General features: G+C 32.5%; 2 protein-coding genes across 2 annotated transcripts; one reads left to right on the top strand and one right to left on the bottom strand.

Moving 5' to 3' along the window:
* Positions 1–11699: 11699 nt before the first annotated feature.
* On the top strand, positions 11700–40313 carry LOC111048315 (probable cytochrome P450 6a13). Its single transcript, XM_039442228.1, is given in 7 exon segments — positions 11700–11866; positions 22462–22646; positions 29531–29825; positions 33287–33588; positions 33590–33681; positions 37832–38041; positions 40029–40313. Coding segments are annotated over 6 exon segments (1341 nt in total). The 5' UTR covers positions 11700–11866; positions 22462–22464; the 3' UTR covers positions 40289–40313.
* Positions 40314–52159: 11846 nt separating this feature from the next.
* LOC111048313 (gastrula zinc finger protein XlCGF57.1-like) lies at positions 52160–55852 on the bottom strand. Its single transcript, XM_022334186.2, has 2 exons — positions 55733–55852; positions 52160–54988 (listed from the first exon to the last, which is right to left on the bottom strand). The coding sequence occupies exons 1-2, from the start codon at positions 55742–55744 to the stop codon at positions 53141–53143; spliced, it is 1860 nt and encodes a 619-aa protein (XP_022189878.2). The 5' UTR covers positions 55745–55852; the 3' UTR covers positions 52160–53140.
* Between the last annotated feature and the right edge of the window lie 16237 nt (positions 55853–72089).

Raw genomic sequence — 72089 nt, 5'->3', positions numbered from 1 at the left:
GTAGCGGAAAAAACAGAATGAAAACTTTTGCAAATTGTAGTATCATCAAGTAGCTGCAATAATAGCATACCATCATCATCATCATACTGAATGTAGGAATGTGAGGTCTCATAAACCCGCAAAGAGAATAAAGAGAAAAAGCATCATATTTCTATGAATGACATGAACTAAAAATCTGGTGTGGTACACTCACACAACTTTCCTTGCTCATTGATCTATAAGCCTCATTCTTTAACGAGGATAATCTAGGGGAATAACATTATGCCCATTGGCGGCTAAATAATTTTATTAAAACTACGATTATACTATTGTTATTGTTTTCAGAGTACACTTTCCTTTGTTTGAATTATGAAATTTGAGGATTTTTTAAAAGTTGTCAAAACAGCTGTTCTACAAGCAAAATATCGTCGTGTGTGTTCTTTTGAATAAACTGCTCTACCCACCTACCTCACGCACGAGAAGGAGATTACAAAGTAAATTTCTCAGGGATGGGGTGGACCCCCTGTTAGTTTCCCAGGGAGGAGACTCATGCCAGTTAATAGAGCTGATAAATAAACTATACAGGGTATGAATTTGAAAAAAACGGTCAAGTCATTTTTGAGAAAATCGTGATTGAAATTTAACAAAATTCATTCTTCTCAGGAATATTACGGAGCACCTGCAATTTTCCTAGAAATGAGATTCATGTCAGTTGATAGGGCTTATGAATAGCTATCCATGGTATAAATTTGAAGAAAATCGTCAGAGCCGTTTTCGAGAAAACTGTGAAAAACATGGTTTTTTAGAAATCATCCGCCATTTTTTCCGCCATCTTGAATTGAATTTTATTGAATTTTTTATTGTCGGATCCTCATGGTATAAGGACCCTAAGTTTAAAATTTCATGACAATCGGTTAATTAGGAATGGAGTTATCGTGTTCACAGACTACACACATACACACACACACACACACACACACACACACACACACACACACACACACACACACACACATACACATACACACAGACAGACCAACACCCAAAAATCATGTTTTTGGACTCAGGGGACCTTGAAACATATAGAAAACTTGAAATTAGGGTACCTTATTTTTTTTGGAAAGCAATACTTTCCTTACCTATGGTAATAAGGCAAGGAAAGTAATAAAGATAAAAAGCATCATATTTCTATGAATGACATGAACTAAAATTTTACAGTTCATGAATATTTTCAGTTACTGAAACAAGCATACCATTACATTCCACCAGCTCCATTAGGTTCTCTTAACAAGTTTTCAGTTACATTCATCGTCATAATGATGTAATAACTGAAATCACCATATCATACATATTATTATGAATATGATGGATTCGTCTTATGAAGCAGTTTTCAGTTCCATCCATTGACGCCTATATAAGTCACTTGGAAACAATTTGAACATCAAAACTGAAATCATTATAATATTATTTCATTGATATGGAGGATTCGACTTATAAAGCAGCACACTCCTTGTATCACAACTGGTTTCATTTATCAACCTACAGTAAATTAATCAATAAAAAAATTATTATTATTTATCAACCTACGGCGATACAGTAATGTTTTGCCAATTAGGGCCCTGACATTTAGCCTACTGGTAACCAAACAAATAGGTATTTCTGCCACTGGACTAATGCTTTGGTGGAATCGGAAGTTTATAATGTAAAATTGATAGATTCCGATCATTGAATAGAATGAACAATTATTAAAAAAATGTTTTATCTTTGTAAAATCTAACACAAAATATGTCCAATGATGAGGTGAGAGTTTTATCACAAATTTTGTATCAAGTTGAAAGCATGGTAAAAGGATAATAGTATTGAGAGGAGGAATTTCTAGAAGAAGAAGAAGAAGAAGAAGAAGAAGAAGAAGAAGAAGAAGAAGAAGAAGAAGAAGAAGAGGATGAAGCTGGAGTCATTATGATTATCACGTTTTTAGCTTTTTACATCAACTGTCTTTTACTTTTACTCAACATATTTTCTTATTTACTTTAACCATAGAGAAGAGATAGCATAATAGCTAATAATCATAGCTATGATCTTTTCTCTATACTTCAATTTACGTCGTGCCACATGTCATAATCAGTAACGGGCTCATACTGTAGTAGCCAATTCTGTAGTGTTGCTTCCAAATTGATACAGTATCACTCTCCTCGTATCAAACAAAACTGCCAGCGCTATCTAGCGTGTCGAACTGAACTACATTAAGCTTTTTTCTTCTAGCGATTCCGTAACCACCAGTTCTCCAGGGGTTATTTGGAAGTGATTTGACATCATATTGAAAATATAGTTTTAGGATACACTTTTCTGATATGTGAGAAACATTAAAGAACAATTTTCAACTTGATCCAATCAATTTTCTCGTAAATAAATGTGTTATTTGGTGCTACCTCTCGCCAGACTAAGTTAGCCATGTATTGTCTGCGTCTTTCCAAGACTTTGTAGAACCATGTCAAATTAATAATTGGGAGAATATTTCTGATTTTTTTAGAGAATCACCATGAATTTTATTTTTAAATAAATAAAAATTGGTGATTCATAATAATTGCAAGTTAGCATTAATCCTAGATTTAGAATTATGTTGACACCAAGTACTACAGTGGAGAGAGTTTCATAGTACTACATAAGAAGAAGAAGAAAAATAAGATGAAGAAGAAAGAAGAGCTTTATACAAAAGTTGAGAAGGAACAAAAATTGATGAATTGATAAGGGGTGAGGAGGAACTGTATGAACAAGAGACTCGTGTTGTGGGCGAGGGGGGATGTGAATATTATATAGCTATAGCTGCTGTTTTATAGCTATGGTGAATGTGATATTTTCGAGCTCAAAATTTAAGTGTTTTTATTCTTTATTTTGTGAATTTATAGTTTGTTTCATGTTTTTAAGAAACTTTTATTATTAATCCATCCAAATTTAAAATTGTTTGTTTTATTCTAATTTATATTTTAGATTGTGATTTGGTGTAGAAATTTGAATGGACATAACCTATAATATTTGGACAATTTAAAACTAAATTAGGAAATTGAAGAAGTTTTAGGCAATAGCCTGTTCTTTCTTTTCCGATTCTTGTATTTTTTTGCTAACCTTATAAATAAATAAATAAATTATGTAAATTTGAGTCCAACGAAATCTGGATTGATTGAGTACTTTATTTATGTACATTACAATCTTATACTGGCTTATACACTTATATACAATAGCTTACAATACAGCAAAATTATAGATTAATTTACATAAATTAGACTAAGAAAATAATTATTGAGCTGTATATGATATGGAAAAAGCAATTTGTAATACCTATAGATAAAATAGATAATATTGTTATGCATGTACATAAATTGGCGGAGCTTTGGACATATCAATGTCCATTCTTCGGAAAGAATATTCGAAGTATCCTTCCCACTAACTCTCTACCAAAACCAACTCTCTACCTGGAGAGATAGAGTCAGATATATGAGTATTATGTAATTTTTGGATCGTAAAATAATATTCATTACGAATAAAATTATTTTATATGCCAAAGTGTATTGTTTAGTTATTATAGAAATTACTATAGTGAGGTCCACGTTATAATGGCAGTGGAGAAAGATAGGAGAACAACGTTGCCGGTCCTCACTGTCTAGACTGTCTAGTCAATGCCTTCTTGACGGTATCTGATACAGGTTTGCTAATCAAACACTGCCATTATAACGTGAACCTCAGTAGTACCCTTTTCCCAAGAATGGTATATAGAAGGTTGCCTTGATCCTCTTTTAAACAATATCAGAACCAATTTTCAATAAAATTCCTATAAATGTTACTGGCGAGTCTAAAACAAATCGTTTGAACACATGATTCGATTTGATAATACCATTTCAAATACGTTTTTGTACTTTCTCTTAAATTTTTCTGCATCGTTTTAGTTATTTTTCTTATGTAGATTCTATTCTCATTTGGAAATCATTTAAAAAACTTCATCCTTAGGTCTGTGGAAAGAACTAACAGCTTCTTTAGGAATTTCAGAATATTAACATTATCTTATCAACAACTCCTGAAACAATGCGAACCCATCAACGGTTGCCTAGCATTATCACAAAAATAAACAGTCTACATAAGCCCTAAGAATGTATGAACATCATTTCAACTTTTATTTATCATAATAATTATGAACAAAAAATAGATAATCACGACTTTCAATGACTTCATTGCTGTTATTTTATCAACAAAAAAAGCGCATTACACTACCATACTGTAAGGTAGTTGAAACATTTTATGAAAAATTAATGTTATGGCATTCAGAGTTATAATTAGTTAAAGTATTTGAATTATATTTGAGATCTATTCTTGCTTTACACAAATTCAAATTCAAATTTATTCACACTCATAAATACATATACAGAAACCAAATAGAGTCTAGCTTGACAAATACAACAATAATCCATCTAAAATTTAATAACAGATTGTAAGTAATAGTATATAATATAATAATAAGTGTTCTTTGCATTCATAAGTATCCCATGGACACATTGGAATCAATAATAACATTGTGCTGTGAAAAATATGATATTTCCTTTGTAAATTTGTGTTCTATGAAAAGAATCAATAAAATATAATAATAATAATACTGCACTGAGTAGAAACAAAAACACAATAAAAAAGCAACGTGTTTGCACTATGCTTTCCAGTAGACAACTGAAATAATATTATCATTAACCAGACAGTTCAACGATCTAAAAATAGCTTGATTCTCGGTATTTGCCAATAATAAAGTCCTAAACAAATAATATTCATATACAAATGTTTGCAACTAGCATTCCGGGCGACGATACTATCAACTTTCACAAAGTTTGTCAAGTAAGAAACAATCATTTTTAAATATAATTGGACGACCAGCATAAAATTATATTTGTTAGCTTTATTTTGTTCAAAATAAGTCTGAAACTAGTAAGTTATCAGCCTTATCACAAATATGAATTGGTTTTACCGATTGATATAGTGAAAGATTCAATGACTTTCTACGCTTTTCGAAATTAATTTATGTTTTCAAAATAAATATTGATGTAAAGCTAGTTTCTTTCTGAATTGAATCGTATATTCAATTTTTTTATTAATACATCGGTTTTTATGTGAGGAATTGATATTTGACGCGGTGTTTTGTATGTAATTCATACGGGAAGCCGGCGTTTACCGGCCGAGAGGTCGGAGTTTAACGTAGGCTCATGCAATCTCATGCGCGTACGTAAACGCGATCGAGGCAACCTGCTATACACTATCCTTGCCCTTCTCCTACCTTTTTACATAAACACAACTGGTTTCAAGCACTTATGCCATTTGTATTTTCAATTGTCAAAATGAGAATTTTTTTTCTTTATGAAATTTATAAAGCTTCTTTATAAAAAAAAAACTATACACTCATAGAAACTTGTAATAGAATCAAATAATTGACCGAACGTAGGTATATGTTTCAACTCTGTTTTTTTGTCTGTATGAATGTATGTATGTATGTATGTACCGGTAACGCAATTACGGCCAAACGCGTTGATAGAATTCCATGAGATTAGGCAGGAATATCCCTTTTTTTACTGCGCGTCGATGTATACACAAGGTTTTTTGAAATTTTGCATTTTAGGATATTATAAAAAGAAAAGGAATTCCTCCATACTCCGATATCACTATATATATATATATATATATATATATATATATATATATATATATATATATATATATATATATAATTTTCAAAATATAAAAATTTCAAAAAACCTTGTGTATACATCGACGCGCAGTAAAAAAAGGGATATTCCTGCCTAATCTCATGGAATTCTATATATATATATATAATCTACTCTGAAGATAGTATTAATCAGACTATAGAATTATTCATAATCAATCAGCTGACAAGTGGATTACACAGATGTCTGGAGAAGCCGTGTCTATTTCTACTAGTAGTTCTGAGAACAGTAGACCTCGCGCTCAGTAAGTTACATTGACCTGTTGTTATGTTTTCTCAAAAATTAATAAATAATTTATCAATTTGAAGTGTCTAGAAAAATCCTAAATGGGATTTAGAAAGCATAGAGCTTTCTGTCCTATCGTACCGTGACGTGTTGTCCCGGAATGTGAGTGTGAGCGCTGTTATCAGGTCTGGCCGCAACTGTCTACAACCTTGATGGAAAGATACATTTTCAAGATGTTCGATGTTTTTGAACGGGTAGTATTATAGTCCACTAGACAGCTGATTTATGATGAATAATTCTAAAGTCTGATTTTTACGGTAATATTGGCGTTCAAAGGAGGCTCCTTTTCCTTTTGTATTATCCTTAAAATGCAAAATTGCAAAAAACCGTATGTAAACGTCGACGCGAAATTCAAAAAGGAACATACCTGTCAAATTTCATCAAAATCTATTACTGAATTTCGCAGTAAATGCGGAACATATAAACATAAATATAAACAAACATATAAACATAAAGAGAAATGCAAAACCGTCGACTTGAATCTTAGACCTCACTTCGCTCGGTCAATAAGGTTTATAGTTTCAATCAAAGACCTTAAAGAGGTAATATACCTTCAAGGTATTTGGTGTCAATTTTTTTAAGTCATGCGTGCCCATCAGTATCAATATTCTCACATTTGAAAAAAAAAACTAATTTAATAGGTGATTAAAAATAATCAAATTAACTAAATAATGCTGAAGAAATAATCATAATTTTGATTGTAAAAGATTAATTTTCATCAGATGGAAAGATTATCACGGAACTGGATGAATTATATCACATGGAATACAAATTCAAACGTGAACTGAGTTTGTTAACATTTCAAACAGGTGACATCAGATACTTGTGGATGAGAAAACTGCGTGAGGTCTACTGTTCACAGAGCTACTAGTAATAATGAATTAATTACTGTGGGATAATCTATTACAACTTCAAGGAAAATAATATTGATATGGAGAATGTAGTACGACTATGAATCTTGAATGTATAAATAATGTTGATGTAATTACAGAAATAGATCATGAGTTTGAATTATTGATGATATCCTAGAAAATTGATTAGCTAAAATGATAACAGTTTAGCACCCGATTAGCTGTACTTGCTTCTCAACAAGATACTGATAACTCAATTTGACCTATATACTTCTATAATAATTTCAATAGTAAATCATACCGACAAAGTGATTGCAGTGTTATTTAGATTAATGGCCAATAATTATAACGCAGTCATGTAACCGAAACCGGTTTTTCTCGTTGCTGGGAACTTAATAAGCGCGTTCGCTTTCAGACGAATTCAGAATTTAACAAAAAATTTACCAGTTCTCTATTATATTTAGCTGTAAAGTGTACAAGAATGTGCCTCCAGAACTGCATTTTTGAATGAGGAAACTTGCAAAAGATTTGAGATGATAAGCGTGCTCGTTTCAACTAGTCCGATGATCAAGTTGAATAGATAATAATTATTTGTTCACACTGCTAACAGCTAGAAAAGTTGTCAGCCACATTACATACAATTATCAGTGTTTTCAAATAAAAAAAACGAAAGACGCTTTCGTCTTAACCTCTCTAGTTCAAGTCTGGTTTTCATTAGTAGAGTTGGTGGTAGAGTTCCCTGGGCAAGTACTAACAATCTTATGAACTCTACCAATGAAAACGTTCATGGTAGAGTACTAGTTTTTAGTAGAGTAGAGTGGTATAGCACCGTTTGATAGTACTCTAGCTAGCACTAGAGTCATGTCAGAGGCCCTGAAATTCAATTCAATTCAAAACACAGAAAACAGTACAAAGATGTGACAATCAGAGAAAAAAAGAACAATAATTATTATTCTAAATATCTATATCAACTATCGAAAAATACGGCTGGAGGTGAAGAACTACTGGCATAAGTGAAACACTTGTTCGCCAGTAGGAGTAGAGACTTAACTGTTTCTAAATCTTAAACTAATAATTTAAAATGGAATCTTTTTATTCAAACAATGGTAAGTATATTTAAAATAAATTGATCAGTTGCGACCTGAAAACTCTGACACCAGACCTGAGCCAGCCAGGTCACACGATATTATTATTATTATTATTTTTCTAGCTAGCACTTGCTTTCCCCCACCACCGCTTCTCACTCTACTCTACCACTACTATGCTAATGAAAACAGTCTCGAGCTAGTAGAGTAGAATCGTGCAGTAGTTTAAGCTTTCAAGTTTAAGAAGTATTGTAATTTATTAAAAAGTTTTAATTTATTGGAAAGTGTTAATAAGTCTGTTGTATATCAATACTTTTTCACTGTTAAAATTAGACTTGAATTTAAAAAACACTTGGGGAGTCCGATCTCACTAGGCATCAAACCTGCATCCTTGTAGAAACCAATCTGAAAACTTTTGAAGTGAAATGCACTTACTTTTGTAGTGACGATCGTTTCGACCTGTTGTTGGTCATCATCAGACTGTGGGAATTTACTCAGATGACAAGGCTAAGTGTGGTAAGGGATGAAAGTGGTGGAATAGGTTGTTGTGGGGTTGGTGGATACTTAGTGGGACGGTAATTATTGAACTGTGGACTATTTTGTCAAAGAGTGTGTGGGAAGTGAAATTTATTTGATCATTTAGGAGACTGTTGGGAAACTGTTTTGTGTGGTTGTAAATTTCGTATTGTTCTAATACATTGAGTTTTCTGCTTTAGAACAATTAGAACAATACGAAATTTACAACCACACAAAACAGTTTCCCAACAGTCTCCTAAATGATCAAATAAATTTCTCTTCCCACACACTCTTTGACAAAATAGTCCACAGTTCAAAATTACCGCCTCACTAAGTATCCACCAACCCCCACCACAACCTATTCCTCCACCTTCATCCCTTACCACACATAACCTTGACATCTGAGTAAATTCCCACAGTTTGATGATGACCAACAACAGGTCGAAACGATCGTCACTACAAAAGTAAGTGCATTTTCACTTCAAAAGTGTTTTTTAAATTCAAATGTTAATAAGTGTTCAAGTGTTAATTTATTAAAAAGTATTGACATTTGAAGGTTAGTTCTGTTCACTAGACAACACACTTTACCTACTATTCTCAATTCTAGTGAAAACAGTTACTCGACCAAGTAAGTAGAGTTGAGTTAGCTCGGTAGAGTTAGTATGCCAGTTACTCGACCACTAACTCTACTAGTGAGAACCAGGCTTCAGTGAGAGAAGGACTCTCTTTGTCAGAATGGCTCTCTCTTAACCTCTTTGTTTATTCTTCATTCTTACAATAAGTAATAATAATAATATCGAATGACCTGGCTGGCTCAGGTCTGGTGTCAGTGTTTTCAGGTCGCAACTGATCAATTTCAGGGCCTCTGACATGACCTAACGTCTGCTGTTCAGGCAGCCGGGACCGACAACTTATCGTGTCCATCCGAAACAATAAGTACATCATTGACATGATAGGAAGAAGGAAAATAAGGTAGCATTGTTCTATTCCTCCCCCGAATTTAGATAAGGTTACACAAAGTCCGAAATGAGTTAAGTCTTAGTTCTTCACTTCACAAAATTTTTAGTTAAAAATATTTTCACAAAATAAATTTCTAAACTTTGATGTCTCAAAACCAAATATGGAAGAAATATTTAAAATTAAATCCTTATTACTAGAATAGGAAATATTTACATATAAAAGAAAATTTTGAAGAAGGATCAAAGAAACTAATTTAATTCTAAGGCTCAACTCACACGCGACTCAGATCGAGAGGAGAAGAGACTCTAGTCGACAGCATATTATGTTTTCAAATGATGACAGTCGCAGAGACTAGAATCGACTGGTCTGAGTGTCACCATTATTTGAAAGTACATGCTCTCGACTAGAGTCGAGTCTCTTCTCGACCTGAGTCGCGTAAGTGTGAGTTGAGCCAAAAGTACAGCTGATATATTATGTTCTAGACTAATTATTCGTGAAGAATATATGGCTACCCTGAATTATATAATACTCAGGGGGAATATCAACTGACTTGCTATTTCTCCTTATAATAATATAATAAAGATAATTATCCAATTCAATCTCTCCAGAGCTCAATGGATTCAAATTAAAAGTCAAGTATCTCAGGCTGATTGCCTGATTCCTTAATCTGGTCAAGCAGAGAGTAAATTTTATGGACGATTCCTTAGTACCTTCTTAGTCAAGTAAGATTGTTTACCATATGTAACCAGTTACTAGAGTCCTACTGATAGGTTCCTTGTAGGAACCTACAAGGCAAACCTAGGTAGCAACCTAGGTTGCTTATAGGCAAACAAAGTAAGCTCGGCTAAGAACGGTCTTAAAAGTTGTTCATAAATACTGCCCTAAATGAATGATTGATATTCGTAAGTTTGAGCTCGTGTAAGTGTGTGTGTGTGTGTGTGTGTGTGGTGTGTGGTGTGTGTGTGTGTGTGTGTGTTGTGTGTGTGTGGTGTGTGTGTGTGTGTGTGTGTGTGTGTGTGTGTGTGTGTGTGTGTGTGTGTGGTGTGTGTGTGTGTGTGTGTGTGTGTTTACTGACATTGGTCACAGGTATCTATGGGTATTGTGGGTATAAAAAGAAATAAGAACAGGATAATAAATACATGAAGATTTTCTCTGTTTTTTACTAATCAAGTTACATATTTTTTTCAACGATTTTCGTGGAGCCGAAGGTTGAACAGTTGATATCAAAATTATCAGAAACACTCAATAATTGTCATATAGCGAGGTTCACGTTATAATGGCAGTATTTGATCAACATTGGTGTTGCTATCCTTGTCTATCATTCGACAAAGCAGATGGCTTTATCCTTTTCTATTTCTGCAACATTGAGAGTATTTTATTAACATTGGTGTTGCTATCCTTGTCTATCATTCGACAAAGCAGATAGCGTTATCCTTTTATATTTCTCCAACATTGCCAAATCGCTTTTAACAATGTAGAAATATAATTAACTAACATAATATACAGGGGTGATATATATTATCTCAATAAATTATGAAAATTTAGTTTTTAATAATAAAAAATTGTAATGTATTGAGAAATCATATGTTTATTTGGAACGTTACCATGGAATTTAGAATAGATAATTAGTACTTGATCTGGCCTAATGGCATCAAGTTAATGTTGTATTTTGTCTTATTTAAGTGAATAAACGAATACTTAACAATGGCGACGAGGAGAAAAAACAAGAAAAGGAAAGGGATGAAGAACTTCAAAGAATCGACAAGGATTCGACGGAAGTTCGTTCCCTGAATTTAGGAAAACTACCCGAGTTCAATATTCACTCGGAAGATTATTCGTCACTAGAAATATAATTAATCAACAAAATATTCAATCTCAATTTATTATGAAAATGTATTATTAAATCATTGAAAAATATATTTAGTGAACAAAATATAACTTATCATTTTTAACAAGAACGAACAAAATATAACTTTTCATTTTCGACTTTGACAAGAACAGTTAATCAGGTGCACTGGTACATCAGCAATCTTCTATAGTAGGCAGTGGCAACGTAGAGAATCGGTAACTCTGTCCTATCTTTCTCCACTGCCATTATAACTTGGATCTCACTAAAGGAAAACCAAAAACACGCCCCTTAAGACAGCCGTTTCAGAAGATCGTCTTTCTAACCATAGAATAACTATTCTCTATCTGTTTTCAACACTATAGCTCCTGTCGAGGAGATAACGATAATAATTGATTAGGCCTACTGGCTTCCAATTCACTACGGTAGCACACCCGCACTCTCTGTTATGGCCTCTATACTGCAAGTTGAAATTAGGAAGACTCTGGAAATGGCTGTGACTTATTCTAACTATTGAGAATTTGAGATTCTCCCTTCACAAACTTTTACCCACTGGACTGAATTTGATTGGATCTCACATTCCAACTTCAGGTAGGACAAAATAGTACGTACAACTCGATAAAATACTGTAGCTTTTTTCTCAACTCTTAACTTATCTGAAAGTGAGTTCGTTTCATTTCAAAGTGATGGTTTTTAATTTTTTTAATTCCAAAATAATTTTGTGATTTTATTCTATATTTTGTGAATATTTGAAGTTTGGTTTTTGTTTTAACGGAAGTTTCATTATCAATCTATCTAAATTTTAAATTCTTTGTTTTATTCTGATTCATAGTTTCAGATTGAAGATTTGGTGTTGAAATTGAAGTGAACATAACCTACATAATATTTGGACGATTTGTGACAAAATCAGGAAATTGAAGAAGTTTTGGGCAATAGCCTGTTTTTTCTTTTCCGACTATTGTATTGTTCGCTCTATCTAATAAATAAATAAGACGTAGAAAACCAAGCTGTCTGTTCACAAGGCATTATTGTAGTAACAATAATTTGTTTCCAAACTTTAATTTTGTTTCTCTAAAAAAAACAAGTGGTCTGAAGAATATTTTGTGATATATGAAGGCTGTATTACAGGTCCTTACATGTTAGTAAGGACTCCATATTGTATTTCAGTAAAGCCTAGAGGTTTCATCGGATTTACAAACAATTTTTACAGAATACTGTAGACTTTTTATCATAATTATTTTGTAAAAAAACACACATATGTTGTCAAATTCTACACAGTTTTATTCGTTACACGACCATGGTTTTGTGATCACACCGGTCACATTTTCAAGTTGACTGCGATCAACTGCAGTCAACTTGAAAATGTGACCGGTGTGGTCACGAAACCATGGTCGTGTACCGAATAGAACTGTGTAGAATTTGACAACATATGTGTGTTTTTATTCAATTATGGAACGGTTCTACAATATTGACAATGACTCAGTCGAATAAATGCTGAACTCTTCACGAGAAATGATTACTTATTTTTAGAAAATGTTTGATTGAAAAAAAGCCATGTTTGAAATTTCTTTTTCTCCTTTAATTCTCTTCCGAGAATTGACAATTCACTCGAATTTCTTCCCAGAATTTATCTTTCTCTTTTATTAATTATCTTTCTCCAATTTGCTGTTGGTTTTACATGTGAAATACAGTCATTTCCATGAAGTCCAAGCTTGCAGGAAACTTATCTCTTTTAAGATAACTGAAATAAGTTGTAATTTTTTATTTTCATACATTATGATTCGATAAAGTTTGTAGATTGAATGTTAATGTTTTTAAACTTTTCCATAATTGAAGAGACTTGAGATATTGTCAAAAAATCAACTTTATTTTAATAAAAATTATTATTTCACTGGATCACACACGAAAGCATGCTCCTGTGGAATAATAAATAGTTTATTAAAATAAGGTGGGTTTTTGACAATATCTCAAGTCTCTTCAATTACTAGTAGTACTGTGAACAGTAGACCTCGCGCAGTTATAAACCACAGTCACCTCCTATACTGTCCATCAGAGTTAATCCTGTCTGTATGTCGTGTCGGCGAGAAATCGGTGTGAAAACGGCTAATGGCTGTTGAGGTTGGTCTATAATATGCTAACATCAAAATCTAATCTCCTTCGAGACAAGTTCAGTCCCAGTTCAAAGCATAGAAAGGTCGAGGGAATATACTATATTATTACTATGTTATTCTAGTTATTTAGTTGTTAAGTAGTGCATGAAAGTTGCATTGAATGAGGCATGTAGTCCACACAGCAGCTGATTTATGATGAATGATTCTATAGTTTGATTTTTACTCTAATATTGGCGTATGAAGGAGGCTCCTTTTCCTTTTATATTATCCTTGAAATTCAAAATTTCCAAAAACCTTGTGTATATGTCGACGCGCAATTTAAGAAAGAACATACCTGTCAAATTTCATGGAAATCTATTGCTGCGTTTCGCCGTAAATGCGCAACATATAAACATTTAAGGCTGTTTGTGCAAAGGCTGAAAATAAACTTTCTACTCGTGATATTTTTCAAAGTTTTTTGATTTGTATATCATTAAGCTATCAAAATGGAAAATTGGAAAAAAAACATTTTTTCCCGATCATTACTTTTGAGATATGAGCGCCTAAAGTTTAAATTTTTGGGACAGAACATTTCAAATTCGGTAAGAGATAAGTCCATGCGATTCAGAGGATAGATTCTTCATAGTATTGTTGATGTAGTAAAACAAAAATTTTCTGAAAATATCAATTTTTAATATAGTTATTCAATTTGCTAAAAATAACTTTTAGTTGAGTTAATTTTGGTAAATTAAATAACTTTTTCAAAAATTGATAATTTTCAGAAATTTCTTGTTTTACTAGATCAACAATACCATGAAGAATCCATCCTCTAAATCTCATAGTTTTATCCCTTACCGAATTAAGAATGTTCTGTCACAAAAATTCAAACTTCAGGCGCTCATATCTCAAAAAGTTGTTATTGGGAAAAAAATATTTTCCTTAGAAAACATTTCATTTTGATAGCTTGATGATATACAAATCGAAAAACTTTGAAAAATATCACCAGTAGGAAGTTTATTTTCTGCCTTTGCACAAACAGCCTTAAATGTTTATATGTTGCGCATTTACGGCAAAACGCAGCAATAGATTTCCATGAAATTTGACAGGTATGTTCCTTCTTAAATTGCGCGTCGACGAATAAACAAGGTTTTTGGAAATTTTGAATCTCAAGGATAATATAAAAGAAAAAGGAGCCTCCTTCATACGCCAATATTAGAGTAAAAATCAGACTATAGAGTTATTCATCATAAATCAGCTGCTGTGTGGACTATTAATTGCATGCCTCATTGAATGCAATTTTCATGCACTATTAAATGAACTATTTAATCGAAAAACTTTGAAAAATATCACCAGTAGAAAGTTTATTTTTAGCCTTTGCACAGCCTTAAACATAAAGAGAAATGCAAAACCGTCGACTTGAATCTTACACCTCACTTCGCTCGGTCAATGATTTGATTTTTCTGGAAAACTCAATTCACCTATTTCATACTAGATCAAATAGAACATAGCTTTCAACTTGAATTTATTATTGTTACTTTCAAATTATGTGTGCAGTTGATTTTTGCAATTATTGTGTGTTGCAATGCAGGCACGTTCCAGTGAATATTTTTCCAGTAAACCTTTCACTAAACACTAACTTCTTTCCGTTGCAATAGACTTTTGTTTCACAATAAACTTAACTATGTTCTCGCAAGTCTATTCTCGATCATTATTAATGATTAACAGCTGCAACACAATATCGTGTAAACCTATCCTGTGCTAGATAGGTATAGTAGCAGTAAAGAGTGTTTCGCAATGAATATTATTTCAGAAAAGAGATGATTTTTACAGTAGTATCCCTCTATACAGTCAAACCTCTCTATAACGAACCTCCAGTTAACGAAATCCTCTACACAACGAATTTTTACCTGGTCCCATGACATTTTAGAGCTTTAGCTGCTTATTTACCTCTAACGAATTTCGGACCTCTCAACAACAAAGTTTACTCTAGACTTCAACATACAAAATGTAGTGTGTATAGGAAGCAGACGGGAATTTTCAAGGAATTGTTTAGTTTCAGCAGAAACATCAATAGACTAAAAATAATGGCAATTCAGGTAGGAAGAAGATAGGGTGGTAGACAGTCAATAGAGGTTGAAACACATGTCGGAAATTGAATGCAAGTTACTGAAAATAGAATTTTAAGGACTTGTCATTCGTAGACCAGGCAGGTGAACGACTGGACTTTCCCATTTTTGCTTTTGTCACACATTTCAATTCTTAGAACTGACTATGATGATGATGACTGTGACAAACCTGAGGAGAAGAATCCATTAGATCAAGAAGTTTTAGAAGCTTTCAAACATATCAGGCAAGGATTTAAACTGTAAATTAGTGTACCAGACAACATTAAATAAATGTGAGTCGTTTATTGAACATGATGTTTTATTCAAATGCAAAATTAAACTGAAAATTACTCACTTTTTGAAATGAAACATTGAAAATAGGAAAGTTGAGTTACTATAGTATTTATAGTGAAGTTATTGACAAAATTACAGTAGGCCTATGCTATGTTCATTCTAATAGTTAGTGTAAAAAGTAGAAAAATATATTTTATGAAGTTGTATTTGCTACTGTACTGAGTATGTACATTGATTATAAACTCTACAAATAGTACAAATCGATCTTTCTGGGAATAAATTGATGAGTTTACTCACTTATTACATTCAATAAATTCCAAAAAAAAATTTATTTTTCATTTTAAAACAGCATGAATTTTCAAATTTCATTATTATCATTGAGGTACCCTACCTACATTCCCGATTATATGTTTTATGTACCATATTCATTTATTTACCGTCGTGATACAATATTACAAGATCCATACGATCGTGGCAGTTTTCTTGACAGAACAACCTCTCAATAACGAATACCTCTCTGCAGAGAATTTTTTTCTCGGGATAATCGACTTCGTTATACAAAGGTTCGACTGTATTTACAAGACGATTCCATACATGAAAAAGTATGAAACGGTTAGGCAATGTAGAAACAATAATATTTCAATTTCAATTTATTTATCTCATTTAAGGTTACATAGCATCATATACATACAGTTTTATATTGCTCCTCTAGCTTGGAAGTAATTGAGAAAATCTATATAATAATAATACTGAGGGTGATGCCCACATAAGCTCTTATAGGCTTGTGCGTGGGTAATGAGTGAGAGGGATGATGATAAGAGATGACTACTACTTTTTAGGTAGTCGGGACCGACAGCTTATCGTCGCCTCCGAAAGACGGGTTTATATACATGAACATAACACAAGAGGAAAACCGATTTTGACCTCCCACACAGTAGGCTGCTGAAAACTCAGAAACAGCTACAAACACAGGGTCTTCGCTTTCATAATTTATTTATTTATTATTTTTTATCTCAATACATCATTATAATTATTCGTAATACTCCCATTTGATAGGTGATTTGTCAAATAATTGCATCCTTAGAACTAAGTAAATAACAAAGTGTAGCCTATATTAAGTCTATCATTATTCTTAGTCCTAAAAATACAGCAGATGTGAGCATTTTACTTTGTGTCATTGAGTTTGCAGAGTTAATTGAATTCTGCCACCGAGTAGTACGTTTCATCAACTAAGATTCTTCTTACAGATTTCTTGAAAAGTTTTAGAGATTCGATTTTTCGAATGGTAATTTATTATATAATCTTAATCCTGAATAAGAGGGATTCTTCTCATATGTCTCATGTCTATGGACTGGATACAACAGCAAATGCTAATTGCGTGTGGAGTAATTATGTCTCTCTGTGCAAAATTGAAATTTATTGATATTACTCTTGATAAAAATTGATAACTTACTGATAAATGTAGATTGCAGGCAAGATGAGAATCTGAGAATTTTGAAAACCAGACTTGCATGAGTCTCTTTGTCTCAACCCGAAAATCACTCTATCTTTTTTTGTATTAAAAACACCTTATAACTGTCTTTTGAATTACCCCAGAAGATATTTCCATAGCATAGATGGGAATAGACATAGGCATAATATACTATGATGAGAGTGTTTCTGTCCACCGAATGAGACAACTTTGGAATCATAGTATGCACGGTTCAACTTGGAGGTGAGACTCTGTATGTGTTCCTTCCAAGACAAATGCTCATCTATAGGTGCGTACAGATATACGCGCCGCGAACATGAGCAATTCACTTTTAATCAGCTGATTATATCTGTATTTTTACAGAAACGGTAAGATACAGATATAAAACGCATGGCATCAGCTGATTAAAAGTGAATATGCGTGTGTGATATCATAAGCTCAAACTTTGGAGAGTTTGTTTTTTTTATCAACATTTTTGGAGAGAAATAGTACAGGCTCAGCCTATTTTTTCCTCCAATGTCATAATTATATTATGAGTGTAGTATTTTGCACAATAAAAAAAAATTAAGAAATAAGAAAAAAAAGAAATTGCTCATGTTCGCGGCGCGTAAATCTGTACGCACCTTATTGTTACTCCCAAGAATTTTCTTGATTTAGCTGGTTTTAGTTTGCTGTCAGTTAACGAGAGAGGAATTCTTATGTCTGTTGATCTGTAGCTAAACTCCATCAAAAAGTCGTATTATAATTAAGAGAGAGGACAATTTGCTTTGAGCCAATGCCTTTGTTTGTCCAAATGCCTGTCACATGATATAAAAAGTATAGAACAGCCTAAACTATTTTTAAGCAAGCTCTAAAAAAATATCTTTTAGACAATTCACTCTATTCACTGAAGGAATTTCCAGTTAAGTGTGGAATCGACAAAGTAGTGACTTCCTTGACGTTCCCCTCATCCTTGTGATGAAGGTGGTGAAATTAAAATGATTAAATGAAATGAAATGACTCAATTTTAAATATATGCATTTATTATAAAATCCACATCAAATCATCATTTTCAATTATTAACAAGATACTATAGTGAGGTCCACGTTATAATTGCAGTGGATAAAGACAGCAGAGCAACGTTGCCAATCCTCTGTCTTGTCAATGCCTTATATATAGACGATAGATGATACAGGTTTATTGAAGTAATTTAGTGTTCATTCTAATTTAAAATAATCAATTTTATTTTATTAAGCAAGAAATTATATTTTCCAATAATTTTATAATGGAGATAAAATATTTTGTTACGCTGTGGCTACAGTTACGGTAACCGTAATTCGCGTTCCGGTAAACATTTGAGCATGCGCGGCTACCGCTATTTACATGTGCATTGTGGTGCTTGTGGTTTTTGGTCACATGGTTATGATTTCTAAGTAACTAACTAACTTCATCATTAACTAACTTATTTCTAACTAACTTCATTGAATCGATAGGTTATCATAACCATGTCACCAAAAACCATCAACACCACAATGCACATGTAAATAGCGGTAGCCGCGCCTGCGCAAATGTTTACCGGAACGCGAATGGAGTTACGGTTACCGTAACTGTAGACACAGCGATTTTGTTAATAAATTATTAATTAAAAGACGATCTGGCAACAGAGCAAAGCGAGATAGAGATAGCGCTATCTACTTTGTTGATTGATAGACAAGTCCCTGCCCTCTACAGAGGCCACAGAGATATCTTATGCAAAATTAACTGTTCATTCTTGTTTAAAATAATCAATTATGCGACCAGAAAATGTATTCTTCATTGATTAAATAATATATTTTCATTGTTGAGGTTGAATATTCTCATGAATTATATTTCTATAATGTTAAAAAACGATCTGGTCACATTGCCGAGGTACAATCAATTATGCGACAAGGAAATTTATTTTTCAATGATTAAATGGTAAATTTCCATAATGGGGATTGAATATTTTGTTGTTTAATTATATTTTTACATTGTTGAAAAACGATCTGGTATGATGCGGAGCTAGAAAAGAATAGCGCTATCTGTTTTGTCGAATAATAGACAAGGATAGCAATACCATTGCTAAACAAACACTGCCATTATAACGTGGACCTCGCTATAGAATAGAGAAAATATACCATTAAAGATGCCGATACTTTTATTATTTCTCTTTAAGTTACTAAGTTTATGGAAGGAAATATTTTATTCAAAAGATAGTCGCCAGTAATGTGATTAGTACTTGAATACCGTATTTAATACACTAATGGCCGTTTGCACAGTCAAAGCCTAAACTGAATTTAATCAGCTGGTGGCTTAAACTCAAAATGAAACACATTATAACAAACGAGACTTGATACGGATTTAATCCAGTTTAAAATTAAATTTAGTTTAAACTGTCACTGTGCAAACGGCCCTTAAAATATTATTGACACTCTACACCCGCTATAAAATCTTAATTATCATAATCAACTGGGTTGATCTAAAAATTATTATATTTAGAAGATAAAGAGGTGTAGAATTGGATTCAGCGCATGTCAAAACATGAGATTAAAAACATTGGAACAAAACATTTATCAAGGATCTATTCATACCAAAATGTGTGAAAATACAATATATTACTTTTACTATTTCTGAATTCACTATTATTTAACATTTAGAATTTATAAGATTAGATAAAAATTCATATTCCTTTATTCATTAACAAAACAGAATTCAACTTACGTTCTAGCGTTGAAAATAATTACCAGTAAGAGCAATATTAGATATATTGTAAGAGTAATATTGAGCAAAGAAATATGATTTAACATTCGGAAGATGTGTTTAAAGACAGAGTTTGAGGATGGTACATTCTAGACTAATATTATAGGAAAGAATCTATCATAATAGCTATATGGTAAAATCATTTCACTGGTATGGGCAACTATTTTAAAAATTATTAAAAACATGAGGTACATTTTTATTTTAAACATTTCAAACAACTAGTTTCATATATATTTATTAGGCTACTAGTTATATATTATTTTATTTTATATATTTTATTTCGTGCTACTTCAATATTCTAATAAATTTTCTCTTAACCTTCCGGCATTCGGCTGTTGTAAAAAGTACAAGTGTCAGTTTTTTTTGCTGCACAAAACTATAAAATGGGGTGGTGTCAGTGAATGAGTCACCTATGCATCCAAAACTTTCCCCCCATCACTCCACTGAGTTGCAATATCAACCGAGCAATGGTTCATTCTTTAGGTGCCATTTAGTTGCGACAGCACTGTGCATAAGATAGGGAAAGACTGTATACGGGGACTGTAAACGAACCAATAACGCAGAATTGATGGCTTTGCTTGATGTAACTTATAATTGGGCTATGAAATGGTAATCATCCAAATTTCATAAGCGTAAAATAATCCAAGAAGATGGAAAAGTGAATATATAATTAATTGATGTTTTGACAGTAAACAGAGGACATAACACTTGGAAAATTTGATGTTGTAAAAAATACAACACGCGACTGCTCGTGTGATTGGGTAGGGCGCGACTACCGGAAGGTTAACTAGATTTAACTTTTAATATTAAGTTATATTGTGAATATTTATTTTTTCGTTTAGTACCAAGTTATGTTCCATTAGAACTTTCTCCCCACACACAGACTTGTCTATGTAGGGAAATTCACAACGTTTGTTGTATATTATTTTATTCATGTACTGTAGCCTATACTGAATTTGTGAACAAAACTTTATTTGATTTGTTTAAAATAATCAACTATATTTTATTCGCCAAGAGAATATGATGGTACTATAATTATAATGATATAAATTTGATAATAAATTTGCATAATAGAAATTAAATTATATATTATATTTATATTAATTATATATTATAAATTATATTATATATAGAGAATATGCACCGAGATTCAAAAAGAATGCCACAACTTTGAAAATTGATAACTCTGCAAAGATTAAACGGAGAGTAAAGTACTATCTGTCATCGATTTGAGGAAGCTCTGAATTTTCTAGTTCCTTATTTAGTCCCATTGGCACTCATCTGTCCGTGCCTATTTGAATGAAAACTATCCGAGGCAATGGATCGGCTGCTAAGCAGCTCGAGACAGAGCACTTCATCACTGGCCTCCAAGAAGCCCTGAGCTCACCCCCTCCGATTTTTTTTTTGTGGGGTACGATAAAGTGTATCGACTTCCTCTACCAGCTAACATTGAGGAGCTCAAACAAGAAATAACAGCATCTATACAAACTGTTACGTCCGGTGTGCAACGAGTTCGAGTATCGTATTGATATCACTCGAGTGTCTAGAGGGGGTTACATTGAACATTTGTGAACTTGTTTTATAGTGGGGAAAATCTTACTTTAATACTCTTCATTTTGATTTACAACCCAAGTTTCTATTATGTTTCCTTGATTAAATACAGATTTTCAAAGTTGTGGTATTCTTTTTGAATCACGGTGTATATTTCCTAATGGTAATCATTTTTTTATCATCATTTCATTTTTTCTATCCCTTTCAATATTATTTTTCGACATATTTCAACATCATTCTACCTTCCAGTGTGGTTGTAGATTTTTTTAAATTACCGAAAATCACACAGCAACTATATTGTCCCCAATTTCCAACCCTATATAGTCATAAAAGGGTATTGGGCGGGCGAAGCCCGCCTCGCAGCCGGAGCGCGAAGCGCGGAGGCTGCTACCCAACACTATACAGTCATAAAAGTCAATTGGACGGGCGAAGCCCGCCTCGCAGCCGGAGCGCGAAGCGCGGAGGCTGCTAACTCACCTTATTAGGGGTGCAGGGGGCGAAGCCCCCTGCCGAGCGCGAAGTGCGAGTAATGATATAAATTCAATAATACATTTTCATAATTGAAATTAAATTATATTTCTACATTTTCAAAAAATGATCATCTATCTGTTTTCTCAGATGATAGACAAGGATAGCAACTTCAGTGTTGATAAAATACTATACTATTATAACGTAGACCTCACTATAGAATCTCTGACTATAAGAAAGCTCTAATCAAATCAAGGTAGCCTTCTCGAGTCTATAGTTTTATCAAATTCAATTTGGTTCCCATAGACAATTATCCACTTTACAGTTTTATCAAATTTAATTTTGTTTCCACAGGCAATTCTTCACTCCACAGTTTCATCAAATTTAATTTTGTTTCCACAGGCAATTCTCCACTTCACAGTTTTATCAAGTTTAATTTGGTTTCCACAGGCAATGATCGAGATTGGCTTGCTGATAATAGTGTGCCTGCTCATTTACCACTACTGCACAGCAACATTCAGGTATTGGAAGCAACGCAGTGTGCCATTTGTAGAACCGACTGCTCTATTCGGCAACTATTACGACGTAGTCTCATTGAAAACATCTCCGGCCGCTTGCCATGAATCAATTTACAGGTAACTTAACAACTTAACAAAATTAATAGAGCATGCAAAATGTGAGGAAGCATTAATTACAAGCTGAATCACTTAGAAATTGTGATAGAGTTAATCAAAAAGAATTATGGAATTTTTATAGCATGTAAAATGGATATTGATGTTTTAAAGGTCTCTCCAAATTCAAATTCAAATTTATTTATACTTGAAGATAGTTACCACGTTTGGAACTTAAAAGAATAAAATACATTACTTAGAATATATATTTCTCATCTTTTCAGGAAAGAATGATGGAATTTTCATATTATGTAAAATGGATATTGATGTTTTAATGGCCTCTCCAAATTCAAATTCAAATTTATTTATTCTTAAAGATAGTTACAAAGTTTAAAACTTCAAAGTATGAAATACATTACTTATAATTAATAAGAACAGAATGATGGAGTTTTCGTATTATGTAAAATGAATATCGATTTTTTAAAGGTCTCTCCAAATTCAAATTCAGATTTATTTATTCTTAAAGATATAGTTACAAAGTTTAAAACTTGAAGTATGAAATACATTTACTTCGAATTAAACAGAAAAGAATGAAGAAATTTGCATATAATGTAAAATGAATATTGATGTTTTAAAGGTCTCTCCAAATTCAAATTTAAATTTATTCACCCTTAATGATATTAACAAAGTTTAAAACTTAGAGTATGGAGTACAGTACTTAGAATTATTCAGGAGAGAATGATGGAATTTTCATATTACGGTATATAAAATGGATATTGATGTTTTAAAGGTCTCTCCAAATTCAAATTTAAATTTATTCACCCTTGATGATAATTACAAAGTTTAAAACTTGAAGTATGAAATTCATTTACTTCGATTTAAACAGAAAAGAATGAAGAAATTTGCATATAATGTAAAATGAATGTTGATGTTTTAAAGGTCTCTCCAAATTCAAATTTAAATTTATTCACCCTTAATGATATTAACAAAGTTTAAAACTTAGAGTATGAAGTACAGTGTACTTAGAATCATTCAGGAGAGAATGATGGAATTTTCATATTACGGTATATAAAATGGATATTGATGTTTTAAAGGTCTCTCCAAATTCAAATTCAAATTTATTCACCCTTGATGATAATTACAAAGTTTAAAACTTGAAGTATGAAATTCATTTACTTCGATTTAAACAGAAAAGAATGGAGAAATTTTCTTATAATGTAAAATGAATATCGATGTTTTATAAAGGTCTCTCCAAATTTATTAACCCTTGAATGATGATTACAAAGTTTAAAACTCAAAGTATGAAATACATTACTTTTAATAATTAGATATACAGTGACCGGTGCCTCCACCAAATATATGTGTAAACAGCTGTTCATCAAGCTCCCAATGCTGTTTCTTTTTTCATTACCGTACTATGTTGCAAGACTTTTCAACTTTGTTTATTATATTATGTTGTTAAGAGGATTATGAGAGTTCAAGACATTAAGATGTTCTAAAACGTATAAATAATTGACATTAAAATTTGACTTTCAAACATCTGAAAATCATCGTCGTCAATTATTTTTTTAAAAAGTGAATAATATTATAAATTGAATGACATATGAGTGTGTCACCTGGTCATATGGGACGTATACACTTGAATTATGATTTAAAACTCTAAAATCTTGATCAATAGGCTATAAGATAAAATGTCCCATATGACCAGGTGTCAGTAGTATAATTAGTAATTAAATAACAATGATTTAATTGTCTGATTGATTGTCTTTGCTTTTGAAGTCTTAACTTTGCACAGTAAAGAATTTGATTGATATTTATTAGTTTATTGATTCACAAATTTATTGGAATGATGTAATGTTGGAACACGATAGAATTTATCACGTACCGTTATTTTATCATAACACAACTTTAGTTTCAAATCTTCTCTTGAAAATTTGAAACTAGTTTTGTTCTGATAAAATAAAAGGATAATTGCTTGATAATTATGATGGTGTTTCAATGATTTCAGTACCGGTAGCCCTGAAAAGAAAAGTGATGTAATATTACGTACATCAAATATGAGTAGTTTTATGTTAAAATACAAGTAATAATGTTACATCGTTACAACCAACATTATTTAAATTTCTCAGTTTTATATGTGATCTTTTTGGGCCGTTAACTGTCTTGAAGGCAGTTTCATAGACTTTTAAAATATCTTATTATAATTTCAAGTATTAACTCTTGAGTGGTGTTTACATGAGTCGAGTTCACTTGAATTCATGTTTTTTTATAAAATTGATGAATTCGATAGAATCTGTTTTAATTATTTGTGTTTAAGAATTGATATTGTGGAATTTTTCCATAATTGAAAAAATTCAGTTTTATTCCTGTCACATCCACATTTATTAGACCTGCAGTTTCGTGTTGGAACCAACACAGCTGAAGATGTCTTGGTTTCAACACGAAACTGCATTCCTGTTAGTAAACTCTTTTTTATAAAATTGATGAATTCGATAGAATCTGTTTTAATTATTTGTGTTTAAGAATTGATATTGTGGAATTTTACCATAATTGAAAAAACTCAGTTTTATACCTGTCACATCCACATTTATTAGACCTGCAGTTTCATGTTGGAACCAACACAGCTGAAGATGTCTTGGTTTCAACACGAAACTGCATTCCTGTTAGTAAACTCAATAATTCTGGATTTGACAAAAATAAAACTTTTTCAAGAATGTATTTGACTTCAAGTTTACAAGAACAGAAATTTGAGTCCACTATACCAATGTAGAACCTTGTTCAAGATAAAGTTTTGTAGAGTGTGAAACTTTTCCATAATTGAAGAGACTTCAGATATTGTCAAAAAATCCACTTTAAAAAAAAATATATTATTTTTTAAGACCTTCTTCAAGTCCTGTTGATTCAAGTAGATGTTGAACATGTTTGACTTTTGTATTCAACTTGAATCTTGCAGGTACTATAATCCAACCTACAAATGGGAAAATAAGATAAAAACAGTTGTCAGTCAATGTAAGATGTATAAGAACGACTATAAATAGAAAAGTATGATGCAAAAAAAATTTGAAATGTAAGAAAAAAACTTTAGATTTAACTGAAGATTAATTAGATCTTTCTACTTCATCACAATATTATATTATATACTTTTTAAGTTATAAGAACTTCAATTCAAGTACCTGATAATTAATTTTGAAAGTACTTTCAACTGATTGCTGCTTTTGGGTTACCGTACTTAAATTTAAGCTTTCAAATCATTTCCTTGCTGGAAATGACTTCAAAACTTGACTTCAAGTTTTCAAAAGTAATTATTATTTTTGAAAGTACTTTCAACTGATTGGTTGCTGCTTTTGGGTTACTTAAATTCAAGTTCTAATAACATTAAAAGTATTATAAGATATTGTGATGAAGTAAAAATCTAATTGATCTCAAAGTTTTTTCTTACATCTCATACTTTTTTTGCATCATACTTTTCTATTATATATTAGTTGTTCTTATAAATTATTTTGAATCACTTTCAAGCACTTTTAAATGGTTGTACAATGATTTACAATGCTTTAAGTGGGCAAAATTGTGATTTATAAACTACTTTAAAATAATTTGGAATCACTTTCAAATGATCAAATAAGTTCTTCAGAATCATTTAGAATCATCGATTTATGCACTTTTAAATCACTTTAAAGCATTTCAAAGTACTTCATTTAAATAATTTTAAGTAATTTATAAATCATTTCCAATCATTGGTCTTCGAATAATTGAAAAGTACTTTACTAAATCATTTGAGTTCGTTTATAAATAATTTTCAATCATTGGTCTTCAAATGACGTTCATGGAGAATAAATTAAAAGTAATTTGAAAGTACTTTAAAATTATTCAACTTGCCCTAAAAAGAGGTAACAAATTTGAAATCACTGGCAATTAGTTTCAAGAACTTTCAAATCATTTCCTCAAGTTTTCAAATTCACCCATATTCATTTTTTTTTTATTCATTTACAATGCAAATGACACTAATGCAATAACATTATAGAAGATAAAATAATAAGGTAGTCCTTGTGCTATTTTTCTTCCAAATTTATAGGTGACAAAATCCATAAGGTTAGAATTTCACGTGTACAATTTTTATAAAATTTTAGTCCAAAATAAACATGAAAACTATAAATTTCGAATTATAAGAAGACTTGAATTGATAAATTGATAAGTAATATTCTACTCAATTACCACTTGAAACTAATATACTTTCGAGTTAAAAACTCGAAAAATTTTCGAAAAATTTGGAACCACTGGAGAAACACAAACTTGTAAACACTTTAAATCAATTCAAATAACGTTAAATCATTTGTACTCAAGGAAACTTGACTAATGTGAAACATACTTTATGTTAATCATATTGTTGACATGCTTAAGCTGAAGGACACAAAAGCGCGTTAATTGTAAAGTAACAATTTTCTTGAAAATAATAACGATATCCTTCTAAATACAATTACTTAGATACCGGTACTTCATATTTTGAAATTTATACTTTACACATAGATGTGCATGATTCCATCCTGGGCCCTGTTGCATTATTTGATACAAGTTGATAGTTTGAATTTTTCCTTTTCTAATAACCAGCTGCTTGACTACTTAAATTATTAGTTTGATATAGGTACTGTTGCTGATGGGATTTTGTGATATCTATCCATAATGAAAACTCTGGGTTGTTGTCAAAAATATCATTTATTTATTGTGAAATAACTTACAACCTATATCAGTCCTAATTACTTTTTAATATAGTTCATTCTAATCGTTATAATTAATTTTGCATGATTTTATAACCTACTTATAGTTTAATCGTTTATTTATTGTGAAATAGCTTACAACCTATATATCAGTCCTAATTACTTTGTAATATAGTACATTATTCTAATCTTTATATTTTATTAATTTTGCATAATTTTATAACCTACTTTCAGTTTAATCGTTTAATATTTCACTTCAACCATTATGCAGGTTCCTATAATAATTAATTTGTCTCCAACGCTTTTTTACAACTCTGTGTATCCTAAACTACAATTTCAAAGTTTCGAGTTTCTCAAACTGAAGATGAGATCATGGCGTTGAAACATGTTTGTATAATTTTTACAATAAATAAGTGATATTTTCGACAACAAACCAGTGTGTTCATTATTAGTTTATATTTTATCATACGAATGATACCAATCTATGGACATTAGATATAATGATGCTATTTCAAGGTGTAAGTTTCATTTTATTAGTACTATTGTTGAATTTGTTGAATTTTACAGAAACTTCCCCAATGAGAAATACGTTATTGGAATGTTCCAATTGTGAAGTACGGTATAATAATGCAGGGTGTTTCAAAAAGAATGACCCAATTTTTAACAGATATATTTATTTTAAAAAATTGTGCACACAAACCAATATTTTATATCAAATTACTCACAGAAGTATCAATATTATGATGATGTATTATAATTGTTCTATGTGTGCCCTCCTTTTGAGACTCAGACGACATCTAGACGGTAGCCAAATTCATCCCAGACTGTTCCCAAGATGTCTGTCTTCTCGGACTGTAGCTACTGCATCAGTTATCCTGATTTTTAGCTCCTCAATATCAATTGCTAAGGGAGGACCATAAACACAATCTTGAACGCTGTGCAAAGGCTAAAAATAAACTTTCTACTGGTAATATTTATCCAAGTTTTTCGATTTGTCATATCATCAAGATATCATCAAGCTATCAAATTTGATTTGTCATATCATCAAGCTATCAAAATGAAAAAGATTTCGCAGGAAAACATTTTTTCCGATCATTACTTTTTGAGATATGAGCGCCTGAAGTTTGAATTTTTGTGACAGAACAATTCAAATTCGGTAAGATATAAACCCATGAGATTCAGAGGATGGATTCTTCATGGTATTGTTGATTTAGTAAAACAACAACTTTCTGAAAATATCAATTTTTGAAAAAGTTATTCAATTTACCAAAAATAACTCAACTAAAAGTTATTTTTGGTTATTTTTAGTAGATTGAATAACTATTTTAAAAATTGATATTTTCAGAAAAAAATTGTTTTACTAGATCAACAATATATACCATGAAGAATCTATCCTCTAAATGTCATGGATTTATCTCTTACCGAATTTGAAATTTAATTTTTAGGCGCTCATTTCTCTAAAAGTAATGATCAGAAAAAACTTTTTTCCTGAGAAAACTTTTCCATTTTGATAGCTTGATGATATACAAATCGAAAAACTTTGAAAAATATCACGAGTAGAAAGTTTATTTTTAGCCTTTGCACAGCCGTATCCCCACAGGAAAAAATCACATGGTGTTATGTCAGGGGACCGTATGGAGGCCAGGAATGCATATAGCCAAGTCTTGCGGTCCTGTGTGCCCTATCCAACGTTGAGGCAAGCTGGTGTTGAGGAAATGGCGTACATGCTTGTGCCATCAAAAGGAGAACACATAGAACACTTATAATAAATCATCATAATCTTGATATTTCTGTAAGTAATTTGATGTGAAATTGGTTTCTGTGCACCATTTTTTTTTAATAAATAATATAATTTGTTGTTGGTTATCCATCTTGTTTTCACTTGGGTATTATTATTACATCAAATTGTATTTTTATATAGCTTTGAAGTGAAAAAACACTCACATTCTTTGATGTGGCGACGACTGTTTCGTGCTGGTGTTGCACATTCTCAACTATTGAAAACAGCAAGAAACGGTTGTCGCCACTTCAAAAAATGTGAGTGTTTTTTTCACTTCAAAGTTATATTAAAATACAATAGTAATAAATATAATTGTTCAAAATTGGGTCATTCTTTTTGAAACACCCGGTCTAATGATGCTATTTCAAGGTGTAAGTTTTTATTACTAATATTGTTGAATTTGGGGAATCTTACAGAAACTTTCCCAATGAGAAATACGTTGGAATGTTCCAATTGAGAACACCAGCACTGCTGATCCGATGTCCAGAAATGGTCAAACAGATTCTGGTAAAAGACTTCAACCATTTCATGGATCGCGGATTTCATGCTGATGAAGAACGCGAGCCTATCACCGCACACCTGGTCAACCTTCAGGGCGAAAAATGGCGAATGCTGAGGCAGAAGATTTCACCAGTTTTCACCTCTGGAAAACTAAAAGCCATGTTTCCACTACTTGAAACATGCTCATCACAGTTATCCAATTACATTGAGGTAATAATTTATATGAATACATAGACAATAAGCTATTGTTATATGAATATCACTAATAATCCTTTTTTCCTTTTTCCTTCGTCCTGGTACCTCCATAAGAAGGGAGTTTATTATAGAAAATATAACAAACAAAAATGAAAAATACACTTATAAAAAGAAATCTTACAAACAAAACAAATGAAGAATAATAAAAAAAACAAGAATGACAGAAGATAAGAAAAATTCCTTTTCAGTGGAAAATTTCAAAAATTATAAACCAGACGAAATATAAATTCTCCAAAACCTTCTAAAGAAGGTTTGACTGGAGGAGTCAAGTTTTACATTATATTAAAAAAAAACATAGAAATAGTACATTGATATAATCAATCAGTGATCTAGAAATAATAATTTTCAATTAAAATCATATCAAAAGAAGAAATAATTGTCAATCCTGAGTAGAAAAAAAATTAATTGATTATATTGATAATAATTCATTTAATTGTATTGTGTAGCAATAGAATAAAAAACAATGGGATTTCAGTTGTTGCTTATCACAAGCAATAATACACAAGAAAAAAAAAGAATTCATGAAGATCATTCAAATTCACTCAAATTATTTAACAGAAAGTGTTTCGTCTTATTTTTAACAATTGAAATTCTATCCAGACCAATTAAATCATCTGGCAACTCATTGAAAATAGTTGGTACAAGATAACTAAGTTCAATAATCAATCTAATAATAATAATAATAATAATATAATAATAATAATAATAATAATAAAACAATAATAAAATAAAAAATAAAATACATCTTATTTATGTTGTAGTTCAGACTCTGTGCTACTTGTAAATATCTAAAAAACACTTACTTTTCTTGGAGTATTGAGTAATGCATTTCACTCAAATGCATTCCTCAATACTCCAAGAAAAGTAAGTGTTTTTTTTCAAATATTTATAAGTAGCATAGAGTCTGAATTACAACAAAGTTGTTATATAGTGTTTCGTCATGGAAAGCAATATCAATGATAGTATATATTCCTAGCCGCCTACACACTTTAGACCAGACCTAAGACCTAAGACGTATAAACTTATAATAATGTGCAATATTCATTTATATGAGATGATAGGTGGTCTAGAAATAGGCATATTATATTATTATTGGCTCATTCAATTAATATCTCTCTTTGTACTTTACTATGGAGCTTATTATTTTGTGAGAGCATAATTTAAGGCTGTGCAAAGGCTAAAAATAAACTTTCTACTCGTGATATTTTTAAAAGTTTTTCGATTTGTATATCATTAAGCTATCAAAATTAAAAAGTTTTTTAAGGAAAATATTTTTTTCCGATCATTACTTTTTGTGATATGAGCGCCTTAACGTTAAATTTTTGGGACAGAACATTTCAAATTCAGTAAGAGATAAATCCATGAGATTAGATTCTTGATGGTATTGATGATCTAGTAAAATAAAAATTTTCTGAAAATATAAATTTTTAAGATGGTTATTCAATTTACTAAAAATAACTTTTAGTTGAGTTATTTTTGGTAAATTGAATAACTTTTTCGTAAATTGATATTTTTAGAAAATTTTTGTTTTACTAAATCAACAATACCATGAAGAATCCATTCTCTGAATCTCATAGATTTATACCGTATCTTAACGAATGTGAAGTGTTGTGTCCAAAAATTCAAACTTCAGGAGCTCATATCTCGAAAAGTAATGATCGGATAAAATGTTTTCCTCAGAAAACTTTCTCATTTTGATAGCTAGATGATATACAAATCGAAAAACTTATGAGTTTAAAAAATATCGAAAAATATCACGAAAAATATCATGAGTAGAAAGTTTATTTTTAGCCTTTTCACAGCCTTAAGTAGAGGAGCATTCTAAGTAGATTTTCTAAGACAAATTTTGTAATAATAAAATCTAAAAATAGGATGTTTATAGTCTATTTTAAATTCTTCACGATTTCAGTGAGTCAAATTTTTAATCAAACCCTTGAGGAGCGTAGGCTACCTGCTAGTTATGCCATATTATTTTTTTTGTTTGTGTGTATATATATGGTTTGAGTTCAGCAAATACTGATTGTTGTGTGGCATTATTTCCGAATTTCTTCAAATTTATATCATGTATAGCTATTTATAAGCCCTAACTTCTAACACGAGTCTCATTTCTGGAAAAATTACAGGAGCTCCATAATATTCTTGAGAAAAATGGATTTTGTTAAATTTCTATCACGATTTTCTCGAAAATTACTTGACATATTTCTTTTAAATTCATACCCTGTATAGTTATTTATCAGCTCTATCAACTGGCATGAGTCTCCTTCCTGGGAAATTAACAGGAGGTCCACCCCATCCTTAAGAAATGGACTTTGTAACCTCCTTCTCGTGCATGAGGTAGAGCAGTTTATTCAAAAGAACACATAAATCGAGATATTTTACCTGTAGAACAGCTGTTTTGACGGCTTTTTGAAAATCATCAAATTTCACAATTTAAACAAAGGAGAATGCACTCTGAAATCAATATAAACAATGGTTTGATCATGTAGTTTCAAATGTGTAGCCGCCAATCGTCATTATGTTATTCCCCTAAATTATTCTCGTTTAAGAATGAGGCTTACAGTTCAATGAGCAAGGAAAGTTGTGTGAGTGTACCACACCAGATTTTTTTAGTTTAATATATTTAATCCAGGGTATAAGGATTTGCCATTTTTTTTACTAAAATTCAGTCATAAATAGAAAGAAAAATAAAAACCTCAGTACCCTTCTTGAATTATTTAATCACAACATGTTTCAACAATGATGCCATTTTCACTTGAAAGCAAAATCAAGTGAAAATGGCATCAATGTTGAAACGTGTTGTGATTAAATAATTCAAAAAGGGTACTGAGATTTTTATTTTTCTTTCTATATTATGAGGAGGTTAGAATCAAAGTGCTCATGATCCAAAATCCTAAATTTTGGCAAATCAAGAAAAACTAGCCTTATATATTTATACTATGATATTGATTACATAAACATTGAATATTGATGTAAAACGACATAAATTTTCAATTACAACAGTAGAAAATATAAGAATTTTATGCTAACATAGTAGAAAATTGATATAAAGTTTGGAACATGTGAATTTTGTAACTTACTATTCCTAATTGACAGCAGACAATGGCTGAAAATAGGCCTATCACATTATAAGTAATAAATAGGGCTACTTAGTAGACTTATACAGAAAAGAGATAAATAAAATTCAGTTTCCTAATTAAACGAATTAATAGTTCTAATATACTTCAAAAATATCTTTGTGCAACTAATATTATTTTATATAATATTGTTTTTTGTTCTTTTGTACACATCTTAATGGAAATAAAAATTATTATTATTATTCATAAATAATGCTATAAAACGAACTAAATATACTTTGCTGTAAATAATAAATTCTGATTCGAGTTATTGGAATAAGAGTGGATGTAACTTTGTTGTAGAGTGCTTTGGGCGAGCAAGACAGCAGCTTACTGGAAATGCGTGACGTCATGGCACGTTTCACGACAGACGTGATCGGATCGGTGGCCTTCGGACTGCACTTCAACTCTTTCACCGAGAAAGAATCCGACTTCCAACTGATGGGGCGACGTGTCCTCGACTCTTCTCAGACGTCTGTTATCACCAAAGCGATAAGAGTCTTTTTCCCTCAGCTGTTTCACTTCTTGAGACTCCGCACGTTTCCTGAGGAGATAGCTACGTTCTTCCAGACGGAAACCAGGTGACATCTCAATCATTACAAACGATAATAGACAAAGTAACACAAAATTACAAGCAAATGACGAACTCAAAAAGACCAATACAAGGAAGCCATGACAAATATTTTTTTTAATTTATAGCCCAAGAATGAAACCCTACATAATGGATATAGATTATTTAAAATGAACATTTATCCTAATCCAATCTAGTATAAGATTCATACTGAGTTCAGATACTGTTTTTGGTGTGATATAGTGATATTTACAATATCCATAATGAAAACACTGGGATGTTATCAGAAATATCACTAGTAGTTCTGTGGACAGTAGACCTCACGTAGTATTCTCATCCACAAGTACTTGATTGAAACTATAGACCTTATCAAAATACAGCAATAGACTGGCTTCTCCACACATCTGTGTAATCACTTGTCAGCTGATTTATGATGCATAATTCTATAGTCTGATTTTTACTCTAATATTGGTGAATGAAGGAGGCTCCTTTTTCCTCTTATATTATCCTTGAAATGCAAAATTCCCAAAAACCTTGTATGTACGTCGACGCGCAATTAAAAAAGGAACATACCTGTCAAATTTCATGAAAATCTATTACCGCGCTTCGCCGTAAATGCGCAACATATGAACATTTTAACATTAAGAGAAATGCCAAACCGTCGACTTGAATCTTAGACCTCACTTTGCTCGGTCAACTAATTTATTGTAAAATTACGTACAGTGACACACTGTATAAACTGAAGATGACACCATAGATGTTGAAACATGTATGTAATTTTACAATCAATTAGTGATATTTCTGTATATAGTTTTTTGTTTTTTAATCATCACCGACACTCAAACTATGATTTTACTGTTGTGTCGAACGATAAGTAATATAAATGATAAAAAATTCTAGTTCTAAAAATATTACATCTGTGATCTGTATTTAATTTTTTTTCTAAGGAAATTTGAAAAACTTTAGTGAGGTCCACGTTATAATGACAGTATTTGATCAACTTTGGTTTTGCTATCCTTGTCTATCATTCGACAAAACCGGTAGTACTATCCTTTTCTAGGTCCACAACGATGCCAATTGACAGTGTAGAAATATAATTAATTAATACAGAGAATCGGCATCGCTATTCTTCTATCTTTATCCACTGCCATTATAACGTGGACCTCCCTATAGGAAGTCGTAGCCCAAGTGGCCTACTGGATTAAATCTGTGTTTGAACCTGCTATAGTGAGATTCACATTATAATGGCAGTGGAGAAAGATAGGAGAAAAACGTTGCAGAACCTTTGTTTTGTCAATGCCTTCAATAGACGGTAGTTGATACAGGTTTATTGATGTAATATTAACTGTTCATTCTCGTTTAAAATAAACAATTATAGGTATTTTATTGAGCAAGAAATTATATTTTTCAATAATTTATTAATACATTTTTATTATTAAGATGAAATATTTTGTTAATTAACTCTTCTACTACCAACGTTTTTCACATACACGAAATACCAAGTGGGGTAATTGGGTTACCCCAACAAGATTTCTGTTTTATATAATTATTTTATATTTTTTCTATTAATTCATCAAGAAATGTATTACAAAATCTATTAAAATAATTAGAAATGAGTTTCTCCCGTTGATAAATAGGTTTTCTATTAAAAACTGACAGGACAACAAAATTGAGCATCCTATTATATTATTGTAGGGAAAATGATGTCAAATAATTAAATTATGGTTATAGCGAAGTAATTGCTTCTAATTTAAATTTTAAGTGATCATTATTAATCAGGTTTGGCAATAAAATGAAAATTTATATCTCCTGTTTTCTGATAATGGATGAAATATACCAAAAAATTTCATGACATGGAATACCAAGTGGGGTAATAGAGTTTCCCCCAGGATATATCTGCTAATCATTCCAAAAATAACAGGAACGAAATGATTCTATGAGATAAAATAACTAAAGTGATATGTTTTTAACAAGGTACTCAACGTTTCAATGAAATACATCAACATTATCTACAAAAAAATAGACAAAATGTAGGTTGGGGTAGTCCAATTACCCCGCTTGGTAGTACAAGGGTTAATGATTAATTCCACATCGTTAAAAGACGATCTAGCAACTGAGCAAAGCGAGAAAGAGATAGCGCTATCCACTTTGTTGAATGATAGATAAGGATAGCAATACCATTGCTAATCAAATACTGCCATTATATAACGTGGACCCCACAATATAGCACAGAACTTTTGTCTCATATCTTTCATAGCTATTGTCTCATTCCTCACCTTATTACCTAAGTGCAATTTTGATGTGAGGTCGACCCAATATTATTACAATTAGATAAAAATTAATCATTACTGAAGAAAGCAAGTTACGGTATAAATTTTTTTGTGAACATGAATTCAGTAAATACCTATATGAAAATCTTCAATCTCAAATATTTTACTTGCAAAATATTCTTTTCCTACAGTTACGTTGAAAAGTGGCCATTGCTGCACTGATTACAGAACGCAAAGAATCACTTTTCCGCTCTAGTGCGGGAAAAATTTTTCTGCACTCCAGATTTGCAACATGGCAACGCAAAATACTTAGTAGGTTATATGGAGCAACAGTGCAGCAAAATCAAAATGAAGTTGGTAACAGTGACTGGGCTGCTATAGTGAGCAGAGGTGCAACCAAGCACAACGCGCTAATTATTATTCATTATATATTATAACCAAGGACAACGAGGACTTTAGGATTTTAGGATTAAGGTTTTTATCAATAATAAAATTACACAGAAAAACATTTGATGCATTTCAGGCAATTTTACCCATAATTACCCACTTTTCATATTCAATGGTAACTGTAGGAAAAACTTAATGTGAAATTCGTGCGCAAAGTTCCTCTGCTGCACTCAAGAAACCATTCCAGTAAACGTTTCTTTCGGTGCAGCAAACTGTCACTTTGCGCACTAGTTGCACAAATAACTATTTATTTTTTATACATTCATGCTGAACTTTTCTACATGTACTGTGAACACAAAAATACAGTATCTAATTATGTGTCTAAGCATAACAGCATAATATATACATAATGAATCACATTTGGCGATTGAAATTAATATGCCAACTCATATTCTGCACCATCATTGAATATTTCAACTCACATTTAGTTCACCTTCTGCTAATTTATGCAATGAAAAAAATGCTTGATTGGAAAATATCTTAATACTATACTACTACTTGACTATAATAGAGAACAGCTGATTATTTTCAAAAAAGCTCCAATTTCAAGCTTCAATACCAATATTTAGTCTATTAGCTCAATCTATACTGACTATCATAATGAAAGTTGATAGCCAATCAACAACAACTATAGTAGCTAATCATATAATTGAGCATTGAATAATAGCGTAATTCAATCATCTTATATTTATTTATTCTTTATTGCTGTATCACATTCATTTATGAGTTGAAAATATACAAAAACAGGATGAAAATAGATAAGACAATTGCATTAGAATAAATCTACTTTAATATGCATATACATGGAGAAAATCTATATAATAAGAGAGAGTATAGAGAGTATAAGAGAGTAGTAGGGTTGTATTGCATATAGGTACCGGAAAAACGGGAATGATTTCCGTTAATATAATAAGATTTAATACACCAAAGTTTTTGTAGAAAATATTGATTCAAAGATTTATTACAGCCATAAAATACATACAGTACCAACTACACTAGGCCATGTCATTACAATAAAATTACAAATAGAATTACATTAGCAATACATAAATAAATTAAATACACAACATGCAGTGCAACACAGGCTTCAAAGCTATTCGGTCTTTCATAAAAAATTACAGAAATAACAATAAATAATTACTAAACTTGAACTCTATCGCAGTCTATACAGCCTTTAGGTTGATTCTAAAGCCATATTAGTATTGCTTGAGTGAATTTTTGAACAGTTTAATATTATTCTAAAACATTTTGTGAATCCAATCCACTTAATTGATATACTGTATGTTTTATAAATAAAAATATAAATCTGAGTACCCTTTTTAAATTATTTTGTCACGACATGTTTCGGTTACTTTTTCAAGTCAGAGGCATATTATTGTATGTTATTTTCATGATCTCTCTGTTGACTATGATAAGTATTCCACGTTGCTCATGCTTTGTTTCTTTGCAAAACATGTCTTGTAATATTTTATTTATTTATTATCCAATTAATTTGTACATTACTGTGTTATTTATAGTTCAATTGTTAATCGTATTCATTTTCTCTTACAGAAATAACAGAGAGTGTTATAGCAGCTCAAGCTTTTGTATTCTTCATGGCAGGATATGAAACATCCTCGACAACGTTGAGCTTTTGCTTGTATGAGTTGGCCAAAAATCTGGACGTTCAGGAAAAAGCTTGCAATGAGATTAAAAAAGTTCTGAACAAGCACGGGAAGCTGAGCCATGAGGCATTGATGGATTTGGACTATTTGGAGATGATCCTATTGGGTAAGTAATGATTTCTTCTACAATCAAAGAGTATACTCTGTAACTAATCAATAGTGCACTGTAATTAATCAATCGGAATAACTAATCAATAGTGCACTGTAATTTATTGATCAATCAGAATAACTAATCAATAGTGCACTGTAATTGATCAATCAGAATAACCAATCAATAGTGCACTGTAATTTATCAATCAGAATTGAAAGCTATTACTACTTTTATAAGATAAAAAACCTCCACATTGTTTTCTCTTAATATTCTTACTGTGTGATTGAGTATTAAATATAAATTAATAAAGTGTATATAATATTATTGAACTCATCTGTCATGAAGTACTAAAGCTAATAAAGCACCAAAGATACAAATGCATTAATAAAATCAAATCGATTTTTATTGTTCACATTAATTACTTGTAACATATCATCAGTGTAAAAGAAGAGCACTTTTCTTCATTAATGAAATTTTATATAAAATACAGATGACTTCCACCACCACTTTCTTATGACTTTCCATGACTTTCTTTCAATAGAATATTGATAATCGATCATAACTCCCCTAGGCACGATATGAAGATTTAAAGTGGAGACTGCAAACGTATATCAACATACATTTTATCTATACCGTTGCTTATAATATGAAAATAACAGTCCTCTATAATGAATTTCAATTAAATTCATTGCAAAACTGAAACAATTTACAATGAAAAATAACACAGTATACCAGTATAAATTAATAGAATAATAATAATGATAAAATAATTTTTATTTCCATTAAGATGTGTACAAAATAACAAAAAACAGAATTATAAAAAATAATATTTATTACACTGTCTGCATTTGATCGTATAATTAAATACGATATTAGCTACATAATACACATAAAAAATAATGAATGTTCTAGACTCTGGGCCTTCTATATTAGTTTAAAACTTCGTTCTGCATCAATCACTGAAACTCTGATCAACCATGCCATCTGAGTGAATTTTTATACATTGTTTGTAAAATGTATTGTTTGGCTATACTTTTATACATCACTTGACAGGAGGGGCATATAAAAAGTAGTGTCGTTCCCACATTTTCATTTCAACAAAGTAAAAATCTGAAGGAATATTTGGTGAGCTTATTTCTGTATTCATTGCAGAAGTTTGACAACAGTGATTGTTGATTTATTTCTAATTTTATTTGTGTACCAAACATAGTTAAGACTTATATGTAATTAAAACTGATGTTATTCATATGTATTGTAACATGTCTGATGAATAAAGATTTTTCTATTCTATTAAGTATAGAACAGTACCTACTAATAGCTTGTACTTTCCACTATTCTCTACTATTAACTCAATTCAGCTATTCTATTTTTATATTAATTTATCTATGACAGTATGACTACTTTTAAACTATATCGGGGCACCGAGCTTCGCTCGTTTTTATATTTATTGATAAACAGAGCACAATTCTCTAAAATGATCGTGTTTATATTTCACACCTGGCTATACGTCATCTACTTATGAATTTCGGGGATGTGATATTTTGATTTTTCACATACTCACCTTTTTACTATCCACAGCTGTTTCAGCCAAGGATGAATTATCCTTTTAATATTGTTCAGCGAGTTTTCTCAAGGATGAGACCTAGTGCAATCGAACCTATATATCATAAACCTACTATGTTCCAAATTTCGTGAAAATCGTTAGAGCCGTTTTCGAGATCCGTTAAATATAAATAACCAGTTCATTGACATGGGCTACTTTTAAATTAATAAAACAAAATAAAATCTAATAGCACCCTTTATTTTTAAAAATCTTTCAAATAGTTCAACAACTATTTGTTCAACTATTTTAAAGTTTTTTTTTCAAATAAAGGGTGCTATAAGATTTTATTTTGTTTTATTAAAAATAACCATACAGATATATAAATACAGAAATTGCTCGCTTAATATAATAGGATTCTATCTAACAATTATTATATTTCAAAATTTCTTTAATTTTCAGAAACGATGAGGAAATACCCACCTGTATCAGTACTGGCAAGAGTTTGTACTAAACCCTACACGATACCAGGGACAAAAATATCAATAGATCCAGGGACATCAGTGGCCATTCCAGTATATTCTTTCCACCATGATCATAAATACTTCCCAGATCCTGAAACCTTCGATCCAGAAAGATTTTCCAAGGAGAACCAGGAGAAATCCATCAATTACACGTACCTGCCATTTGGAGATGGCCCACGAGTTTGTATAGGTGGGTAAACATTTTCAATCCAGCCCATATTAGAAATGTATATTACAGTATTGAAAATAATTAACAGCCCTCTGCAATAATTCGGATTTTAAATTCATTTATTATTGTAAAACGAAAACTATCCACAATCTATCATATGAACAGAAATAGATATTGTGGAATTTCTACAAATTAAGGTGGAATGAAAGAGATTTTGTCAGTTCCACATCATCTCTATCATTTCACCTTAACAATTCACAACACATGAAAAAATTAAATGATGAAATATGAAACAAGTTGAGCTGCGTTTACACCAGAGTTAATAACACGAATAATTAACAAAAAGTTATTAACTTGACTGAATCATCAAAATTTCTCTTGACAAAAGTTAATAACTCATGTTTCTAACAGAAAATTCCTTGTTATTAACAAGATCTTTTTATCAATATAATTGACTTCCATATGATTTCATTTAACGAGAGTATTCATATGATATATAAAAGCCAGTATAAAAAGCGAAAAATTGTCTTCAAAATACTTTAATTTGAAACATGTGTGATCATTAACATAATGATCTTCATCTGATCTGATGTAAATAGATTATAATGCGTTTACACCAGAGTTTAAAACAAAAGTTATCAACATAAGTTAATAACCTTCTCTTTTGGCTGCTTGTTTTGTTATCAACAAACTTTGTCACGTGTTTCTTCTGCAGCTGTAGTTATTAGGGAACAACTGTAGTTGTAGGGTAGGGATGCTTGGCGAGGGGGTTGCGGGGAAGATACTAACCCATTAACAAAAGTTAATGCGATAAAAGAGGCCTTTGTTATTAACATAACACATTTCCTTTGATCTTTACCGACTCTCGATGTATAACATAAATCTTGTAAATAACAAGGAATTTTCTGTGAAAAACACGAGTTATACACTCATACCTCACGTTCAAGTATTTAGAGTTTCAAATCCTAATAGAGGCTTATAAAACAATAAATTACCTCCGGTTTTTGGGTCCTCTTGCTCTCCCACTCTAGATATCAAGCTACACCCAACAATATATTATGTTATCACTTATAATTCACCTACTGTTATCTGAATCTTAGTTGTGTAATTATAATCACACATATTGTAATCTATAGTAAATATAATACCATATAACTACTTATTTAATAATACTACTTGAAGGAACTGTCCCCCAATCTCAGACGCATAGTCTTACTGGGGGAATTCCACTCAATCAATATGTTCTTTCTACAGTTTTTGTGAAAATGTGATTCTTATTTTGTTGAATATCAAATATAAATATGTACATGTATTGTATGCCAAGTGAAAATAAACGAATTGAATATTAACTTTTGTTGAGAGAAATTTTCGTCGATTCAGTCAACTTCTTACTAATAACTGATGTTATCAACTCCGGTGTAAACATGATGCTATTAACTTTTGTAATTAACATCAGTTGATAACAAAAATGTTAAAAGCTTGTGTTATTAACTCCGGTGTGAACGCAACTTAACATGATGTTATTGACTTTTGTAATTGATATCAGTTGATAACAAAAATGTTAAAATCTTGTGTTATTAACTCCGGTGTAAACGCAGCTTTACAATGCACATCAATGCGGAAAATACTGTGAAATGTATATCAAAAAAGAATGATGAGAAAGTAACCCTTGTTATCATGATTATTATAATAGATACAGAGCTGCAAATTATTTTCCTTATTGAAGTAGAGTAGATATACATACTCTTAAGGTAGATGCTAAAAAATGTACGTGAAAAATACAGAATTTCAGTATTTATTTATTTATTTGAAAATATACATATTTGAGGGCACCTGGAACTCAATCCCATTATCCCCCTTATTGTACTGAGCAGTACAATCTAAAAAGCAATACATTAAAAATAAAACGTACGTTAGGTAAGAACGTAGCTAATACTAGTTTAAGAAATGGAGTTTAAGGAAAAACTTGGAACAAATTACAGAACAAGTCCAATAGAAAACCTTGCATACATGAAACTTATAGTAGGGAATAATATTAAATTAATAAGCATACAATTTCAATAAAGTACATCATTAACAATAATATTGAGTATGCAAAAAGTGGTTATTGGTTTGATAAAAAATTATGATGCTTGAATCATAAGAATTGTAGGTATCTGTGACATAACATTTATTCGCATTATAAAAAAACATTCACCCAACACCTGGTTGGGACATCTTTTATCCATAAAAAGAGTAAATTTAATGCATCAAAAACGCAAATCGCAGAACACAGAACTTTAAAATAGAAATAGCAAAAAACATAAATTATAGTAGAAAACTGATATAGCAATTATTAATAGGAGGTCACAGTTGTAAAAAGTTGATAGATAAAGTATGAAACAGAAATAATCATATCAATATTTTCATTAATCATAATCTATTATAATATTATTATTTATTTATAAATCATTTTATTTCTAGTGAATTTTAACAAAAACGACTAGAAAATATGGATGGAAGTATTATATATAGTGTTAAATCAATTTCCAATCGATTGGAAATTTATGAAACGTTTAATGTTGAAGAACTTGAAAAATTATGGTCGAAAATACTACAGTATTATACTATATAGACATACTTTATCTTACATTCAGTATTCAATGGCATGAGAAAATACAAACTAATAATATTGGTAGAAAAGGAAATTACTAGATATTAGCTTGTATTTTCTCATGCAACAGGGCCCAGGGGGAACTATAGTACCTACGTTGACTCCGTCCCTGGGAAATAGCCTGGCCTACGGTCAGGTGAAGGCTCCAGACTATGGGGGATTATCTGGACTCCACGTTATAATGACAGTATTTGATTAACATTAGTGTTGCTATTCTCATCCATCATTCGATAAAGCAGATAAATCTATCCTTTTCCAATTCCGCACCGTTGCCAGGTCGTTTTTCAGCAATGTAGAACTATAATTAATTGACAGAAAATGAATCTTAATTATGGAAATTTATTATTTAATCATTGAAAAGTTTATTTTCTGGACAAATAAAATATAATTGATTATCAAATTTTAAAAAGAATGACAGTTAATATGACATCAGATATATCAGTCTCATCTATTCTCTATAGAAGGCCGTGGCAAGTCAAGTAATCGGCAACGGTGTTCTCTATCTTTCTTCACTGTCATTATAACGTGTGGACCTTACTTAGAGCGGGACGCGGGCGTTTCAGAATGAGAGACCAGGGGAGGGTTTCACAAATATGATTAGGTACCATAGTCTGGACCCCCATTGGAAAACCCCGAAACTCCGCTATAGTAGGTAAGGTGCACGCTATTATGCCAGTGGAGAGAGATAGAAGAACAGCGTTGACGAATCTCTACCTTGTCACTGCCTCTTATAGAGGATAGCTGATACCGGTATATTTGATGTTATAATAGCTGAAAATTCTTGTTGAAAATAATAATCAATTATCATACTTTATTCGTCAAGAAGATATATTTTTAAATTATTCGAGTTTTCATGATTGAGGTCCAATATTTTGTTGATTAATTATATTTCGTAATTGTTCAAAAACAATCTGGCAACGTTGCGTAGTTGGAAAAAGATAGATTCATCTTCTTTGTCGAATGATGGATAAGGATTGCAACACCAATGTTAATCAAAAGCCTACACCCATTATAACGTGGGCGTCTGGGAGGCCTAGACGTTTGGACGACTAGTTGCTCTCACTGCAACGCAGGCTTCACTCCCCTATGTTACTTGCCTACCGACTTGGCAATGCTGTTGAATTGTCCCATATCTCACGGTATATGAGTAGAGCAGGTGACCACTTGGAGCTACCAGACCCACCTTAGCACTTTTCACTACCCACGCACAATCAAAACTCACATGTGGGCATCAGCAATTAAAAAAATTCATATTAGTTATAACCAACAGTGGGTTTTTCTTCATCTTTCACTTGTTTTGTACATTTTTATTCAGAAATAAAGTCAAATTTATTATTATTAAATCACTTTTTTGCTATTAAAAAGAACGAATAGCTATCAGATTTTTTACAATAAATTAATTAATTCACTTACTTTGACAACGAGTACTTTCAGGAGGTCTGCCATCTCCCTGGTTGTACTCATAGACAAGTTTAGTATAGAAGGATAGGATGGTAAATTTTAGTATGCTGTTATTGGTGTCTATTAAGTTTCTTATGGTTGCTGAGAAGGTAATCAAAGATAATGTGGGATTTGAAGTTGGTTTGTTCATTTAATATACATTGTATATTACTTTTGAATTGTTCTATATTGTGTCTATTTTTTATGTGTATGAACAGTAGTCAGTATTTGAGTTTGTAATTTTCTTGAATTAGGTGGTCGGAGAATGCAGATACTGTTTTTGTTTTAAGCCCCTGAATATCCTTGATTGAAAGAAAGGCCTGTCTGTTAAAAACAAAAACAGACGTTGTGTTGTGAGTGACTTTCCCATAAAAAGTGGGTGACAATTTCAATTTGTGTTTTCATTATCAAAAACAGAATAACATACACATAAAAAACAAAGGACCAGGCTAGACACAATATAGAACGATTTAAAAGTAATACATAATGATTAAATGAACAAACCAACTTCAAATCCCACATTTGATTACCTTATAAGCCATAAGAAACCCAATACACACCTATAACAGCACACTAGAAATTGCCATCCTATCCTTCTACTGTCTATGAGTACAACTAGGGAGATTGCTGGCCTGCAGAAAGTAGGTTGTCACAGTAAGTGAATGAATTCATTTATTGAAAAATCTGACAGCTATTCCTTATTTTTAATATCAAAAAAGGGATTTAATAATAGATTTGACTTTATAATTCTGCATAAAAATGTGTCTGCAAAGAAATTTTTTTTTATTAGTGTTGTTTTGTATTTTAATTTATTTTGTGTATCTTGGATTCATTGATTGAAATCTTATCATTTTCAAGTTTTCTGAGTTTGTTAACTTACCCTATCAAAGAGATGTCATTTTTAATTATGCATAAAAATGTCTGCAAATAAATTTTATTTTTGATTTATTTTGTGTATTTTGAATTCATTGATTGAAATTTTATTATTTTAAGTTTTCTGAGTTTATTAACTTACCCTATCAAAGAGATTGTTATTTTTAATTCTGTATAAGAATGTCAGCAAAGAAATTTTATTTTTGTCTGTGTTGTTTTGTATTTTAATTCATTTTGTGTATCTTGGATAAAATCATTCATTGATTGAAACCTTATTTTCAAGTTATCTGAGTTTGTTAACTTACCCAATCAAAGAGATTGTCATTTTTAAGAAAATTCGTGATACCATAAAGTGCTGCGACCTTGGCCTATAACTAGGGCACGCCAATGAAGAATTAATTACTTGCAATAATTATTCAGTGTTTCAGTTGATGAGTCCTGTATTATAAACCTTCAAAATTATTTGTTCTATATTGTTGTCTTTTTCAATTTGTTACTCTGTTTATCGTTTGTAATGATTGGGATGTGACCTAGTCAGAAGCGCCATTTAGGGGGGTGGCAGGGGGGGGGCTAGGCCCCCCCAAGGATCAGATAAATATTGAAAATACGGGTCTATCTACACGAATCCTTAGAATCTCATTCTGATTTAAACAGTAGTAGTATAATTCCTTCTACAGTATCAACAATGTAGCAAAATTGTCTTGGAAGTATGGATACGGGTACGGAGTAATACTTCAACCACATTTGTATAGAACTGGAAAAAATGAAGCATATAATAACATCTTCGAATGTAACATTTATGGGGAAAACCCCAGGACTCTCTATCCTTTGGGGGTATTCCTCCCCCCACCACCCTATTCATACCTCTTGGTTTCCCCCCCCTCCTAACAGTTTGGTGAAATGGCGCCACTGGACCTAGTTTTGTCAAGTTTAGTTGTTTATAATAAATTCTATTCTTTTTTAATAAGTCTATAATAGTTGTTCGAGCTTGCTGACATTGCTTCCACTCTGTCTATCATCTTCTATTTACTCTGATTTGAGATTAATTTTAAAATGAAGTATTTTTACCCAAAATCCTCTTAAGCAGATCAATAGTTACCATTTATTGTCTGATTTACTACTCTAAGACTGAAATACCCTATTAGATTTTTTTGAATTTGACTACAATAGAAATTGATTGGTTTTTCTTCATATTTTCTGATTACAATCAACAATGTTTCTGTACCTTAAAGTTTGCTGTTGAAATCACTTCAACAAAGATATTTTTTCCTTTGTATAAGTATTGTTATTAGTGATTGTATATTATTTGTAATCTTATTGTATTGACTTGTCCTACATGCATTTCCTTTATTTTCATGTATGTCCTTCATGCATTTTCTGACTAAAATAGACTCATCCTACTGAACAGTCATCTATTGCCTTGAATAATCGATAAATAAATATTTACTATGTCTTTAATGTAAGTGAACTTGAAATTGAAATTTATTCATAACACTGACAAACAAAAATGAATGAACTCAACAAATCTGTACAATAATTTTGAAAAAATAAAAAAATTGAAATAATACAAGATATTTCATCTTTTATCATTCCATATTGCACTTCTATTTGATTTATGAATTATTAGTTTTGTTTGAAACTTGTATCACAGTACAGTACTAATATTAGGCCTATATAAATCTATAGTTATTGCTATTTTACTGTATTTTTTGATACATAGTTAATAATAAATAATAGAGTGGCCATCATGTCCCATAGAGAAAAAAAAGCCTATTGTTTCCCTCGTCTCTCTTAAAAATCTGACTAAGCAACTCTGGTTTGTACACAGGCATTTGCCTTCAAGTTATTTATTAAGTCTATTAATTATCTCCATTACGTTGGTTTTCTTCGATACTGTATATGAGTACATAAGGTTTTTATTATGTTATGCATTTTTTTTGGAAGTAGCCAAATCTTTCTGTCGGTCATATTCTGAGTCACCGTGTAGACAAGCCAACTATTTATAAGATATTTATAATATTATTGTATTGAGAAATCAAATAATTATTTTTGTATTGTTCTAGATTAATGCGATAACATATATTGTGATGTGACGAAATAAAAATGACTTCATACAACCAATAAATTCAATTATTGCATTCTGCATTGTAAAATAACCCAATATTTGAAAATATAAAGCTACGTTTACACTATGTAGATGGAGAGCTTTATAGCAGAGCTATATAACATTTGAGCTACATATTATAGCTCTGCTAGATGTAGCTCTGTTATAAGTAGATTTAATGCTAATTTTATGTAGCAGAGCTATATGTAGCTCTGCTATAATTAATTAACTTTGATGCCATTACTTGTAGCAGAGCTACATATAGTTTGGAATAAACCAGTATTCACTGCTCAGTTCCCAGCCAGATGCCGAAGAAGAAGGTAGTTCTTGCAGCAGTCGCTGCTTTCGCCGCAGCTACTGTGATATTTTCAGCACAGAGAAGAGAAAGAAGATATTGGATAAGACCCTCACTTCAGGCTAGGAAACTATACAGTGGTAGTGACTTTTTGAAAGACCTAAATAAGGATGATAGAGACTATAATTGGTGAAATTTGTTCGCAAAGCGCATGCAGTAGCCTACTAGCACTCTTGACAACAAATGAGTACAGTAAAATCTGGTGTAAACCCAGCAGGCACTAAAAAACTGCAAACAACAGTAGATAGCTGCGGCAGCCTTCCTTCAAGTACAAAGCAGCTACATCTAGCTCTGCTATAAAAAAAAATTGACATGTAGCAGAGCTACATTTAGCTCAGATTCTGTTTGATGTTTACAGAAAATTTTGGATAGCTCATTTTCTGCTATATACCTGAGAAAATTGGCTTATATATATTTTTTTCAAAATCCAATTGAACTTAGCAATCGTAAAAGTATAATGAGGTCATTGCATTAAATGCAATAAATTTTAATTTTAAATTTTTTTAAACTTTATAAATTTTATCTCTGACTCGCTTTTAGGTTTATTTAACATTTTGTGGTAGCAATGCAATTGGATGTTATACTTATACTCTGATTTATAATAATTATTAGTATTTAGAATAAATTCTAGTCTTGTATTCAAGAATGAATATTCAAGAAATTGTTCGGTTGCAGTATTAACTTACAATATTCATCAATTTTTTGGTAGTCAAATTCAGATTTGCAATAACTTTTTTCTACTTTTTTTAGCTTTTCTTCAAACCACTAACCAATAACGTTACCAAATAAAACTTGTAATAACTATTTTCTTATTTCATTAATCAGGTTTTCCCAAGTCTGGTCATGAGAAAGGAACCAGAAACTAGTTATTCATCAGCTCTATACCATAGTGGGAGAGGGTGAAACACACCTCAATGGAAATAGCAGAATGACAGGTGTATACCGCTATACTTCCTGGAAGATATAATATCGGTAGAAAAGACAACATTCCTGCACTATTGTCTATTATTGGAAGCAATCCTCTATGCGAGAAGGACAGTCCCAAGTTTTGGTTTCACAATATTGCCAGAAACGTGAGTGACGAAGGTTCTACAAAATCGGCCCTAATTTTTTCAATTATTTTCCCTACGCGAGTGCGATGTTACTTCTTCGCGCGTCGGGTGAATTATTTTATAATTCGTACGAGAGTTTGGTGTATGTGCACATTGAACCACTAGTTTCTTTTTATTGTCTTTGAATGTGGCGACCAGTTTCAGCTTATTATGTCATTATCTAGTGTCAAAATGAATTATTTATTTATTTATTACAAAAACAAGGAAGAATGCATGCTATTTACTTATGAGGAAGTAAATACTTAGGTTTACTAAAGTGACTAGGGTTGACTTCCTAATCATAACAATATTCATTTTGACAGTTGACAATGTCGTGATAGCTGAAACCGGTCAAGAGAATAGAAGGGTAGACCTACTAGTGATTCAATAAAGCTTCAAGTATCCCTGTAGAAATAAATGAAAAATATGGAACAACCATCCCGTTTAACAATCAAATTCTGTTTAAATAAGTTTAAAACGGGGATGGAATGTGAATTTCTTCACGTAATAATACATCGCAATCATATTATAGAAAATTGTCATAAATCGAAAAAGCTTTTCAAAATGGAAATCGAGCAACAGTTCAATAGAAACTCCAAAGTCAATTATTTTCCCCTGATACCGACAAAGATAAGTAACAACATACTAGACTTTGGTTAAACCACTGAAGAAGGAGAGAGATGGTGTAAGAGAAATATCAGGTTCCTTTACTACTCACGACAGGTAATAGATTGTATTTCTATACCTTCCACTGAAAATAGAACATAGCACTGTAATAGTGTGATATTGAGAGGGTAGTATTGTAGTTGTTTTTGTGTATCTTATATTGTTTTTCAGGTTTTTGAACTGAAATGAACTTTGATTTTACTGTTTGTTGAACCCTGCGTTTTTAGTGTGAGAATTGACTCTGTCTTGTTTGAATTTGCTAACTTGTTGCTCAGTTGTCAAAAATAAAGCAATTTTCGTGCATTTTCCAAGTGCAGTTTCAATTTCATGTCGAAAAAGCCACTGTATTTGAAAATTGTACGAGCATTGACCTTTTTGCAGCTTTGGCTTTTCTACTGGAAGTTATGCTCAACGCTCGTGGAGGGGGAATAATTTTCAGTGAAAAGGCCACAGTTCGAATTGAGACGTAACTGGGAAAACATGTAACGGTGTGCGAGCCTCGGTCCTCTGATTGGGCCCATTTCCCATTCAGAGGGACAAATTGTTATGTTTCAGTTATCAGTAATTTTTATCTAGTTGAATAGGGAACCAAATTTTATAGAGTTAGTAGGAGTAGAATCAGGAAATTATTTGTGCGTGTGAGTTCAAGTATAGTGAGTTTTATTAAAGCGTATGTGAGTGTTTCTGAAGAGTCCAAGTTTGAATATTGTTAAAATGGTGAGTGCCGAACTTTTGTTGTTTTTCTTATTAAGCTCAAAATTTAGTTTCATAAAATGACCGAGGCCCAAATTTTAATGCAGCAATTTAGCAGGTTCCCAAAATGTGTAGATTGGAATTGAATATATTTTTTGTGAATCAATTGCTGAATCACTTTGTTCTGTTTGAAAATTTGACATGTTACCTGACTTTTATTAATTCGTTCTATTTACTTAGAGTTTAATAAACCTGAAGTTAAATTTTATTAGTATTTTTCATTCAAGTTCCTGATTCGTAGTTGCTAGCTGCTAGAATAGGTGACAATTAGTTAATGATGATAATCTGTGCATTTGAATGAACGAATCCACTAAAAGCTCCCAACCAATCAAGGATTCAAATACCGGTAGATGAATTGATAGCAGAATGCTATATTGAATGCTTAATTTGACTGCAAGAATGTCTATCAAACCACATGTATTTTTATATATTTTATATTTTGGAAGATTAATAAATAGAGACTAATATGTCACCGGTTACAGAAATGATTTCAGGTGTGGTTTAGGGTTTAAAAATACATCCACCGGTTACAGCACCATATTATATTCAATTTAATATTAACTGTTAATTTACAAAATCTGTATTGACAACGCCAACATCAAACTGACTTGTTGACTAGCCTATTTCTTTGCCTACGCTCGTTCAATTAGCGTAATTTATTAGGTAAGATCATTTATTAGAGCGATAAAAGTGAGTTTCTTTATGAATTAGAAATACATCTTACAATACCCGAAGAAACAAATACTATCCTCCAATTCAACGTATTCCTTTCAAATAAATTTGGAACGTAGGCTCACATAACACTCAATTTAAAAGTTATTCTTATATAATTACTGAAATCCCAATTTCTTCCATGCCCGGAACCCCGAAGAAACAAATTTCACATACTAGAACTAGAACCCCTGCACTATACGAATGCTAATATATATTAAGTTCGCATTATTCAGCAACATTACATTTGTATTAATCAATACAAAAATGGATCAGACTAGAGCCTATGTCAACCATAAATTAATCATAATATCATGCCTAATATTATTATTTTTTGATAGTGTTCACTTGTGAACATTGTAATGGGAAGACATTACATGTTTGAAAGTCTATGGGTGTATAAGTTTGTAATGCTTTATACAAATTCTGCGGTTTAATCTTGTATTATATGAAATTGTGTTATCAGTACGTAAGCTTATAGTGTGTTATGATCTAATGTTTTCGAAAAATAATTATTGTCCTATTATACTTATTCAGAGAAGATTTACAGGAGAACTGACAGTTCGAGACACAGTTTCGATGATTTTCAGCAACCGTTCTTGTAGGATTTTGTTTCTTTCTATAGGGTTAATGATTTATAATTAATTGAAAAGTTCTGATCAATTCCTATTTTTACATTCTATTAGTTTATTATAGTGTTTATATAATGTACTCAATAATTTGATTTGAATGATTTGATTTACTCAATGACTACTACTCATGATTTGTAATATTATTATGATTATGCTTCTGTGCAAGTAGGTCTAAACTAATCAACTTGCATTTAAAAATAGAAGGAACCCAATCTATATTAATAATTTTTTCATTTAAATTTCTTTATATAAAGAATATACAAGATCACCACCTTTCTCTCACCAATTTTTCATATTTATCACCCAACAATTGTGAATTTCTACCTAAATTACCAATTAAATCTGCACTCATATATATGGAGATGATGATGTTACTTGTAAATTGGTTCAGTGATATAATTTTGTCATGGTCATTCAATTTCAGCTGTTTTCCATGCATGAAATGAAGCCGGTGAACAGCTGTATGCATCAGAGTTCGAAATGAGAGAGAGTATAAAGCTATGGACTTGAAATCAACACTGGTAAAACCAAGTACAAGATTATCAGCAAATACAATATTGTAAAACCGCAACTAAAACTGGAATGTAGTGTTATAGGGAAGTGAGAAGCTATGTCTTATGTCTACCTTGGATCAACTATAAATCAAATAAAATTTTATTTCGCTTTGATAATAAAAATAATAATACATAATACAAAGTTCAGCAAAATAACAATCAATCCTCAAACAAGTAACTTGGTAAATCGAAATAACACATAAGGAGCTGCCTGTGGAACTAAAGTTTGAGGGCTAACAGCTATTAAGTATTAATGTACATCCTCAATATAAAAATCACAATACAGAAACAAATGAATGAATAAACTTATGAATGTGAGTAAAGTCAAACATGTCAGGAATAGAACAAGAAAGAATAAATTGAAATGTATAATTTGAAGCATTATATAATAGAGGTATTATTATTGGAAATTTATATCTTATCCAAAACAGTTCCTTTCTCAAATTTGCATAGAAACAGTACAAAGGAGGTTGTGTTTATCACTCAATAAGTTTTGTTCAATCTTTGGTCCTAAATATATGATTATATAAACTAGAAAACCAGAATTTAGATGAGATGAAAACCAAACCACCAAAAAAATCACGAATCATCTCTGATAACTGGAGAATACTGTATTAATTGAAAAAACTAAACTTTAGAAGGAACAATGACAGGAGATAAATGTAAAATTTAAAGGAGCAGAAGTAGCCTGAACATCACTGTTATGACAGTGCATATTTCAATGATATTGACAGAAGAAGAATTTCATGACTGAAAAATGAAAGTGTCTGGTTTTCTATGAATACCACAGAATTGTTTTGTGCAGCTGTGGTAGGAGTAAAGCTAGCCACATGGTAGACAATGACAGACAGATAAAGAGAGAAAGGGGCAATGCAATTCAAGTATGATCAGGATCTTTCTCCGGTGTGTGTCCTTAGATTAGTGATGAGGAATGATTTCTTTATTGTTTTGTAATTACATAAATCACAGCTGAAGAGTCTTTCTCCTGTGTCTGTCCTTAGATGAGTGACGAGATTTGATATCATTGTTGATTTGTAATCACAAAGATATCAGCTAAAAGATCTTTCTACATTGTGTGTATTCAGATGTCTAGTAAGCGATGATTTCGTTGCTGCTTTGTAGTCACATAAATCACAGCTGAAAGGTCTTTCTCCTGTGTGTGTCATTAGATGAGTCATGAGAATTGATTTACGTTTTGCTCTGTAGTCACAGAACTCACAGCTAAAAGGTCTTTCTTCCGTGTGTGTCCTTAGATGAATTATGAGATGTGATTTACGTTTTGCTCTGTAATCACATAAATCACAGCTGAAAGGTCTTTCTCCTGTGTGTGTCCTTAGATGAGAGATGAGAATTGATTTACGTTTTGCTCTGTAGTCACAGAACTCACAGCTGAAAGGTCTTTCTCCTGTGTGTGTCATTAGATGAGTGATGAGATATGATTTACGTTTTGCTCTGTAGTCACAGAACTCACAGCTGAAAGGTGTTTCTCCTGTGTGTATCCTTAGATGAATGATGAGATCTGATTTCTGTGTTGCTTTGTAATCACATAAATCACAGCTGAAGGGTTTTTCTCCTGTGTGTGTCATTAGATGAGTGATGAGATTTGATTTCTGTGTTGCTTTGTAATCACATAAATCACAGCTGAAGGGTTTTTCTCCTGTGTGTGTCATTAGATGAGTGATGAGACATGATTTCGTTGTTGCTTTGTAATCACATAAATCACAGCTGAAGGGTTTTTCTCCTGTGTGTGTCCTTAGATGAATGATGAGATCTGATTTCTGTGTTGCTTTGTAATCACATAAATCACAGCTGAAGGGTTTTTCTCCTGTGTGTGTCATTAGATGAGTGATGAGACATGATTTCGTTGTTGCTTTGTAATCACATAAATCACAGCTGAAGGGTTTTTCTCCTGTGTGTGTCCTTAGATGAGTGATGAGATTTGATTTCTGTGTTGCTTTGTAATCACATAAATCACAGCTGAAGGGTCTTTTTCCTGTGTGTGTCCTTAGATGAATGACAAGATTTGATTTCTTTGTTGTTTTATAATCACAGAGTTTGCAAGCATGTTTTCCACCTATGTGTTTTCTATAATGAAGATTTATTTCTCTTGTGCTGTTGAATTCTTCACCACTCAACTGACACTTTGTTGATTCACTATCACTTTCTGCATGAATCACATTCTTCCTTGCATTTTCGATTAGTAAGTCCACCTCATTGCAATCTTCTTCAGAATCTTTCATCATAGTGTTTCCAGGAGTTGCATCAATAGACCTATGGAAGCTTGAACCTCCCTGTTCCTCAAATAATGGTCGACCCACTACAGATGACACATTCTCACTTCCATAATGTTCAGATACTGCATCAGGAGAAAAACCTTTGATTTGCATCAATGCATGTGAATGGTCTGTTTCAAAGGATGTGTGTTCCTCCTTGATTTCTTCAGTTTCAAATTTTATTTGTTCAATTACAGAGGAGTCAAAGTTCAGTCTAGGCCTATCTGAGGAAAGAGAATAGATGCTTTCAATCCGCAAACAGGTGTCACTCTCTTGCTTTATTTCTCCACTTCTCACTTCAACTTCTACCTTGAGTTGTTGTTCTCCTCCTTCAACTAGTTCCTCTGGTTTTAACCGAATTATATCAATTGGATGTTTCGAGTAATTGTGGTCCAAATATACACTTTGTTTCTGATTATCAACATTGAGTTGGATGTGATACCTTACTTCATTGATGACTTGATGTTGATCTGGTTCATGGATTGGCCAATCACAGTTGTCCATGTCTGTTCCTTGATGTTGTGAATGAGGCATTGACCTTGAGTTGTCTCGACCTTGACCATCCAAGTAGTTTGGCTGCATCTGGACTGGGCTGGATCCTCTGTGGCTTCCACACTCTTCTCCCTGTAAGCAAGTCAGTGGCTGAGTTAGTCAGATTTGGTGGGGTATTTGGACAAATAATTTACCACTACTTCATGGCTCGTAACAGATTTGATGATCTCGAAATTCATGAATGAACTTCAAGGGCCAGTTTTGCAATTTCACATTGAGTTTTCAAATACCATAAGCAAGAGATGGTTTTATGCATTACATTGGTCTTAGGTTTTCATCCTTATTAATCAATCAATCAATTTTAATGTGATAATTCTAAAAAAATCAGTGGTTGAAATTTTATATAACTTGAGAAGCCCAATCAAACATAGCTTTCTTCAATGTGATTCAGTGGCATATTGTTGGGTTAATGGTTCTAGAGCAAACTCTTTTTTTGCTGTAAATTTTCAACTCTGTTAAGGATTATTCACATAATTTTGACGAAAAAATAGTTATTCTATTTTTTGGTGTTCCTGAACATAGGGAGATTCCATTTAAAAGGAAAAACAGGATTTTTCCCACAGCAAAGCATGGGACACCTGCCAGTCATAGATAAATATTGTGCTACTGTAGCACAGTACTTTCAATACACCTCTACCTATAAATCAATAATAATAATAATAATAATTAAGTAAACTTGATTTTTTTTTCCAAATATCAGAAGCTGGACCTATAAGAACTTAATTGATTTTACAGGTTATGTTAGGCATAGTCTATTATTTCTGTTTCTATTTTCATTATAGGCCCAACTATTACCATATAAAGTAGGCTACTTACCTCTGATTCCATTGCAGCAGGATAATAATAATATTTTATCTGATATTATAATTATTGAAATAGAAATACTGTATACACTGTTCTACAGTGTAGAATATTAAGTTAGTAATAAAACAAAACACTCTCGGTCTCAGACAGCACCGTATCGCGCATGCGTTAGTAACGGTTTTTCCCGTTCCATTCAGTCAGTTCTTTGAATGTAACGTTCTTTGTGATGATGGTAACTAGAGCCGTCAATCCATTTTGATGATGATATTATTATCCAATGATGCTTTATCATTAAATTCGATATAATAATCAATATATTATCATCATTTCATTCAATAAAAGAAAGAGTAATTTTCAATAATATAATTGATAAAATGTAACGGTTGTTATTTAACTAATGTTAAAAAACACTATAACTAAGTCAGCATATTGTCATTTCAAAGCAAAAACCTAAACCCCTAACCTACCCTTTTATATTTAAAACATCAATAAGCATAAATCTTTGTAAAAACCCGTAATCTCTTCCAGCATATTGCAATTTCAAAGCAAAATCCTAACCCCCTAACCTATCTTTTCACCTTCGAACTATCAAAAACCATAATTCTATCTGTATCCTAGCCCTTTTTAGCATATTGCAATTTTAAAGCAGAAACCTAACCTAGCCTTATGAAACATTATTAAATATAACTTGAAAAAACCTAACCCCTAACCCTTTTACATTCAATACTTTGGATTTCAAAGCAAAATATTTACCCCCTAACCTATCCTTTCACCTTTGAAACAACAAAAAACATAACTCCACCTGGACTGTTTACACGGTTAATACGATTAGGTTACACGATAATATTATTATTATTAATTCATTTATTGTAAAAAATCTGACTGCTATAGTGTGGTCCACGTTATAATGACAGTGGATAAAGATAGAAGAATAGCGATGCCGATTCTCTGCATTAATTAATTATATTTCTACACTGTCAAAAACATTATTGTCATCGTTGTGGACCTCGAAAAGGATAGTACCAAAATATGATACAGTATCATCTCAACTTGATACACATCATGATTTGATACATTCGCTTTCTGCTTTGTCGGTTGATAGACAAGGATAGCAATACCAAAGTTGATCAAATACTGTCATTATAACGTGGACCTCACTATAGTCATTCTTTTTAATAGTAAAAAGTGATTTAAAATTGTAGGTAAACATAAACTTGAATTTGATCTGATTTCTTCCTGATTTGATCTAATTTACATTTTTAGAAATGATATATTTTGGTAGTAATTTTCTATAAATTTATAATAAATTTGGGAGAGAAATAGAACAAGGTATTCTTAGTTTTTCTCTCCCGATCTGTGCTTCATTGTAAAAAATCATCATATTTATAAATTTGGGAGAGAAATAGAACAAGGTATTCTTAGTTTTTCTCTCCCGATCTGTGCTTCATTGTAAAAAATCATCATATTTCTACATGGTCTATAAACAATTGGGCAACGGTGTGGAGTTGGTGAAGGATAGAGCTATCTGCTTTGTCTGCAGACAGACAAGGATAGCAACACCAAAGTTAATCAGGTGCTGACTTTAGAACGTGTATCTAACACCAGTATTTTGTGCTCTATTAAGAGTATAACATAGTAAATTAAATAACAATTTCTGTCCAAATTTGGGAAAGGACCAGCTTTGGGCTTTAAGCCTCTTGTTCCTTTCTCAATAATTCATTGTTGAGGATTATATTGTTTCTATCAATGTAGCATGCATCACACAAGTCTTCAATTTCATTAGAATACAATTCTGAATTGCAAATCCCATTTGAAACAATTTCATTAGAATTGGATTTCATTTAAAATACTGTGTCTAAGTAGATTTATCTGTGTAAAATACTCTGTTTAAGTAACCATTACCGGTGTCAAAAATGGTATATTATGCTCTTTTCTACTCCCATGTTGCTTATGGTATAGAGTTGTGGGGAGGCACCGCTGATTTTCATTTCCAAAGGATTTTTAAACTGCAAAAAAGAGCTGTACGATACATGGCTGGTCTTAAGTATAATGAGTCTTGTAGGGAGGCATTTGTTTCTTTGTATGTTCTCACCTTACCTTCTATTCACATATACAAATTATTAATTTTCAACCATAAACATATCTCGAAACTGGTCACCAATGCACAAGTACACGATCATAACACCAGAAGTAGGATCAATATAGCTTTAAGACAGCATAGGTTGAAACTGTATGAGAAAGTACCTTCTTATATTGGTTCCAAATTATACAAAAAATTGCCTGCAGAGCTGAAATCTAAGTCGATAAGCATTTTCAAAAGTAGTTTATACAGCTTTCTTGCTGAGAAGGCCTACTACAGAGTTAGTATAGATTTCTGTGATAGCTAGTAGATATTGGCACTTACAAGTTGTATATTAGCTCTAATCTTACAAATTATTTTATAGATACAAGTACAAGCGCATTGTATTGATTGTATCGTTGTAATTTTCTCCAATTTTCATATTTCATTGTTGTATGATTCTTTTTTCTGTACTTATTTCAAATTAATCTCTATGACGATGTTAAACTGTTTATTGTATTATATATGATTAACTGTGTTGAATAAATTTATATCTTATCTTATCTTATTTAATAATTACTTTAATACTTACTGTGGAAAGATTTGCATTGGTTTGGTCAGAGCATTCGAATTGTAGCACCAAATCCCTGACTACAGTTCTGCCAATAGCAGGCTTGTTGGCACCAGTGCCGACCGTCCAGCTGTTTGGCTTGTCGAGAAAAAAAAGCCCCAGTCATTCTTGTTTCGTCCATTCGCTTGTCTTGTCAGCCCGTTGTCTTGTTGTGAAGACCGAGTTTGTATTTTTGTCATGTAATTTCGATTGGAAATTTCTTGTAGATAATTGTTTGAGTGTAGTGTGTGTGAATTATGAGTATAACAGCGTAAATAGTGTTAAATTGAATTAATATGAATCAGATTTGAATTTATAAAGAATCCAGTTTGAGCTTTGTTCAAACACAGTGTATGACCTGCAAGTGGAACACAGAATCAACACGAAAAAACAGCCTGGAAGTGAAAACCTGTCTTTTTCCCAGATTTCTTCCCACCCTGAATCTGATCAAAACACCTAATAAAGGCTTCGAAGGGCAAGTAGACAAGATTGGATTAAATCTGGTGAGTTTTTGCTCTTTTTTATTGTTCATTAATGCAGAGTTTAACTGTACAAATAACCTGGCTCAAATTGAAGATTGAATTTTGCCCCTTGTTTGTATTTGATTATATAAATAGTAAATTACAGTCCACTGGTAGCTCTAGCCTGAGCTTTGTTCAGAACATTTCTGGTCCTCTGAACCGTGATGAATTTAAATTTGTAATTTGTGAATGTAAATTTGCTTTCCGTTTTCTCAAAAATCCTAGAAAAGCTTATGATAAATAGATTAGTAAATTACCTAAATAAAAATAATTTTTTCTCCCAAAAGCAGTTCGGCTTCCAAAAAGGAAAATCGACTGAAGATGCCCTTTTAAATTTCTCAAATCTAGTTTACAATAGTTTGAATAATAGCAATAAAACAACCGGTCTCTATATAGATTTCACAAAAGCATTCGATTTAATTAATCATGAAATTCTATTTTTAAAGCTTGAGGCGGCCGGAGTCAGGGGAGTGGCGCTGCGGTGGTTCCGCAGTTTTCTGAGTAACAGGGAACAGCAGGTGAGGGTTGGCGCTGAGGGCTGCCTCAGTAGCCCCCTTCCCGTCACCGTCGGCGTCCCCCAGGGCTCCGTTTCCTCAGCTATTTTATTCATTATCTTTATTAATGATCTCTTAAATATAAAGTTCAATGGAATAGTTCAAGCCTTTGCAGATGACATTGCTTTCTTGTACTCCCATAAAAGAAAAGAAGTTATAAAAAATAATATAGTAGCTGATTTGAGTATCCTGAGAGAATGGTGCAGTAAAAATAAAATGATAGTTAACGTTTCTAAGACAAAATACATAAACTTCAACTATAGAGCTGTAGACTTTTCCGCCCCAATCCTATATCATTCTCAAGGGTGTACTCGAGAAGACTGCAGCTGCGAAGAAATTGAAAGAGTTGACTCTTTTAAATATTTAGGACTAACATTTGATGAAAAAATGTCTTGGAAAAAACACATTCAGATTTTACATGGTGACATTAGAAGATCAATAAGGAAATTCTATTATCTCAGAAATTTATGTGATCAAACTCTGATGAAATCATTATATTATGCTTTGATTCATTCTCGGCTCCAGTACGGTTTGATATGTTGGGGTGGAACATTCAAAACTTTCATAAATAGATTGCGAATATCACAGAATCATATTATTAGATTAATATTACATAAAAGAAAAAGAGAAAGCTCTTTCCCCTTATATTGCAATTTGAAAATCATGCCTATTCAAAATCTTTATATTTTTAAGGTTCTAAAAATGTTTTATTTAATAAGTGGAAATTGTGGAATTGAAAACCTGTATTACAATATGAGAAGTAATGATAGGATTCTGTACCGTACCCCTAAAGTTAAAAAATGTATTTTTAGAAATTCTTGTTTGTTTATAGGGCCCTATTTATTTAATAAATTACCACTTAATATTAAAATATGTGCTTCTTACACTAAATATTGTAAAAAACTCATACATTGGCTATTTGAATTGAATGATACATCGACCTTGAGAACTGTATTGAGATAACTTATCCGTTTATATGCCTATTCTGTTCTATTATCTTATGTTTATATATTACCTACTTTGTTTACTTTGTTGATATTAACTGATTATAATATTGCAAATCCTAATAATGATCATATTATCCATGGTGTATTAGACAAGATGTTTACACGCTGCAGGTAGTACTGACGACTATTCAAGTTTATTATGCTAGACTAGACTCAAACTATTGTTGTTTTATAAATTTAATATTATGTATTACACACTGATCACAATAACTGGATAACGTGATCAGTTAATTTCCAAGATTCTGTTTGTGTTTTTACTATGTCTCTCAAGAAGGAAATAAATTCATTTATTCATTATTCATTTATTCATTAATTTGTTGATTAATTCACACACATTGGATTTAAGCAGTTTCGTATTTGTCCAATGTTGGCATGTTGAGAATGGTCTGATCTATGCTCAACTTAAGTTTGTTGTAGCCTTGCTCTAGAGCAAGGTTTCTTGTCAATTTGTATTTGTCTGAAATTAAATTTATTTCAGTTAAAATTGTAATTTTCCTGACACTAGGCTCATTGTGCTCTTTTTCGGGAATTTGTTTGTTTGTTGGATTTTGTATTGTCCATTTTGTTATACATGTTAGTGAAGGTTAATCACCAGCATGAATTTGTTTGTTCAATTCAACAAGTTATCGTTTGTTTGTGAGTTGTTGGAAGAACATTATCTAATCATATAGTTTTGTCTTCAGCAGTAACTTATCTTGTGAATTGATAATCAAAGTTTAACTTTGATAACTTACTAGTCGTGATTCTTCCTTCCATTTAGTTTTGAACTCATTCTTGTTTTATTGTCTGTTGTTTTGTATTGTCGGGGCTGAATTGTTTTGTGTATGAGTTCAAGATGGAGGAAAAAATACAGAAACAAATCAGGGTGCATCGCGCTAAACTGGAACAATTGTATGCTAGATTGCAAAAAATTTATGACCTGTCTAAAAATGTCTCTGATCCAAAAGTTGCTGAGCAATTTTTAGTGTTGTATCCTCGGGTGTCTCAGACCATTTCAGATTATGAAAAGACAGAATTAGTGGTTAATGAGTTGGAACTTGAGTTGGAACTCTCAAACAGAAAGAGGCGACTGATGCTATTGCTCAATCTTCGGCAGCTACAGCAGCTAGTGCACAGCCGGTTGTGTCCGAGTCGGTACTGCCTAAAATCGACCTTCCAAAATTTGATGGGAACCAGACTCAATGGTCGGTGTTTTATGAACTATTTAAGGCATTGGTACATGACAACAAGAGTTTGAACGATCAGCAGAAGGTCCAATATCTTGTGAGTAGACTTACTGGACAAGCAGCAAATATTTGTCGTCATTTGCCACCATTGGCTAACAATTATCAAATAATTTGGCAGGCATTATTGACCCGCTATAACGATCCACGGGCGCAAGTCGATGCCTATTTCAAACAAATTTTTGAATTTCGTCCAATAAAATCAGAATCAAAGGCAGGTGGCACATCACCTATTAGTTGTTGTTCTACATCCAACGATGTAGAAAATTCGACCGTTGTGTTGTCGACCATCACTGCACATGTTCGAGATTGTAATGATCAGCTTTGTGATGTTCGTTTCTTGATTGACACCGGGAGTCAGTGTCATTTTGTTACAGCTAAATTGTGTTGGCGTTTGAGACTACCATTCCAGCCCATGAAAACCGTTGTTCGTGGATTCGGTGGTGGTACTAGTGAAGTTCGAGGTCGTACTTGTGTGTCGATTCAGTCGAAGTTGGATCCTACCGTCAAGTTTTCGATGGATGCCACAGTGGTAGATAAAGTCATCGACAAGTTGCCTTCTTGTGAAATCGACAGATCCAAACTTCATCATCTTGAAAATCTCACACTGGCTGACGACAAATTCTACCTTCCTAGTAGAATAGATGGCATCATTGGTGCGGAGTTAGTTCCTCACTTGCTACGTGGGAGTCCTAGTACAGGTGAATCACACGAATTGATGACTGTTAATAGTGTCTTTGGTCACATTCTGATGGGGAAAGCGCCGATTCTCACTTCAACAACGAATGTGTCGAATTGTTTTACAGCCATCTGTAGTCCATTTGTTAGTAGTCCATCATTGGATAGTTTTGTGGAACGTTTTTGGGAGTTGGAATCGTGCCCTGCACCAAGCTGTCAACTGAAACCGGAAGAGTTGGAGTGTGAGGTAAATTTTCGGAAGTCTGTACATCGTGTGAATTCTGGTCGTTTTGTTGTTGCCTTGTCATTTGCGGAGCCGCCCAGCAGCTTGGGAGATTCGTATGCTGTCGCTGAACACAGACTGCTGACTTTGGAGAGACGATTAGAGCTTGACAGCAATACTCGTATTTCATATCATGAAATATTGATCGATTACCTACATCAGGGTCACATGTCGTTTGTAGAAGATCAGACAGACCGAGGTGGTTACTACATACCGCATCACGCCATCGTGAAAGCAAGCAGCACTACCACGCCCATCCAAATTGTATTTGATGCTGGTTCCAGAACATCATCGGGTTTGTCATTGAACCAGGTTCTTCATGCTGGTCCCAAATTGCAGACTGACATTTTTGTTTTGTTAGTTAATTTTCGTTTGTTCCCAATCGCACTAACTGCCGACATTAAACAAATGTATCGACAGATATTAGTGGAGGATTCCTGCCGTTGTTATCAGCGTGTATTGTGGAGATTTTCGCTGGAGGATCCAATCGAAATTTATCAGCTCAATTGTGTTGTTTTTGGTGTTTCAAGCTCTTCATATTTGGCGCTTCGCACCATCCACCAGCTTGTAGAGGAGGATGGAAATCGTTTTCCAGCAGCCAAGGCGAGAATACCAAGAGACATGTTCATGGACGACTTAGTCACATCTGTCGCCAGAGAGTCAGAGGCCGCGGAGCTGTATCGTCAGTCCAAGCAGCTGTTTGAGGGAGGAGGTTTCTCGCTCACAAAGTGGACTTCAAATTCACCATCAATGTTGGAGAAATTCTCGGAGGAAGAGAAATCGTTTTCGTACAAGGATTTTGAAGCAGACAACTCCTTGGCTATCTTGGGATTGAATTGGCAACCTAGTACTGATCTGTTTCAGTTTTCCGTCAAGAGTGGTGAGGTCGTCGCTACTAAGCGTTCTATTCTGTCGGTGATGGCTCGTATCTATGATCCACTTGGTCTCTTATCACTGTTTACATTATTTCTAAAATGTCTTGTCCAGAAACTGTGGAAATTAGGAGTGGATTGGGACGAGAAGCCGCCTGAGTCTATCTGCACTCTTTGGGAGAATTGTCAAAAAGAGTTGCCTCTATTGTTGAAATTTGCTGTTCCACGTCACGTTGGTTTGTTTCAGGATTCTCACATCAGTTTGATTGGTTTCTGTGACGCATCATTGTCTGGTTATGGTGCAGTTATCTATGTGAAGTCGCAGAAGGAAAGCGAGGAGCCAAGAGTTGTATTATTGTGTTCAAAGTCCAAGGTAGCACCATCTAAAGTTGTTTCAATACCTCGTTTGGAGATGTGTGCGGCACTCTTGTTGGCAGAACTCATGAATTCAGTGGTCACTATTATTAGTGAACGTTGTCATGTGTCTCGTATTGTCACACTCTCTGATTCGACAGTCACCTTGTGTTGGATTAATGCTCCATCCACGAAATGGCAAACTTTTGTTGGTAATCGCGTCACAAAAATACAGGATTCTTGTATACAGGAGTGGATGCATGTTGCCGGAATTGAAAATCCCGCTGATTGTTTGTCTAGAGGTTTATCACCAGTTGAGCTTGTGAACTTTCCATTGTGGCTCTCAGGTCCATCATGGATAGCAGAGGACGAATGCGATTGGCCCGTCCGAACTCAAATGGAAGAGATAGTGTATCCACCGGAGGCGAAAAAACCATCAGTGTTGACAGTCACAAAATCTCCTGATTGTAACAGCAATGCAGTATATTCATTGATTGGTCGTTGTTCGGATTATGGTCATCTTTTGAGAATTGTAATTCTTGTTCTCAAATTCTTACGAATCTTACCCCAATCAGAAGAATCAGATTTCGATGTTGCTGAGAGGTATCTATGTACAGTGATACAGAAGATACATTTTTCATCTGAATTTGTGCAATTGGAGAAGGGAGAAGATTGTTCTATGCGCCTACGTCGCCTGTCTCCATTCATTGATAAAGGTGTGATTCGTGTCGGCGGTCGTTTGTCTCATGCTGGACTGGAATTTGAGACTTGTCATCAGATGATCTTACCAAAATCTGACGCTTTTGTATCGATGTTGATTGATTATCATCACAAGAAGAACTGTCATGCTGGACCTTCGTTATTGTTGTCCTTGATCAGACAGAAATTTTGGATACTGTCTGCTCGCTCTATTATTCGTATTTGTGTTTTTAAGTGTAATCGTTGTTTCCATGTTCGACCTAGTAATAATGCAATTATCCCAAAAATGGGTGACCTGCCTGCTTGTCGAGTGTCAAAATGCAAACCATTTGAAAATTGTGGTGTGGATTACGCTGGTCCTCTGCGTATTACTATGACAAGACGTCGTAATCCTTGTGTTTTGAAAGCCTACATTTGTCTGTTTGTGTGTATGGCAACAAAGGCGGTACATATTGAGTTGGTATCGGATCTATCAACACCCATGTTTTTAGCTGCGTTTCGTCGTTTTTTGTCACGTCGTGGACCCTGTCGTGTGATGTATTCCGATTGTGGTACTAATTTTGTAGGTGCCAAGGAACAGTTGCGAAAAATATCTCAACTTTTGAACTCGTCCGAGTTTCAAACCACATTGACTAGTCAACTCACCGAACACAAAATTGAATGGAAATTCATTCCCCCTGGTTCACCGCATTTTGGAGGTCTGTGGGAGGCAAATGTCAAATCTGTAAAATTGCATCTGTTCCGAGTAATTGGCAATCAACTTCTCACCTATGAGGAACTGAACACTGTGCTGGTGCAGATTGAAGGTGTCCTGAATTCCCGCCCACTGTGTGTACTGAGTGAGGATCCGTGTGAACCGCTGGCTTTAACCCCAGCACACTTTTTGACTCTAACACCGTTGAAATCATTTCCCATGCGGGACGTGGACAGTGTCCCTGTGAATCGTCTCACCAGGTATGAATTGATTGGTCAACTTATTCAATCGTTCTGGAACCGATGGAGAAGAGAGTACCTGCAAGAACTTCAAAGTCGTAAAAAATGGTTGAAATCACCCACTTCTATCAGTGTGGGAACGGTTGTGGTAGTAGACCAACCAAACACACCTCCATTGCAGTGGCCACTGGGTGTCATTGAGCAAGTGTTTCCGGGAAGTGACGGCAAGGTTCGAGTGGCGAGTGTTCGCCTAAAAACTGGTATTTATAAAAGACCAGTAACAAAATTGTATCCACTCCCAACTCAATAGTTGTTGTGCTTGTTGCATTTTTTCTTTGTGTTGTTTTTTTGTGTTGGTGTTTTGTTCTTTTTAGCATGTCTGGATTTTTTCCTTTCTGTGGTTTTTTTCAGTTTTTGCAACTTGGCTGAAAAATAGTTTTTCAGAGGCGGGGGTATGGTTTGGCCAGAGCATTCGAATTGTAGTGCCAAATCCCTGACTACAGTTCTGCCAATAGCAGGCTTGTTGGCACCAGTGCCGACCGTCCAGCTGTTTGGCTTGTCGAGAAAAAAAAGCCCCAGTCATTCTTGTTTCGTCCATTCGCTTGTCTTGTCAGCCCGTTGTCTTGTTGTGAAGACCGAGTTTGTATTTTTGTCATGTAATTTCGATCGGAAATTTCTTGTAGATAATTGTTTGAGTGTAGTGTGTGTGAATTATGAGTATAACAGCGTAAATAGTGTTAAATTGAATTAATATGAATCAGATTTGAATTTATAAAGAATCCAGTTTGAGCTTTGTTCAAACACAGTGTATGACCTGCAAGTGGAACACAGAATCAACACAAAAAAACAGCCTGGAAGCGAAAACCTGTCTTTTTCCCAGATTTCTTCCCACCCTGAATCTGATCAAAACACCTAATAAAGGCTTCGAAGGGCAAGTAGACAAGATTGGATTAAATCTAGTGAGTTTTTGCTCTTTTTTATTGTTCATTAATGCAGAGTTTAACTGTACAAATAACCTGGCTCAAATTGAAGATTAAATTTTGCCCCTTGTTTGTATTTGATTATATAAATAGTAAATTACAGTCCACTGGTAGCTCTAGCCTGAGCTTTGTTCAGAACATGCATATTTCATTGTTGTATGATTTTTTCTGTACTTATTCCAAATTAATCTCTATGACGATGTTAAACTGTTTATTGTATTATATATGATTAACTGTGTTGAATAAATTAATATCTTATCTTATCTTATTTAATAATTACTTTAATACTTACTGTGGAAAGATTTGCATATTTCATTGTTGTATGATTTTTTTCTGTACTTATTTCAAATTAATCTCTATGACGATGTTCAACTGTTTATTGTATTATATATGATTAACTGTGTTGAATAAATTTATATCTTATCTTATCTTATTTAATAATTACTTTAATACTTACTGTGGAAAGATTTGCATATTTCATTGTTGTATGATTTTTTTCTGTACTCAGGGATGGAACTCAACGTACAGCTTTATATGCTGACGATATAAGTTTATTATTATGGTCCAAGAGTGAAATTTATATGAAGATTAAATAATGTGAAATATCATTAAAAACACTCGACGGATGGCTCCAGACTAGCCTATTAGCACTGTATTATAAATAAGCCAAAGTCTTGCATTCAGGTTTACCGTAACAAGAATGAAGCATTGGAGGTGAATAATCATGAGATTGAAAGAGTACATGAAGTTAAAATTCTAGGAGTCATCATAGATAGTAAACCTTCATGGAAACCCCATTTAGAATATTTGAAAAAGAAATTAAACTCTGCTGTATATGTGCTTAGGACCATGAAAAATCTACTAGATATTCAAACTTTGAAAGAGGTCTATTACGCGCTATTCCATTCACATTTATGGCATTGCATTTTGGGGTAATTCTACGGATGTCAGCCAGATCTTCAAGTTGCAGAAATGGGCAATTCGCGTTACGGTAGGAGAGTCAATAAGAACTAGTTGCAGACCCTTTTTTAAGCTATTAAAAATTCTCCCACTCCCTAGTTTATATATGTTGGAAGCAATTTGTCTTATAAAAAAAAGAGTTTATATGTTTAAGAAGGGTTTTATTATACATTCCTATGAGACAAGACACAGACATGTACTCAGGGATGGAACACAACGTACAGCTTTATATATGCGAAAGGGGTAACCAGCGTAGGTATTCATCTATTCAATGCATTGCCAACACATTTAACCTGTCAAACGCTTGAAAAACTGAGAGTTCCGTTGAAGATAGAACTGGAAAGACAGTATTTTTATATTCAATTCAGGAGTTTTTCAGTTGCTTTATAGTTCACGGTGATTTTTCGTAGACCTTTGAGAGTATATATATAACAATCTGTCTTATAAATGCACAATTTAAGTTAAATAATGTAAATGATTGACAAGTCCTTATACCCCTTTGAGAGGAGGTCAGTGGCTGCTAAATTATCTATCTATCTATCTATATCTAGCCCTTTTGGTCATGGTGGTCGTTATAACGACCATCACTTGGTTCAATTTTTTCAAGTCACAAACAACCAATTTCACCCCGTTAAGTCTTATTGGTCGTTTGAACGAACATATTCGTGATGAATATATGACATGTGGTAAGCTCTAGCGGTAGAAATACGAAATTTTTTAAGACTTTTTGTATGGACTGTTAGAAGACTGTCATTGTTTCACAACACACAACTTTCAATTTGGTTTACCAGCTTCATTTCAAACTTTATTTGGGCAAAAAATTGATTTACATCAATAAAATGTTGGAATGAAAGAATATGATGACAGAAAAAATTAATTAATTATGAGAACCGAGAATTGGCCCTTCAAAGTGTTGGCCATTTTAACGTCCAAGATTACATAGTGGGTAAGTGTACTGTTGGCGCAGATCAAATTTCAAATATTCAAATCAGCTGAGAAATACAATAAAACAAGTAAATTTGTAGAGATTTTTCTTGTGGCTTTTGCTCTATGCTGTTGTGGATATTTTATATTTTATCCTTATATCATGAGCGATAATAAACTAAGTGATAAAGACGTGGAAGACCTACTTTTGGATGGAAATTTATCGGATTTAGAAGATTTGACTACAAACGTAGACTGGTATTCACCACCTCTTTTGGATGTGGTCAATATGAAAACGCCATACCATTACTTTCATAGGTATTTCAATGAAGACCTTCTGAAACTTGAACTTAACAAATTTTCTATTTCCATTGCTCCAAAAGTTTGACATATTTATGTAATATATATTATCATATCTACAACATGTTATTTTATGTCAAATAAGACTTGTAAATGCCTAAAATTATTTTTTTCACCAATAATAACATTTGTGCAATTTATGGAAAAGACTAATTATTTCTTACCTTTGAGTAATTTTGGCCGTTTTAACGACCATGTTATATTTCAATAACTATTAGTGAAAACAATTTTTTGACACTTTCAAAAAACATTGAAAATATAATATAATAAATTAGAGTACCAAATTTCAGATTGTTTCTACTTATACAAAAAAAGCATGACCGAAAGGGCTAGTATGATAATTATTATTTTCATTACTGTAGGCTATATTGCGAAGTGATTCTGTTTTTCACTTTTCAGTCAAGCCTAAAAATGCTATATTTATTTATTTATTCATAGACAATAGATACAACCTTAGTGCGATAGAAGAGCTATATGATGAATCCAAAGTAAAACTCAATTTTAACAGTCAACATTCTCTATCAATAACACATCAATTTTACCCATTAAACCTTGACAGCACTTGAAGTAAATCTAGCTACAAGGGACTGATTTTCTGAATGGAAACTTTAAAAATTTGAAAACTGAATGAAAATTCATAATATCTTGTTTGATTTATTCTCAATGAATGAGAAAGGATACGATTTCCTATTGAATTGAGATTTCATGAGAAACGATTTCATTGAAGTTAACACTGCTGAAAACAATGGGCAGATTGATTCACGATGATGAGCAAAATAAATTAATCCTACTACTTTATTTCATTCATTAATACTGTGCACAGTCCAGTGAGTATAGAATGTAGAATGTAAAATTCTATTACATTAATAATAATAATTTTGCTGGATGTTGGACGACACATCCAGAGGAGTTTATTAATAAATTCAGGAACATTACATATTTCTTACACATTTTCAATAATGTAACATTATTCATATATATAGCCTAAGCGAGTTCATTTTACAGCTCCATACACACACAAATGAATAATCTCTGTAAAAAGCTTTCAAGAGTAATTTTTATCTTGAGAAAATTAAGAAACTGTGTGAATAATGAGGTATTAGTCACTACATATTTTGGCCTTTTCCATGTTCATTTATGTTATGGTGCACGTCTGTGGGGTAATTCCAGTACTGCAAAAAAAGCTTTCATTTGGCAAAAACGAGCTATCAGAACAATTTTTAATATAAAAACTATTTATCCCATAGAACCTATTTTACAAATTTAAAAATAATGACTTTGGCATGTATCTTCATTTTTCAAAACTTGATTTATGTCAAGGAAAATTTAAATCAGTTCACTTCCAATGATACTGTTCATACATTTAATACAAGACATAGATATGACTTGGTAACACCGAGTGCTAGACTAAGCAAAACACTAAAAAGTCACAGTTATCTACAATGTAAACTGTATAACAAGCTGCCTTCATCCATTAGATTGTTGCCGCTAACAATTTTTAAAACAACTATTGCTGGATGGCTCAAGGTTAGAGGGTTTTACTCAACAGATGAGTATCTAAATTGTAATGATTTTATGAATGTGACAAATTGACTCAATTATTTAAAAAAATTGAAAATATTGTTAAACTGACAATGCCTATTGTTAACTTGTTATATTCTATGGCGAATAAAGATCTTGTATTCTTTCATTTCATCTGCCATTTATTGCGATTATTCAAGTCTCCCTGGAAGATTGAAAACATTATTCAAAGTTTTCAAAATGATACCTCACATTTTATACTCACTGGCACAGTCTCAAGTCTCAACAGACCGACCACACAAGTTGAAAACACGGTCCTGGAATCTGTCTAGCAGCCGACATAGAATATAAAACAAAGTAAAACAATCGTTAAGTTTTCTCCGCTGATGCTTAACTTATTACTGGCCTCTTAGTGAAGCATTGATTTTCTAATAATTATGTGTAGTTGAAGCTCGGGTACACTTCTCTAAATACGCAGGCAACAGCTGAGATTTGAAAATAATTGAGTAGACTTGAGATATTCTCAAAAAATCTACTCTATTTTATTTTAATTTTGTGTAGTGAACAACTACAAGACTCAACCTATTTCAGACCATGTGTAACCTTTTCTAAATTTGGAAGAGGAATAGCACATGGTTACCTTATTTTTTCTCTCCCTTTCATTTTGATAATAAATAATAATATCGAGTAACCTGGCTGGCTCAGGTCTGGTGTCAGAGTTTTCAGGTCGCAACTGATCAATTTCAGGGCCTCTGACATGACCTCTAACGACTGCTTTTTAGGCAGCCGGGACGGACGGCTTAACGTGTACATCCGAAACACGGGAGTGGCCTGAGATAAATATCTTGCCCGGGCCGGGATTTGAACCCGGGCCTCTGAATCATGAAGCCAGCATCTGATCCACTCGACTACGGCCACTCCTACATTTTGATGATGTACTTATTGTATGAATCAATAAACATGAATTATGGAAATGTTCCACAACATCAATAGTCACTCTACAAACTTAATGAAAGATGTGAAAAGTTTTTCATCGTTGACTGAAACTCGACTCATTCTTCTTTTTTTCTTCTTCTTTTTCTGGTTTCTTGCCTTGGTTGATTGATACTTGATTCATTCTACTCCTTTTTTTTCTGGTTTCTTGCATGATTGATTGATATTCAATTCCTTTTTCTTCTTTTTATTCATTGCTTCATTGAGGTAGTCGATTTCTTGTTCCTTTCCTCCTAAGCAGGCCTACAGTTCAGAAAGTACTTTCATAAACTGTTCTTCCACTTACATTGATCAAGGTTTCTGGGGTTTACTTAGCAGTGCAGTACTTCGAGCACCCTAGGGTGATTTGATTTCATTTTGTTTTACTCTTCAAAGCAGTACAAATGAAGTGTTTTGAAGAGGTTTTCCTTAATTACTCTTTTTGATCGTTTCCTTTATTTCTCGCTTTTTTATCACTTTTTTAGTCCTTTTTCTGGTTTATTGCCTTTAACTTCTCTTTCGCTGCATGTTCCTTTCTTTTTACTAGTTGCTTGACTGAGATACTCGATTCCTTCTTCCTTTTCCCCTTCTTTTTCTGATTTCTTGCCTTTAACTTGTCTTTTACTGCGTCTTCCTTCTTGCTTGTTAGTTGCTTCATTGACATATTCAATTCCTATATTCCAATAATTATTGTCTCCATCTCGTTCAGAGTTTTTTAAAAGGTTAAGAATTTTCTGTTCACGACCGAGCATTTTTGAACTCTCTAAATTTCAATCTAGAAAACTTCATAGGCCTATTGATCACAATAATTACAGTACAAAATAGCCAGAAAGTAGAGGTTGAATGTTGATGCTTGCAC

The sequence above is a fragment of the Nilaparvata lugens genome, chromosome X (genome assembly GCF_014356525.2).
Source record: "Nilaparvata lugens isolate BPH chromosome X, ASM1435652v1, whole genome shotgun sequence".
Classification (NCBI taxonomy): Eukaryota; Metazoa; Arthropoda; class Insecta; order Hemiptera; family Delphacidae; genus Nilaparvata; species Nilaparvata lugens.
This window is presented reverse-complemented; position numbering and strand designations above follow the sequence as displayed.